This window comes from Thalia democratica, chromosome 4 (genome assembly GCF_965202585.1).
Source record: "Thalia democratica chromosome 4, ktThaDemo2.hap1.1, whole genome shotgun sequence".
Taxonomy (NCBI): domain Eukaryota; kingdom Metazoa; phylum Chordata; class Thaliacea; order Salpida; family Salpidae; genus Thalia; species Thalia democratica.
Window position 1 is genome coordinate 5650536 of NC_139168.1, and position 72089 is coordinate 5722624.

Sequence of the window (72089 nt, forward strand, 5' to 3'; positions counted from 1 at the left end):
AATTTTCATTTTTTAATTGCAATTATTTGTATTTGAAAAATTCCATTGTTTTAAGTTGCAAACAATATTTAAAAAACGATACAAATTAAATTATTTTACAACTTAAAATTATGTTTTATTTTACATACCTGCAGACATACTACTTCTATTATAACCTTGAGAGCTCGCTAACAAGGACTGCTTGGCAAACTCATGATAGTTGTAAGTATTAATATACGGGTAATCATACATGTGATCATCATTGTGTTGGTTAATTGTATTCCCACCAACAGAAGGTAGCATAGTTATTGTGTTGAAATTGAATTTGTATGTGTACCGCTTTCTAGTCACTTTTGACATAATGCCTTTGTCGTAGTAGTACCTAAAAATATTTTTTTATTAAAAATACAGTCATTGTATGCTTTAAAAAAGCTTTAAAAATTATAAATTGTTAATATTAATGTTTACTTTGATTTTTAGAGTTTTAATTTGTTAAACAGTGAAATAAGCATAATTAACTTCAGTTTTTTTCTAAAAAGTTCGTCAGAATTTGTATAAAATTAAAATTATAGAATTCATTTTATTTTAGATTTTACTTTCATAGCTAGAAGGATGAGTTTGAATTTGAATTTATTTATTTCATTTTGTAATTTTTTTTAAACTAAATATGAAAACTAAAATTTTTTATTTTTAAAACTTGTTTATTATAAACTGATTTGTAGATTATTTTAAAATTTCGTTATATACAAAATGCATGATATTTTATATTTTTTACAAAGAAAAGATAATTGGGAAGTTAAGAGCTACTTATTTATTTGTTTAATTAACAATAAAAAAAAATGTGAAAATTTTTTGTTCTTTTAAAATATTGACTGGTTATTCAAGCATAAACTACAAATAGTTAACCACAACTAAAAACTAATTAAAACAAAAGTTAACTAACTTAAATTTTAAAAATGTAAGTACAAATAAATAAAACTTTATAAGTTATTTTTAACACAATTGTTAGTAACTATAATAATGACATTTCAATTATTTACCTCAAAGCCCTACTCAACTTTTCATAATTCATATTCGGTCTTTTCTTCTTCTCTCCCCATCTTTTTGCAACGTCCTCACGATCGTGTATCTTGAATTCCCCATCCATACCTGTTTAGTCAATTAGCTTCAGTTAAGCAAAATTTAGGTTAAAATGCACAAAATGTAAACTATTAAAAAGTTTCATCAGAAAAAAAGTGTACAATAAATGCGCATACTAAAAAGATATCGCTGTATTTTTTAAAGGAATTGAAATTAGAGTTTATGTCATATACGTTTATAGGCAGTCTGTAAATAAAAAATCGTCACTTAAATAATTACAAAAATATGTGAGTTTTTAATGACAATTCTATTTACTAAATATAGAGGTGGACGGATTTCTTAAAAGTTCTGTAAAATTTTGTAAACATTACATGTTAATTAAACATGAAAAACTTTAATTACCTTCCCAAGCTATGGAAGATAAGTTAGATGGATCGCTCAAAAGTTCGAGTAGAAATTGCCAGAGTTGGATCTGAGCATTTCCCTGGCTACTAAATCTTTTAACTGTTTGAAAAATATGTTCTTTATGTTTTTACAAATCAAAATAAGTTGTCAACACAATGAAAATTGTTTTATTGTTAAGTTAAAAGTAAGACTTTTATTTTATCAATTATTAGACTTTTCAACTTTAAATAAGAAAATAAACAAAATAAGCTAATAAATTATTTGTCATGCTGCTATTGCTCTAGCAAAACTAGTTTTATTTTATATACCGTATTTACTTTAACGTAAAGAAAATAACTTTAGACAGTAATATTATTAAAATTAGTTATACAATTTCAATTAAATCAAACTTACACAGAATTTTTTCTTAATTAAACTAACACATGTATCTGTGTAATACAGAAAAATATGTTAATTCTATTAAAAAAGGTTACTTTTTAAATTTGTTATTATATTTTCCTTTAAACTTGTTTCGCTGGGATCTCTATTGGCAAAGGATTTCACTTTAACTTTTAAATAATAATACAATTTAATAAGTTTTGTAAATAAAAAGTACGTTAAAACATACCAGTGTCCCTGAATTTAGCGTAAGCATCAACTTCCGAATCACCGCAAAATGTTTTATTTGACAGATTTGCTGAACTACGTTTTGTTTGTTGAACAGTATTATCTGTTACAATAAATACGTTTTCAATAACTATTGATTGACATTAATGATAATAAAAATAATAAGTTTTTTGTGTTTAAATTTTTCCTTTCAAGACAAGCAAGTTGTATGATGAAAATAAAATATACAATTTTAAAACTTACTGGTGTTATATTTTATTATAAGTAATATAAATTGGTTAGATAAACCAACTAATAGTAAACTAACTTGGAAGTATGTAATTAAAAGGGGAACGGGTCAAAAAAGTACGGTTTCACCTTGGCATGGAGTGACACTTTAGCACGGTGAGACATTTTAGCACAGAGAGACAATGTAGCACGGATTAACACTGTTACACTTTATCATAGATTTGTTTTTTTTTTGCAATTATATTTTCTGTGCTTAAAAAATGTGTACTATTCTGTTCAAAAATATTAAAACGAACGATCCAACATGTAAACTAAAAGTTAACAAGCTTTAAGTGTGTTACACATTTAAGCTTAAACTAAAACTAAATTAAAAGAAAACCTCAAAACTTTAACAACTTTTTTTTCTATACAACTTTTAACGAAAATATTTTGGTATCTGTAGTTTCATATTTTTGACCAAAAATTATTTTCATAAACTAAGCAATATAAACAAACTCTAGGTTTCTTTAAACTTTTTTACAAAACTTTAATTAGATATAATAGTTTTTTATTTTAAGCGTAAATTTTAAACAAAGGATGAGATATGTAAAGATTAATTAATAATTATAAACAATTTCCTTGGTTTTTTAAAAACTCTGTTAACTTATTTCTACAGGCGTGCGTCTCGCATTTTTTTAATACTTTACTATGTGTTATAAAAACTATGTAAAGACTACTTAAACGGTAATTAACTTCAATCAACAATTGTTCTCCTTTTATAGCTTTATAGCTTTATTATTACTTTTATTGTTTTAACAGTTTAAGAAACAGCTAAATTTAAAAACCTACTAGTATAAAATTTTCTAGAGAATTTTGTTGTTATGATATACTTGAAAGTGTTAGAACTAGTTTTTATATTTTTTGTTTGTTAACTTAATGTTTATTAAGGAATTGAGCATCGTTTAAATAAACACCTTAAAAGATCTAAAATTAATCCGTGCTTAAATGACACTCCGTGCTAAACAGTCACCCGTGGTAAGTGTCATTCTGTGCTAAAGTGACGCCGTATTAAAGTGACACTCCGTGCTAAAGTGAAACAGTGCTAAAGTGACACCGTGCTAAAGTGACGCTGTGCTTTTCTGACACCTACCCAATTCAAAGTGGGTTGTAACTTGTGTTTAAATAGACAAGTAAGTAAAAATACTTCGAAAAATAGTTAACAAACAAAACATTATTTATTCAGAAGTCTACTGTAGATAAAAATTAAAAGTTTGTTAATTATTAAATAGGCACACTAGTTTTAACACACATATAAAAACATGCATACTATGCGTTCTGATATATAATAACTAAGAATTATAATGTGTAAGAGGAGTAAAAATTTTGTAATTGTTTTAATGAATACAATAATATTAACAAACATACACAAAAAGGCAAATTGTGTGTTTTTATCGTATGTATACTTGTTGTTTGAAATACTAACTGTAGTTTCCACTGAAATTAATGCTTCTTTGTACAACATCTTGGTAACTACGTAGGGAATTACCCCTACTTAAATTACTTAGAGAATTGCCTCTGCTTAAGGTTGTTGTAAATGCGGTAACACTTCGTTCACCTGGACCTTGAAGTTGTGAATCTGCTGGTGATGTATTTGGAATCTTTTGTTGCTTTGCTGTTATATCTGAAATAAATTACATTTCGTTACTTGTTTAACACATAATTTGTATTAAATTTAAAATTACTTCATATATTTTTTTTTGGTTAATCTTATAGAGCATGAATTTTACAGTAGAAATATTCAGTTTCTACAGTTAGGAGTATTAAGTAATAAGTTAATTAAAAGTTGCGTTCAACGTCAGAACCGTTTTATTGATTTTATTAATAAATATGTAGTATTTATGGTGCTGAAAGCAACAAAACTAACAAATGGAACTTATCGTTTTCAAATAGTGCTTACATTAGAAATATTTTAACCAGCTATTTTTTACTTGACTTTCTTTAGCCAAAACTTAATATTTATTCTTGGTCTGAATTTCTTAGTCTAAATACATCTCTGTTATTTTTTAACTCTTTTGCTTTGACTATATATTAGATTTTCGCAATTACCAAAAAAACTCAAACCCTCCACTTTACAGAAGATTAATTTTACACATTAAGAGCTTTTTTTGATCAATTTTCAAATATAACTACAGCTAACTTGTTTTCTCAACTCCTCTCAAAAAGTTCAGATGTTCTATAAAGATTTTACCCGACTTCTCATCTTTGGTGATATCTACAAAGTCCTCTTTTGTCAATTCGCACAAACTCTCCCCGACAAAACCGTCAAACAGTTGTGACGTCATGTTACGTAGATCGTACTCCACAATGACCCAATCAACCCAAGCTCTGACGTGTTCCTCGCTCCACTGTTCCGGTTCTGTGCAATGAAAGTTTAAATTTTTAAACATTTTAGGTTGTTTTACGTCAAAGATGTTGTTTAACTATCACTCTGCAACCAGATTTCTATTTGTTTATAAATCAAAGTATAATATATGAAGTTTTCTCAAATCTACCTGTTCTAAAGTACAATTGTACGATTAGTTGAATTAGAAATACGCTGTGAATGTTATTCTATGCTTTTTAGGAAAGTTTAAAAAGGTTATTTTGGAAAAATGTTTTAAGCTATTAGAAAAATTTTTTAGGCTGTTGGGAAAAATGTTATAAAGTGCTATAAAATACTCGTGTTTGCCGCTTCGATTTTATTTTGTTTTAATATTTAGTTGGTTTTAATTTTGTTAAAAAAGTATTTTTGATAATAGATGCATATGTTTTGTCTTTCGCTTTTCTTGTTTAGTGTTACGTTCTTATCTAATTTTTCGATTTCTATTTTTTCTAAGTTACAAAGTTTGCAGCCGAATTTAGTATTGAATTTTAATATTGTCCTGTTTAATATTTCCCATTTAATTTTGTAGTCTGTATTGTTATCTTTTAAGTTCCATATGTAATTCGCTAGTTCTGTTGTGTGTCTTTTGTTAATATTGTTGAATGATGATTTGTGGTTTCTGTATCTTTGTTTAAAGGTATTTCCTGTCGACCCTATATACTACTTTGTTGTTTTATTTGATGTTACTGTTGCTTTATAAATTATATTTGACACTAGGCATTCGTTATTCAAAGGGCAAGGTTCTTTACGGCAATTACAAAGTTTATCTTTTACGGTGCTTTTATCGTCTATATTGCTTTTGTTTAATATTTTGTTGTTGTGAGCTATTATTTTACTTCTGAAATTATTTGTGCAACTGTAAGATATTTTGATTGTGTTTCGGTTGAATATTTTATGGAATGGGTGGTTTTCGTCAAATGATGTAGTAATCAGGTTTAAGAATTGTTTGCCTATTTTGGAACTTATATTTAGACTGAATGGTGGGTTGAAATATATTATGTCTCTTTTTCTTTGTTTTTTATTTCTTTCTGGTAAAGTGTATATACATATATAACATATATATATATATATAAAATAAGGTTAATGTTCAAACTTAAACACCTTCTACTGAGCCCACTTGAAGGGCTTTTAAATAATTTATTGAAATGGCGATTTTAAAAATTCTGGTACATATGTTTCATAAAGCTTTAATTTTTCATAAAGCTTTAATCATCAGCCAGTTAAATTTAAAATAAAAAGCACTGTACTAAACTGCTTTTTATTTTGAATTTAACTGGCTGATGATTAAAGCTTTATGAAAAATTAAAGCTTTATGAAACATATGTACCAGAATTTTTAAAATCACCATTTCAATAAATTATATACAAATATATATATATATAATTTATTGAAATGGCAATTTTAAAAATTCCATATTTCCATATATATATATATATATACATGTGTACATAAGTGTTTTTAATATACTTTTAAGAATACTACAAAAAATATTAAAGCAACACTTTTATGGCAGTTACTACAAATACATAACAACATTTTAGGTTCTTTAGGTTATCAGTTAACAACATTTTAGGTTTTTAGGTTATCAGTTAATTTTCGTCGTTAATATTTTCTAAAATGTTTAGAACATTAATTTATTGCAAATAAAACTCAAAACTTATATTGATCACTGACATGTATAATTAAAAAATCTGTAACTAAAATCATTTTTGAGTTATAGTTTTTAAGCTTAAAGAAAATATGTTAATAAATATTAACTTAAAAAAGCATCGAAACTTAAGAAAATATAATTATTTTTTTTACCGTAACTTGAGTATGCGTTCGAAAGTAATTGATTTTGTAATCGTGAAAAACTCTTTAGTTGTATTTGAGGTCAAATGAATGAATGTTTTGTACGTCATTCAAACTACCAGAAAAGCACACATAAAACAAAGTTAAATGGTAGTGGTGCATTTGATCGTACTGAGTTGACTTTAGAGTACCATCTTGATTCGTTGTGCTTGTAGAGTCGTAATGATTAACTTGTGCAGGGGGTCTTATGTAACTATTGTTCTGAACTTTTGGATACCTTGCTACACAAGTTGTACAAGTAGTCTTGGATAAATTTCGAAAAAAAAAATACAGCTCAACACTAAGTCGTAATGGTTGCAAAATAAACTGTTATTCCAATTTTTTGTAACTATTATTTTTTAAAGTGGATTATACAAAAGGAAGTTTAGGTCAAATCATTTTAAACAACTAAAATATATTAGAGTTTTCCAAATATTTATTTTATGTAGTTAAAGTTTAACTAGCCAGCTTTTAATTATATTTAAAATGCAATTAAGTCATTTTTTTATGTTTTAAAATAAACCAATAACTCTAACCGGAAGGGACAATCACTTTTATTTTCTGATCCTCATCTTCTTCTGGATTCTCTTCCTCTATAGATCTTTGATCTACAGGACTTTCTTGTTCTTCTAAGCCTTTCCTATTCACTTGTTGCTCATATGTTGTTGTTACGGAAGCTAAGTCACTTTAAATGTAAAACAAGTTTATTGAAAAGAAACAAATGTTCTTATTGTATAGGTTGTCTTTTGTTTGTTTGTTTTTAATTATAGTATTGAACAAAAAAAAAATTTAATACTTCAAAAAAAAAATAGTTTAGCTAAATAAAAGTTTTGTATCGATAGTATTTAGTTTAGTAAAATAAATAGTAAAATTTTTAAATCTGAATAAGGCACAACAGAATAAAAAGCAGTTTTAAAAGTAATATCTTAAGAGCATTTACATTTTATATTTCTTAATAAATACCTTTGTTGCCGCTGATAAGTGTTTATCAAATTAGTAGAATGGGCGGTAGTAACATTATGATAAGAATTACTCTGCTGTAATTGGTTGTATTTTGTCAGGTTTGACATATCTGTAGTCCAATCATATCGCTCCATTTGTTGGGTTGGTCTGAAGCTAGTTGGTGAGTAGTGCATACTAGTAGACGGCTGTTGACATGACTGTATTTAATTTGGTTTTCTGTATCACTGAACTTAATAGTTTATCAAAACTTTAGTATTATTATTTATTTTAGTTATTATTTACGTCAATTTTTAACTTTTTATGATATTGTTGAACCTATATTTAAAAAGAAACTAAACAGTTAGAAACTTACTTTTACTTACCTTATCTATTATTCTACAATTTTTAAAGTTTATAAATACCTATCATCAAAAAATGTCACTAGTTATACAAAATTAATATTTACAGGTTACAAATAAAACTTTAGTTTAAACCTACAGTTCACAAAAATAGTTATAATATTTGAGATAAGTAAGATATTACCTGCAAGTCTTGATTGATTTTAATATTGTTATCAAGATCTGAAGAAGCAGGTCTGTTGATCGAACAAAGATTAAACATTAATAAATATATAAACACTAAGCATTGTTATTATTACAGTTCAAAATTATGAGCTATGGTGGTTTATATAACTTAGAAGGTGTTTAATTTATTTCCATCATGAGTGTAAACAAAATAAATACTTAAATCAACAAAACTTTAACTTTATAACCAACATAATTAGTCTCATCTAAAAATTTATTGACTTTAACCTTATAATGTTAGTACATTACTCATACTTTATTAAAATAGTTTTTAATTTAAAAACTATTACTCCGCATCATATAGTAGTAAAACATATAAAATAAACCATACAGATAACAAAGCACTTGACCTGTTGTTGTAAACATTTTGTCCTTTGTATTTTTCATGCATACTGTTATAGTCAGCAGGGATATTGTATTGATAAGGTAAAGTCGAGCTATCTTCATAATCTATATCTTGGTAATATTGTGTATGGTTTCTTTCACAGGTATTGTTTTCTGTATTTAGTGCTTTATTAGTTGAAGAAAACAGTTGAAACTAGACTAATTTTTGTTAAAAAAAAGTATTTTTACTTGTAGCAGGCCTACTGATGGATCAGTAATATAAATAAAATTCACTACTCATAATGAAAAAAATATTATGAAATCTATGCAAAACACTACAGTTAAACTATTTGCCAAAATTAGCTTGGTTTTTTTTTTAGAGCTGATCATTTTTTTAATTTTCAGACAATTTTTCTTCATTAACTATAAATTAATTAAATAGATTTTAAACTATATTATTATCCTAAGTTTGTGTTTAAGATATAACATAGTGTTCAGTTTTTAGACTAGTAGTAGAGGATATCTAAACCAAAGTTTTGTTTATTTAATTTAATGTAAACTATTTAATTAGTAATTCAACATGTATACAAAACAACAACAACTAAAGGAAAGTACATTTTTTAAATGTATGATATTTTATTATGCACAACAGTCTAAAAATTTTAAAAACGACATTTGTTAAAACTCTTTATTTGAAGTGTAAGAGTTTAAGCAGTCATTGAGCATCGACTGAAATATCATAATCGACATATTGATATAAAACGTTATAGTTTTACACGCATTTACCACTACTAGACGGTGAAGAACTTGATAATTTCTGTTCCATGCCCTCATCTTGCAACAAGTTCTCGGTTTGAAGATTATCAAGATAACTTGTCTGGTTTGTGAGATGATAGTTTGGATTTACATGCTGAAAGTTCCCTGCATACCCAGGATTTGGAAAAACTTGTAAGTTGTTATCTATTAGGCTCATCTATAAAGTATTTATTATTCAACCAAGCTAATGGTGTATTATCTTTCATTAGTACACTTTAGTTTTTCACTAATTTAAAAAGTATGTTTGTTTTTTTATAAAATTAAGATTACAAGTTATATGCCAAAACTACAAATTTTCAATTTGATATAAAGCCATTTTTTTTGTAGATTATCGATATAGTCATATAAAATATAATTATTTTCAATAATTAGAGCAAAGTATCAAAGTATATTAAAATAAATATTTCTAAAACAATTTTATTTTAACATAAAGTTATAACAAAAATTCACCAGCTTGAATAATAAATAAGTTACTGTTCAAACGTGAAAAAGTATATTTTCAACAAACATTTAGATATCTTAACTCAGTTTTCAAACATTTTTATAAGCTTGCACACTAAATTACTGGAATATAACTTCTGTACATTTTTAATAAAGAAAATATGTAAATAATATTAAACAATACTCTTGTTTATGTTTTGAGCACCTTAATATATAAATAACGGTTTAAGAACTGTTATTTTGTGTGACATTTAGCTTTTTTCCATAGAAAAAGACAAAGCAAATGTCATCTACAAAACATTTTTCCACCTAACTATATTTTCTTTTCACAGTAAAATAACTTCTATGTACAGTAGTGTGCAACGGTGCACAAATAGACGACCACTGGCTTAAATACTCATACAACAATAAATTGATTAGTTGTAAAATAAATAATTTAAAATTAATCAAGAAACAAATAAATTTTAAAAGTTATATAATTTATTGAGCAATGTATTTTAACTTTCGTAATAGTTAATTACCTTAATGGTAACTTAAAATTTTATAAATAAAAAAACTATAGAGTTTGAAATAAATAACAAACTGTTTTATTTTTAGAATAGGTAAAAAAGGTCAATTAAGTAGCTAATTATCTAAGGAATAATACTTTTTGATACTTATTAGGTAGACATGAGTAAAGTTTTTCAATTTATAAAAAAAATTCTTTTTTAACTATGGCGTTATTATCAAATAATGTTAAAAAAAGTTTTTTGAGTAGTTAAATCTTATCTTATAATAAAATTTTAAACATATTAAGTGCTACACTTAGGTATAATAAAAAACAACAATAAAAAGAAGTGATCATTTTTTTAAACAAATAGTCATTTCAAAACAGAAATATTATTTCAAAATATACCTAACAACAAAGCTATATTTATTTAAAATACTTTTAAAATAATTATGTTTAAATAGTTTTAATACGTTAATTAAGTTTACTAAGTTTTATAAATAGTATTTTTTTGTGTGTAAAAACTTTTAAACTTTTCAAAAAAATATTCAGCAACTAAAATCCGCTCAGAATAGATCAACAAAAGATTACCAGTAAAACTGTTGTAATTGACTCGCATACTGAAACAAGCAAAAAATAGGCTCACTAGCCTAAAACGTAAAAGCAAAACTGAAACTTTTTTTGTGTTGCCCGCTTAAATTTATGGAGTGAAGAAATTCCAAGGTGTATACTTCACCTAAACTGCTCATAAAATTTCCCACGAAACCAACAGAAGAGCTGTTGCGAAAAAGCAATGCAAAAACTGACTAGATTTTAATAATAAACTAACTTTACAAAAGTTACCTAGCAGTTATTATTTGAAAATATTAAAGCTTAACCAAAAATACTTATAAAAATTACATTAAAGCCGCCCAAAAAAACTTAGAAGGCTTGCCAGAAAACGTGTAACAACACATATTTTGAAATAAAAAAAACACTTAGCTGAACATACAAGATGTAAAAACAAATGGAATTTTCTTTCTGCTGCCAGCTTACATTTTGAGAGTGGAAAAAAATCCGAGACATACACTCTAACATTTTTTAAAGGTGTGTTTTTAACTGTTTATTGCAATTTCCCACCCAAATAACAGAAGAGTTATTGCGAAACTGCAATACAGGAAGTGATGTCATAAAAACGTGCAGAAATTTTTCTATAAAAATCAATTTCCAACGGTTTTTCTTTAACAACTATTATTCAACGTTTGTATAACAAGCAGTACTTTTCAAAGTTTTTACAAAAGGGAGCTATTTCAAATGTTTCTGTATAAACCTGCTTCCGTTCAAGGTTCATTAAAAAGTAAATTTTTTCAAAAGTTTCTCTGTCGAGCTTTAAGTCAGTGTTAAATGTTAATGGTAAAGTCTTAAGCAGATCGTTTTTTGATGAGGTTAAATAAACATGTTGAGATGTTTTGTTTAATAAAACCAAAAAATAGTTTGTTATTTTATTTAAAGCTAAATTATTTTCTAATTGAACTTGCGTAAACCATAAGTATTAATCACTCTTTGCGTAACTGATGTTCTAAATCGTAACTAACATTTTTGCATTTCGTTTTAAAATTAAAAACCAAAAAACTAATTTTTTTTAAAATTATACAAACAACTTTAGCTAAAAGTATTTAGAAATAATGAGTTTAAAAATAATTTTAATCCTAAATAAGTATTTTTATACCGTTTTATCGCACAGTTATGACCATACGTGCAATAAATTCTGTTTAAGCGCGCTATAAGCAACGGTAAACAGACTAAGAAGTAATTTAGATAACTTTTATTATTTATTTTTATTGTTTTTGAAATCAACAGTGCTGATTTCAACATTTTTAATATGTAAATATAATTAGGTGTTTTTCATTTGTTGTTTTCTAAGACTTACTAAAAGTTTTATGAAATTACCGTCCATAGAAAACAACATAACACTATGTAAACTGTATACACTATTTCTATTGTATTTTTAACTTTTTAGATAGTCTTAATAAATACAAAATTGAAAAAAAAAATGTATATATATTAAATGTCTGAAACCGTAATACAAACACATTAACTTCTTTCAAACACTATGTATTTGTTAAGACAGTCGTCAACCTTATTTTTCTAATCCCAAAAGACTGAATGTTGTTAGATTAGTAAATTTGTCAAAAATTATCTGCACCTGCAGCATTAATAATTTGAAAAAATATTTCTTGTATTTTTAAGTTTCATTCTGTTTTGTATTTTGCGTGAACTGTTTTTCTTTATAAGTTAAAAACAAACCACACGTACAAAGTGTTTAAAACAAAATTATAAGTTCACCATGATAAGTCTACAAAGCTGCTTTTATTAAAAACTTACAATTTTTACTGTTAGAAATTTTTATAGCTATAATGTTGTTTACATTTTTACTTAATAACTAAGTTCGATTTACTTGCTGTTTAATTTTTGTTTAGTTAAAACTATAACTTTTAACATAATACTTTCACTATAATTATATTACTATAACTATATGACTTTAAAGATTAACCTTTAACTGTAACTATATAACTTGAAAGATAAGAGTTGTCTGGAAAGATATCGAGTTGATATGAGATAAGTTTTGCTGATAATAACGATTGAATAAGAAATTAAAAATAGGTTACAACAGGGATATTATTTTTAAAAGTTTTAGGATTACACTATAAACAAATAAACCTAATAAAGCCTCTGTTAGGTAATCGGGTTCTGATGATATTAATTTCATATAGATTTTATTAGATTATTTTTAAAACTTAAAAGCTATGAATTCAAAATATCATAGGTAATTTGAGTGTTTAAATATATCTAATGTATATAAATTCTATTAGAAAATTTTAGTACATTTCTTCTGCTGTTTGTTTATGTGGTTTTCTTTTCTTGTATAGAATTTTTAGTTTTAAATGAAAAACTATTTACAGTTTTACAACTTTTAACACGTTATTAGGCCTATTCTTATTGTTCTAAGCAAAATATTTTATAATTGTAAATACTACTTAGTTTGTCATGTTAAGATATCCTGAGTATACCTTCAAAACGTAGTTTTTTTTTTTGTTTATAGTGTATTTTATTTTGTTTAATATAAATTATTTTCGATTAGTGCTAATTTTTATTGCTAATTAATACTTTATTTTTATCTTAATTATAACACACGAAAGTTAGTGTGTAGCTCGATGAACAAAAGTTCTTTTTATACATCAGGTTTTTAGATTGTAAGTTTTGATATGTTTATTTTTTATATCGTGTTCAATAAACTACGTAGTTGAATAAAAAAGAATGTGAACGTTACTTTAGTTTATAATGCAGTTCTTAAAATTGATAAATAATTTCAAATTAAGCACTGTAAAATGGATGTTTTATACAGTTTTTGCTATTTACTGACTGCCTACTAATAGATAATCACAAAACTTAAAAGGATTACCTTGGTATTCTTTTAAATCTAAACTTAACCCTTCGGTATATTTTAAAATGTAAAGACAATAACTTGTAGTAGTTAATATCAAACACTTATTTTGCCAATAAGTATACTAATTTTCGAGATTTTATTAGTTTAACAAACAAGTGCATTTAAATAATAAAGTTTACAAAGGATTATTAGTTGTAACAAAAATAAACTTACTTATATTTATAATACTATGATCCATCTATATCCTTAAAAAAAAACTGTTCGATCCAACAACATGAACTAGTTTACTTAGGTTTTGCTTATGTGTTTTCCCTTATATTTGCTAAGTCTGCAAAATAAAAGAGACTTTTTTAAGTTTATACCCTTATCCCTTACTCACCTTACCTAAACTTTTAAAAGTTTCATTACAATTTAATTTGCTAAATGTATTGCGTTTTTAACTAATTTAAAAAAAAAAATGAATTTGAAGAATGGTTGCCCTTTGTTTTTTAATATTTTGATTTTTTAAACGCAAATAATTAACGAATGTAAAAAGTTGAAAAGAATAGGAAAATTTAAAGAAAACCAAAATAATATTAGTATAATCGTATTTATTTTGAAACTAGTCTTTTAACACTAGTTTTAACCAAAATTAATATCTTATTTTTACTATACTAAGACTTAAAAGCTCTCTATATATATAATTTAATACTAATAAAAACAAAATGGTAGATTAGCTTACTTATGTATACAACCATATAGTTTTTAAAAACTTAGTTAAACTTATGAAAAATAAAAAAAATTATCTTACAACTCAAAAATAGATGTTTTACGGACCAACTCTAGTTTATATTAAAACTTTATTAGTTTTATCAAAAAGCTACTTAAAACAATAAGTGTGGAAGGCCATCTCCAAGCAAATATTTATTGAAACAAAAAAAAACAAAAGTTTTAGTTAATTCCATAAGACTGTGATGTTTAGATACAAATATTTCTAAAGAAAGTTTGTTGAAAACCATCTTAAAATGTGTGGCCTGATGGTGTAAGGGATCTAATGACAAGTTGAAAAACTTTTGTATGATTGTATGATGGGAGATCGAAACCAAGTGGTCAGTACATATACAAAAAAAAACTAATTTTTTTTTATAAAAGTACGTTCGAACAAAAAATAAAAAAGAAAAAAAGACCGTTTCACAATAATACAAATTAATATAAATATGTTAATAATGAACTTTCTACACAGATCTTTTATAAGTTGAGTTTTACACTAAAAATTATTATGGTTAATGTCAATGCAAACATTGATTATGATTTTACACTAAGCTTATTAAAAATTGTCGTTATTTACTGAAAAATTAACGAGAAACATTATTAATCAAACTTAATTTTAACTAACACAAAAAATGCATAAACTTTTATAATTTACTAATTTTTAAGTATGTTAAATACCAATTTACAGTAAAAATCACATAAATCCCACACATCACCATAATAACTACTAAAATTAGTAAAAACTTGATACAATTGTTTTTCTACAGGCATATGAAACATTTTCCTGTACAATATGTAAATACATGTTATTTGGTATTTTATTTTCAGCCAGTTACTTCCAGCTAACAACTTTACAAATTGCATTTTATAAAAAAGAGATTTCAAACCGAGAGTTAGAATTCGTCACTTTTGCTTTTGTAAAACTAGCGGTTTAAACTTATTACGTGATTTTAATTTAGTTGAAGCGCTCTTCTTTTTTTACAAGAGAAAATCAATGCACAAGATGCACTTTTTCTTTTTTTACACTTTAGTGACTTTTTTCAAGTTTCTTAACTCAATTAAACAGTTTGAGCCACTGTTAACTAATAAGGAACTTAACATTTTAAACTAGTTAATAGTCTTAAAATTTGTTATAGAAAGTTCTCTACATTAAGTTAGTTATTGAATTCATTAATTTTTGATTATCCAGTTTTATTTATATGCATTTTTAAAGTTTAGAATTGTTTTTAAAAAATAAAACTATGACGAAGAACGTCGTAAACAAGTAAAACTAATTTTAACTTAGTGGTAATTAACTAAGTTAAAAAAAATATTAATGATAAGTTTTTTATTTTTAACGAAAAAATCTAAATACTTTCAAAACACTAATACCATGTTGGTAAGTCTGTGTTCTATTTTTTGAATAAAAAAGAGCTAAAACTGAAACAAAATATTTTTATTTCAGGTTAACACTGATCGGATTACTTAAAAGTATGTTTTAAATAAATAACGTTTGTTGACTTTTTAAATTGAGCAAATTGTTTTAATATACGTATAGTGAGCTGTTTGTTTGTTATTCAGCCAAATTTTGAGTTTTACTAATAAAAAAAAACAAGAATGTAAAGTAAATTTTATCTTTGTCAAGGGAAAAAAAACATACGCGTTTTATATATATAAATATATACGATATGTAAAAACTTACAAGTAAGAAAGTTAATATGTTGCGTATTTTTTATGTAGTCTGTTTCCAGCATTCCAATTTACAGAAGTCTAAGAGAAACAATTTTGGTAAGCATACTGTAAATGTTAGTTTCATAGACTAGTATCAACTTAGTAAAGTTAAAAAAGAAAACTTAAGCTTGTGATCACCAAGATTAAGTATTTATAGCTTAATAATTGATGTAATTTTATATTTTTATTTGAAATTTAATTCTTAAAAACGCCCGAGGGTAGCAGTTTTAAATGGCAGTTAAAATAAATGCCATTAATGTGTGTCAAAAGTTCAAGTTTTAAGCTGAAAGTAATTTAAATATAGTGTAGCTATTTTTATGATCAATACTTGTATTTTACTAAATTTATTTTTAGCTTTGTTTTTTTTTTGTTAGTTTGAACTTAAATTTAATTAAATATAGAAAGGTAAGTAAGTGTATGATAGTTAGAAAAAGCTAGTATTGTTTTTTTTTTCTGTAAAGTACGTAGTTTAAATGTTTTATTTGTATATTACCACAAATCTGATTACTAATAAAAGAAAACTTTTAAAATTTATCTATATAGAGTAGATGCTAAATATTTTTTTTTTTAATAAATCACAAAGTTTTTACTGATAGTTTAAGACGAGTTTGTTAAAAATGTTTTAAATTAAATCTGTAACATACTCGGTCCAAAAATATCAGCTCGGTAAGCCAACTAAAAATTATTATTTTCTTAGTTTTGTTAGCTTTCTTAGTTTTGATCTTTACAAAACATTGTGGCGGAATACCTTGTTAAATTGATGTAAGTAAGAAAGTATAGAATAAATTAATATGAAGTTTTTAAAGTCTGTTCGTAAAATTTTAAAAATTGATATACAAAGATTATTAATTTTTCTCTTATTTAAATTAAATAAAACTAAGAACTAAACATTTTTTTCACAAATTTACTTCTTCAGTTTATATCATATATATTTAGGTAAAATATCTCTGCCTCTTACAAGAAAATCATATAAAAGGTTAGTTCAAAAACATATAAGTCTACAAAATTTTAAACAAGGTTTTAAAAGTACTTTTTTATTAGAATATTTGAAAAATTTTTGAAGTTTATGTTTTTAATGTTTGAATCTTTTCAATACTGTTGTAAACGAAATAATTGTTTTTAAAACTACGGTTAATTTTATAATGAGTATTAAATTAGTGTTTAAATCCCGAGCTGCTTTCCATTGTGACCCCTTTGGCAGATAACTTGTTTTTCTTCATTACAAATCCAAAATTATATCTTTTATCTCTCGTCAGAAACGCGCCAGAAACTTTTATTACTTTTAATAGTCTACCCAATATCTAATTACTCATTTTATTTTGCAGTACAGTAACCTCTCGGATCTTTACGCACTCGTGACGTTACGCACTCTCGTTTAGTTACGCATTTCAGAATTCTACAAAATTCAGAAAATATTTTTTTTTTAATATTGCACAAATTAGGTTTAATGTATATTTTTAAATTAAAATATGTTTCTGAATGCTAACACACCTCTATATGTCTTTAAACTTTGTAAATTTATGTTCCTTGACTAATTGATAAACATTTAGTTATACCTCAGTATATCAGAAATTTTGTTAACAATAAGAGATTAAATCAAAATTCTGAAATAAAAATGACTGTGTTTAATAATAAAAGTAAAATGAAATATTGAGAGTTTAAAATACAAAGAAATAATACAGCAGTCTTGCCCTATATATTAATAACCACCATTTTATAATTGTAAAGAAATTCTTTATTATAATTTGAATTTGCTAAGTAAAATAGAATATAGATGTCACATATAAATAAAGATAAAGATGATTTCTTCTTATTATTAAAATAGTAAAATTATTTCTACTCGTTTTATTATTATTTTATAGAAATTCAAATCCTTTTTTTAATATATGTATAGTTTTATCTGTTGTTTTCATATTTATAGATGAAGTAAACAAATAGTTAAAAGTGGGAAAGTGCCCAGTCTGCTTTTAACTTGAAACAATATTAAAAAACAGCCATTATAGTGAGTATATTTGGTACTTCTCGTTTCTTTACGATCTCTCTTATCTTTACGCACTTTTTCTGTGGACACAATGTGCGTAAATAAGCGAGAGGTAACTGTATTACTAGTTAAGGGTCAAATACTATAAAAATTAGTAAAACAGTAAGCTAAAAAGTTTTTTATTCTATAACTGCCCAAAATTTCAAAATAACACCCTAAATTCAGAGGTCTTCAAAGTGTACACTAGTGCACATTAGTGTGCAGGAAATGGTCTTTCAGGTACACGAAAATTTTAAGGTACATGAACCTTGTTTAGGGTGCACTAAATTTTAAGGGAGTTGCCAAAAAAAAGTTTTTTAAATTTTTTTATTTTGAACTTCAAGCGATATAATTAAAGATTTAAGCTAAATTTAGCCCTGGTAAGCTTTAATTTGCTATTTGATTTGTTTATTAATTAATCAGTTTACTTATATGGCCATTTTAGTATCTTCTCTATGTCTTGATCAAGTTAAAGTAAACATCCTTTTATGGTAAATAAACAACTGAACTGAAAAAATAAGAAAATATTGAACTGTCTAGTGCACCTTTTACTCGTCGAGCCACAGCCTTAAGCGACATTCTAAAGACCTCACATGGTTTGGTATTTAGTTTTTACTTCCTTTGTAAAGTTTTGAAGTTTGAGTTGTCTGCTCAACTTTGGTAACTATATAAGTGAGTTAACCTAAGTAATAATTATGAAAAATTTAAGAATTTAACCCAGTAGTTTTACCGGAGTTGCCAAAAAGTCTGGAACTTGACAATTTATGCTAAAATACCTAGAATATAGGAAATTTTGATAAAAACCTAGAATTTTAAACAAAATCACTAAAAAACATGGAACTTTTAAAAGTTTTTACAGATGTAGTATTGAAATTTTTGATGTGACATAAAAACGCTATCTTATAGATTGTAGATAAATCTTTTTTGTTATTATTTAGATTCTATGATTAAAAATATGCTTAAAGTATTTTTGCAGTTTCTTATCATTGCTGTTATACTGTATGACACAGTTTTTTACTTTAAACTAAGTTTGTCACTAAAAATAGACACAAAATTTTTTGTAAAACCTTTAAGAAATCTCTCAAAAACCCTGGCAACCCTGATTTAACTAAACTTAAACAAATATAATATTTTTTAATATATTACTATTTTTATTCTAGTTATATTTTAAAATAATAATAATAAGTATTTAAAATAGTGTTGCCAAAAAATTCTGAAATCCTGGAAATTGACAGTTAAGGCTAAAATAACTTGGAGAAATCTTAAATATGAGAATTGAAAAAATAAGGAGGATTTTTAAACAAGAATTAGTTAAAACCTTGAATTTTAAACAAAAATCACTAAATAACTTGGAAAACCATGGAGTTTTAAACAATTTTTACATGTTTAGTAGTTTAATTTTGATCTGACACAAAAATCTATTAAAATGATGAAATTTTTTAGTTATCATCACAATATTTTTTACTGAAAACACAGGTAAAATAGCTTTACAGTATATGTTCAATGTTGTCATACTACTAAGCATAGTTTTTAACTTTAAACTTAGCTTTGAACTAAAAATATACCCGAAAACGAGTACTTATAAAATTCTGGAAGAACTTCAGAAAAAATGGAAGAAATTTCTCAAAAACATTTGGCAACTTTTAAATAGTTTTACATTTTTCTTAAAACTCAAATAAGTAATACTACGTTTTAGATGCTTACCTTTTTTAAATATAGTACTCAAAGATAATTTTAATAATATCTAAAGTTTAAAGCTGAATATTTGTACTTAATGATATATTAAGGATTTATTGTAAGTTTGAAATTAAAAAATATAAACTAATATTTAGGTAACTTTAAAATTTATCTGTTAATACATAGTAACTCTTTTTTAGCTTTAAATAACTTTAAATTTAATTTACTTATTTAGTTATTTACATTAACTATCTTGTAATTAAAAAAAATTCAGCGTTGTCTCACATTTAAAACAGTTAAGGACAGTTTAAAGTTTTGCAATCTTAGGATAACTATTTTAACACCTAACATTCAGGATATGCAGTGAGATATCACATAATAACACATATCTAGGCAAGAAGAATATCCATTTGTTCAAGGATTAACAGGAGACAACAGTCTTTTATTACATTTCTAATTTTTTAAATTTCTAATTTTTATGATGTTTTTTCTTGGTAATATTTTTTATTTGATAGAGATATAAATCGACAAATAAAAACTCTATAAAATAAAAGTCATAGATATAAACTGTTATGCTAAATAAGAGTACTAAGTTTAAGTAAAGGTCATGCATGGAGGTCTATTTTTTAATTATTATGTAAGATGTAAACGATATAAACAAAGTATTATTGTTATTAAAAAACAAAATATAAAAATACCAATTGTAAAAAAACTGATTTTAAAATGTTAAACTCTATCTGTACGAGTAATTTAAGCTTAAATAAAATAATTTCTAACCAATTTTAAGGTCCAAGTATAAACATTCAAAATGTGTCCTAATAGTTACAAGTAAAAATATTTACGCGTTGTTACCACTAGGGGCGTAATAAAATTGCATCTAGGGATTCTTGTTTTTATAAAATTTCACCCCTCGACTTATTAGACCCACCCCCTTAGCAAACCGTGATTTAAAACTTTGTAAACTTACTTATGCTTTTACGACTGTATGATATCAATTAGTATACAATAAAAATGTTAAGACAGGTATAAGCCTAAAATATGTCAGAAAACATCCATAACTCTCCCGTAGACCAGTACGGTGCTTCAGACCTCAGAACTGATCGACCAAAGCCAAAAGGAAAAATGCATGGTGACCTTAGTACCGGGACACCGGAACGAAGTGGCGAAATAGATGATGACGTCATTGACGATTTGCCTCAACGTAGTTTCAGTTTTGATGCTACAGAATTTCCAAAGTGCTTTTTCAGAACACATATTTCGAAAGCGGTGAAAAATTCCACAACAATTGAGAGTTCAACTAAAGGTAATAAAAGTACTGAAATGCTTAGTAGGATTTATTCAAGTAGTACTTTAAAATTTCCTAGAGTAGTTGAAAATTCAACTGAAAGTAACAGCGGTACTGAAATGCTCGAGAGAAACGCATCACGTTCACACAATTATAGTAGTGAAAAATTATTGAAAAACTCCAGAATAGTTCCAAGAAGAGATCTAGCTAAAAGTAACAGCGATTCCGGAAAACTAAATGGAAATATTCTAATAGAACCGACGATTTCAAACAATTTGCAGAATGCTTCTAAGCCGAGCATTTTAAGTGACAGTCCAGTTTCTCCTGATGGAACTACTCGTTGTAGCAGTGCAAAACTGTTCAAAGATCCTAAATTAATTAGAAACAGAGATTCGATAAGTAATAAAAACAGTTCTGAAGTTTTGGGCGGAAGTTTTCCTACAGAAATGGTCAGCTCAAACAACTCAAGCACTAAGTCCATAACTCCAAAAAGCAGTTTTGTTCCACTGGATACATTTAAAACTAAACCAAACATACCGGTAAATTCAAACAAATCAAAAATTTTCTTTGACTCTTTAAATGATTATGCTTCTTCTGCTAAGAAAATGGACCCACCTAAAATAAATTCTAGTTCGGTTTCAAAATTTCATGCTCGTTTAAATCCGTATTCCCACACAATGGCAAAGAATACTTATAAAAACTTTAAAGAGCCAAGTGGGAATCAGACGACTGTGGAAGCATCCGCATCTGGCACTCCAGGAAGCTTACATCACGACTTGATTGAGTTAACTAAGATGCAATGTGACAAAAATTTCATAAACTCAAGCAGGAATAAAAGGAACAACAGTTTTACGCCTGAACAACGCAAGAATGATGTTTTTAGGTTATTGCAAGCTAGTCCTGGACAACAAGCTAGCAAGGAGGCACACAAGTTAAAAAATAATTTGGTGAGCAAGAATTATGAAAGGCTAAACCCAACGAAAATGTCTTCGGGCATACCTCGAAGCATGAATTCAAGCAATATTAAGTTTCCTGAACCTGAAGCTTCAGGGAGAATGTATTCATCACACGACATCAATAGTTCAACTAAGATTGCATGTGGCGACGTAAAGTTTGGCGACTCGAGCAGTGGTCAAAACAAAAACAGTTTTATGCCTGTTCAACGCAATAATGATGCTGCTAGATCATTGCAAGCTAGTCCTAGACAACAAACTAGCAAGGAGGCACACAAATTAAAAAATACTATGGTAAGAAAAAATTATGAAAGGGTAAACCCAACAAAAATGTCCTCAGACATATTTAGAAACGATTATAATAGTCCAGCTTATTCGAATAAGATGGGTTGTAGAAAAGAAACACACTCAAGCAAGGATCAATCAGAAACTAATCGTTTTATGCCTTTTCATAAAAGGATTGATTTCACAACACAAGCTGGTCCTGGGCAGTCATCTGCAAATGATGCATATAACGTTAAAAAACGCTTGGTTGGGAGCACAAGTGATGGAAGGGGCAAATCACTTACCATTTTAGCTAATATCGCAAGTAATTACAAAAAGCTCGAAGACTTAAGCAGAGAACAAGCAAAAAACAATAGCTTTGTGCATAAGAGTAGACACAGTGATGTACCAACCTTTGTTCAACCTGCGAGCTGTGGAGAATCAACTGTCAATGAGAAACGAAACACTTTTGAAAACAAGAACAGTGATAGAGTTAGTCCAATGGGAATGTCCTCAAGCATAGGTAGAAGTATGCACATGCAACAAAAATTGACAGACTCAAGCAAGCTGGACTGTAGTTACAAACTGTTTGAAAGTTCCTGCGGAGATCAAGTAAAAAGCAACCACTTTGTTCCTTTGAACAGAAATGCTGATGCAGCAACCTCGATGCAGACAAGTTCTGATTGGGCACAAAATAGTTCGGTCAGCAAAAATGCTGAAAGAGTTTTTCCCATGATGAGACCCATGACTCCGCACACTGCCGCTTTCAACAGAACAGAAGATAATACAACAGATCGAAGAGTAGTTTCTCCAAAATTTAATAACAGAGGTAGTTTAATCTTTTAGTACTTAAATTAAAAAAAAAATTAAAAAACTTAAATAAAAATTATAGTTCTCTACTGAGAGTAAATCTTACGTAAATTTTGAGTGACTAAAGTTAAAAGTTTAAGTTGTTATTTACTTATCAGAAACAATTTAAGGCATATCTAAGGCGTTATTTTCTATTATGTTTAAAAACAAAAGTTTTAACGATTAAATCTAACACAATTTTAAGTCGTTTTTAAATCACACATGCCATTTCAACGAACAACTTATACTGGACGGAAACGAAGGTTTGAAGTCAAGACGCAAAAGAACTCAGTTCACCAGCGAACAGAAAAGGTTGTTGGATCAATGTTGCAGAGTTAAAAAATCCGGGCTCGCTCTCGATTACAAGAAGATCTGTGGTTACTTAAAACTTGAGAAAAAAGTTGTGACTGTAAGTGTTTCGAAACGTTTTAAATTCAATTCATATGTAAATTATCAGTCGTGTTTTCTAAATTGTTATGTTTACGAAGTTTAATTTTATTAACAAATTTACTATTTTATGTTCAAGTTTTTATGCTTAAAATTAACTGTCATGATTAAAAAATCTTATTTTATTACTTCTATGCTATCGATTATTAGTTTATAATTCGTAGAAGTCCATAACTCTTAAAAATTAATCAATTCTAACATTGTAAGTTTTTTAAAGCTTTGGAAAATTTGTACTTGCGAGTTTTTGCAACATTATGGTAGTTTGTGTGCAATAAATACATACTGAAAATTTATTACTACTTAAATTGTTTATATTAATACTCAACACACCTATTTTCAGAACTATCTTTGGAACGTAGAAAGAAAGCAAGATAATGGAAAACCAGATGATATTTTCATGGACAAACTAGTAAAAGCCAATTTTGTCAAGAGGCAGTAAAAGAAGTGAAAGAAGACAATTTAATTTTTGATATACTGTATCTGATTGAATGTTTATGTAATTAGCTGTATTTTAGCTTTAGCTCTTTTTTGGTTTTATTGATAAACTCGTCAAAGCTAACCTTGTTAAACGACAGTAGAAGAAAACTAGAAATTAAAAAAATTAGATTGGACATTTTTTTTCTGTATCTTATTGAATGTTTTCGTTAAACTGTTTATTGGTTTTACTCTGTTTTTATTTAGATTTTATGGATAAATTTGTTAGCGAAAACCTTTTCAAAATAAAATAAGTTTCAAGTGAAATTAGAAAATAAAGAAAATGGTCAAATTAGTTGTTTTATTTAAATTTTATTGGTAAGATTGTTAAAGAAAACCTTGTCAAAATGCAGTAAAATACTAGTTCAATTAGAGAAAAATTAAAATGGTTGAATTATTAGATTTATAATGTTATACAAGATATATATCTTAAATAAGCTAATCAACAAGTTTGTTATCATTTTTAAACTAATTCTGCTTTGTTTCAATTTAGGCTGCTTGGATAACTTTTTTTTTACTTGTTTCACATTTTTTTTTAAATGTGGCTTACGGTAAAAGTAATTCTAATTTTTGACCAACTTTTGTTCAACAAACCTTTTATTAAACTTATTAACGATTCCGCACACAGAACCTATAGTTTTTAATAAAACTTATATCACTTACTATCACGAACCTTAAATATCATGCAAGCAGTCCTAACCCGTGAACTTTATTTCTAATTTTTTAGATTTAAACAACTACGTGAATATTAATTTTTTTAGATTAAGTTTCAAATTTAAAATTAATTTGTTGTATTAAAATACATTATTGTTAATTGCTTTATTTAAATTAAATCTTATAATGTTTTAAACACTGAATTTTAAAAAATAAAACTCTGATACGTTTACTAAAATAATTAAAATAACCATAAAGTTATTATGTACAAACTTTAGACTTAAACTAATGTCTGTTATTTCTGTACCTTACATAAGGGTTAGAAAATTTATCTTTTTGTTCGTCTGTATTTTTCAGCGTTTTAAACATAACGGTTAGGATGTATTAGACGCAAACATTTGCAATCTTTTACGAAGTACTATGAGTAGAAGTTTTCGAACTACAAATCTCAAGGCCGTATTCTCATTTCACTACGAAGTTTAAGCCACAGTAGAAATTTTCGTTGTGCTATCGCATTTAGAAGCTTAGTACATAACTTTTTAATCAAAACTAAAGTGTGAACCCTAAAAATAATATTTAGGGGCCATAAGCTTTCAACCCTTAGTTCGCAGAACAGCTGTCTTTTGGATATATATTTTTTTCAACGCAATACAATAAAAATGAATAATTTAGCAGTGCTAAAGTTTATATCTTCAAGTATATAAGAAACTATAATTTATGAAAATTGTGAAACTACAACTGTTTAACTATAAGAAACAATAGCTCTTGTAGCTTACAGATCATTAAAAAGTCAAACTACATCACATGTGGTCTACAATACAAAACCATAAAATCTAACCTTCCGATGAAATAAAATTCATCTAATACAGGGTTTCCTAAAATTTTATTTTAAAAGGATTCCTTTAAAGAAATTTAATAGCTATTGCCCCCTCCAACACGTTTTCTCAAAAAAAAATACCATTAAAACCTAAGTTTTTTTGCTGTTCATCATCAACTCAGGGATGTAATCTCTAGTGTAAGTTTAAAACTTTTGACCTTAAGACCCCTTTGCTGGTCATTTCCTCCTTCTCCTTGGTCATTTAACAACTAATGGGCCTAAATTTATGTGATGGCTCCCAAGGGGTCCAGCCCAACTTGGGAAATACTGGTCTATTATGACAAGTATTACCAAAAATACAATGATTAAAAACTATTCAGCAATTGTACTTCTTGTTTTCCGCAATGCAGTTTGTAAAAGCTTACTAAAGTCAAATCTGCGTTATACGGCATTGAATTTCAGTTCAAAAACTGCTGTAACACGCAGAAAATTTGCCAAAGTTTACTTCTTTCATCTTTGAAATCAAAATTTTGCGAAGTTAGTGGATTCGTTTTAATTAAAATAGATCAATTTTTATTGAATGACTGAGTAAGACATTTTAACAGCTTTATAAATATTTTACAATAAATGGAAACTTTTATCTTTATAAACCAAAAAGAGGAACCATGAAGCAGACATAAAAGCACTTGTAACCTTTTTAGTTGCTGTTTTCAAAATAAACTATGATAGTTAGTACATTATCTTTTCCTGTAACCCAATTAAACAGAACAACATATTTAATAGTCAGAAAATGTTAATAAAGTTAGTTATAGTAAAAATACCAATTTAGAAAAATTTATAAAAAAAGAACAAAACAAAACTGCTGTACTTTGAAGAATGTTTTGTCACAAACAGATAGAAACAAATCTTATTTTAAAATTTAAAAAAACTGTTTATTAAACATGGCTCTTTTTTACTTTTATAATTGTAAAACAAACAAAGTTTTTAATAGTCAGTAATATTATGATTTACTTAAAAGTCTAAAAAAAACAAATTAAAAACTCAAAATAATTTGTCCTAGGACCTTGTGTATGAAAAAACGTTTCGGTTATCGAGTAGTAGACCACTTGGATACAGTTTAAAGTTTGCCCAGGACAAAATAACTATATAATAACAACTCATATCTTAAAGTGTCATAGTTCTATTTTTGATATAGGACTAGATAGCAAGCTGGCCAAACATTCAGCCTTTTATGTCAAACAATCAGCTATTTATAAAAACCACTGGAGCGTGACATTTGAAAAAACAAATATTATTAACTATTCAATTATCATACTATAGTAAGTATTTTACAATTTTCCGGCTGTGAAGCTTACTTTATTGTGACGGGAACAATATTGCCAAATATATTTTTGTATGGTGTGTTGATAAATAAATAAACAGAAAGAAAAGTTTATAAAGTGATCACGATTTTTTTTTCATGCATTCTGGCAAATTTGCTATGTAGATCTAATATTAGGTAAAGTATTAGAATCAATTTATTATTAAATAATTATTTTTATGTCTAAGAAGTTTTTTTTTTTAATTTATCAAAGTTTTACTTTTTTTTTGAGAAAAACAGTTTTAAATAATTAATGAGACAATATATATAAACAGTTAAAAACATTTTATATTAAGGGCATATACATATTAAATAATGTATACATATACAAATTTTAAACAGTATGACATAAAATAAAACTGTTATGATTTTATGGTGTTACTTATTCAGTGAATATTAATTTTGCAGAAGTAAGTAACAACCAGGAACGTAGCTTGGTACGTTTCTGCAAATCTAAAGAAACGTGTACTTATGTGCCTAAAAAACTTGCTTTTATTTCAGCTTAAAAATACTTTAGTTTTCTAGCTTTATTTATACTTATATAAGCATTCCTTAGAGATAATTTTGACATATATGTGTTTTTTAGTTTCGTAAAAATTAAACAAATTAGATAAATATAAATTGTAACATTTAGCGCGTTAAGGCTTTAGTTTGTCAAAAAGCTGCATTGCAAAATTGATTCAAATGGAAGCTGTAGCTTCAAGAGTCAAAATCATACGATTTTATGTTACAAAAATTTGCATAACTTGTTGATACTGTTGATTTACACAGGTGGCATGACATAGATAGTCATAGGGGGTGTGGAGCGAAATGAATTGCATCACTCGTACTTCAACATTCCATTTTTGATGTATTAACATAATTGCATATTTTCAGATTAAATTCGATATAACACTAGAGGTAGTTTAGGTAGTTTTAATTGCTATTTTCCTGCTAGGACGTTATCACGCGTTATTTCAGAGTTTAAATTTTTGCAGATTCATAACTTTTTTTAGCTAGCTACCACCCTGGTAACAACTAAAACATTAAGTTTTCGAAACATAATTTGAAACAAAGAGTTAATAATAATAATTAAACAACTTTATTTAGTTTTTCCATTTAATAAAAAAATAAATTATTTTTTATATATTTTAATTTTACAAAGCATACAAAATTTATAAGAGTTTTAGTTTTAACTAGGTTTAAGTAAATTAGCAAATATACTTTAAAGTCAGTCTGAGCTGAACTCAAAAAAAAAGCTGACTCAGCAAAAACGTTTTCAGTTTTAATAATTTTAAATTTGTTTTTTGATTAATTTTTAACATGTTTGGGTAAAGTGAGTTAGAGATAAGAATATAAAAAAAATAATACTAAAAGAAAAAAGTGCTGACACAGCTTTCTTTCAGCTCAGACTGACCTTTTAGTATACTTTCCTAGTATGTTAGTTATATAAGTAGACACAGTAAAATGAAAAGCTTAATTGAACTTTCAGTAAAATAATATAATATATTTTTAAATGATTACAAAAAATATTAAATCTATGTTGTTTTTCTTTTCAGTAAAAATAAACTGTTTTGGTTTTTCACCGTCAACAAATTTTAAGTCTTTGACTTTGATAAGACACCTAAAGTATAATTGTTTTGAATACTGAAACATAAAAAAGTGAGATAATTTTACTATCATCATATTTACAGCTCTCCATGACAAATTGATCCACACGTGGTCTACAAATATATATGGTGAAATTTTTAATTTTTTTTTTTAATATGTAGATCTTTTATTTTCGTTTTCTGAGTTTTGTTAATTAAGTGAAAATGCCTAGTGTTGCTTTACAATTACTTTAAAAGTTGACTAAAAGTAGATTTTCACTTGCTTTTAAGTATGATATTTTAATTTTGGCATTTGACTATTTTGTTATTATCATTAAAATAGTAAAATAGAACATTTTAGGATGTAGCATTTAATATATTTACAATTAATAGTCCAACACTAACATTAGCTTCTTTTAGTATAATAAACTTTTGAGAACAGTTTTAGCGAACCAATTGATAAACCATAACTGTTTTAAAATAATTGTTAAGAAGATATTTTTTAGGACAAATAACAGTTTTAATTTTGTTTTTTTGAAACTTTATTTAATGTTATACAAATCAAATTCAACTTTGTTAAGTAACTGGTTCAATTTTTACTTTAATTTTTCTAAAGCTGTAATAAGTTCATAAAAATCAAGTTATATTTTCTCCTATCAAAAAAAAAATTATAAAAATTGAGAGCATAATTTATTTTGCTTTATCAGTTGAGTTTACCTGGGCATTTTAGAACTAAGTTTTTATAAATTTTTGAAATTATTAGTGCATTTGTTGAACAAAAAAATATCAAACTTGTACTCAAAAATCATATGCAAACCATTTTGACCTTTCAAAACATGATAAAATTTTATTTTAGTGGATATTTAAAATTGTTATTAAAAAAGAACAAATCTTAAATTTTACACATTTTTTAAAAACTATTTTGATTTTGTTTTTGTAAGTTTTGTTGATTTTGATAAAGTTTTTAACTATAAAACAATAATGTATATTACTATTTGATTTAATATAAAATTTTAGACAGTACAAATTTCTGTAAAAAAAATAAATAATTTGTTATTAATAGAAAAATAAACAAATTTACATCAATTTAAAGTGGCTGGAGGTAAAAAATATTGTTTTATATGTTTTGATTTAATTTACTTATTTATATTTTACAAGGAACTGATTAATATTTATTTTAATTTATTTTATAAAAAACCAGTAAAGTATAAATTTATTAAATATTATTTTGTACCATTGAGACTGAATGAGACCTAAGAGTTTTTACCAAAGTATTCAATGATATTTTTTAACTGTGCACAGAAAACTACTAAGCATAAATTAGGTGAAGTAACCTTTGGAAACTTGGTTTGAACATCCATTTTTAGTTGTACTTTTATTCAAAGTGAATTTTATGCTGTTATAATTATTTTAACCATAATAACATTTTTTGTTCAAAATAGATATGTTTAGCAAATTTTTTTGACACTAAATACTTTATTTGTTGAGAGCTAAATTTTTAGAAATATTAGTTTAGCTTAGAGTATTTTTTTCTAAGAAGTAAAATACACTTTTTTGATATCCTAGTGTAATAAATAAAAAAAAGTTATGCAATATTTTTACACAATTACTGGCTTTAATGTGTAAAACTATTGATTTTCATAAATACTTTTTAGTTGTATACTTTACTTTACTTATTTATGGTTTACTTTTTCTATATGTCACTTAAGAAAAAATTTGAATTGTTCTAAACCACAGTTTTTATTGGTATACTTAATGTAAACTTGCTGTTGTTTTAGTTGATTGATTATGAAAAGGCTTTGTTGGTCTTATGTATTAGTTCTTGTACTTATAAATTTTACTAGAGTCTTAATTTTAGTACTCTTATGAAAAATCTTACTTAAAGATTGAACATTACTGTTCATATAAAATTTAATAAGCAAACTTTTTTTGCATAGTTAGCTCTAACTCTTTTAGGTTTTGAAATTATAAAAATCTATGCTTGTAAGAAATTGAATTACGTACAAAGTTTAATTATTGAAAAAAAAATTAGGTGAAAATTCGGTTACTTCTTTTCCTAAAGTAATCAACAGTATTAGCAATAAAAGCACTTGTCATGTTATTTTTAATTAAAATTATTTTTAATCAAGAAGGGCTTTATGGTATAGGTTTGAATCATGCACTTTGTAAATGATACGCTTGAGTGAGTTTTTCATTGTTAGAAATACAATTATAATAGATTTTAACAAATTTTAAAACTCTTATTTTAACTTTTTTACCAAGCTTATTCACTCTTGTTTTTTCGTGCAAAACTGCTTGTAGTACAGGAAATTGAATAACAAAACATAGCTTTCTTAATTTTCCGATTTTGTAAACGATTATTACTTACATACTTACTTTTTTAAGACAAAGTAACAACTAGAAACAATAGATTTTTGTTTGTTTATAATTGCGAAAACATTACAGTGTTTACTAATCAGTAGCAAATATTTCAATAAGTTATTAGTTAGCAGTAAAATTGGTTAGAAAATACTTTAAAATTTATTATTATTATTCATGCATAGTCAGCTCTAACTCCTACTGATTATTAAATTATAAAAAGTTATGCTTTTTAGAATTTGAATTAGACAAAAAAATATATACTCTTTAAAAAAACTAGGTTAAATTTTAAATTTGTTTTTTATTAAAGTAATAAATCTAAGTATAAGCAATTAAAAATTCTGTTATCTTAATTTTTACCTAATTTTTTGGATCACAACTTTTAATCAAAAACTGTTTATGGTAAAGGATTTCTTAATGATACGTTTGACAGAGTTTGTGATTTGTTAGAAAATTCATCTTAATTAATTTTATCAAACTTTAAAACTCTTAAATTAACTTTTGTACTAAGCTTATTTACTCGTGTTGTTTTGTTCAAAACTGCTTGTACTACAGTTAATTAACTTACAAAATATATCCTTTATAAATGTTCTCTGATTTATTTAATGATTATTACTCACATACTTATTTTTTTACAAAAAATAACAACTAGAAACAATAGATTTTTGTTTGTTTTTAATTGCTAAAACAGCACAGTGTTTATTTTTAGTTTAAAAGTAATCGAAGCTAGTAGTAACTAGCTTATAAAATACTCATTATTGTTTGAGGTTTATTATTCACATTTAGTTTTGTTTTTTTTTTAAATATATTTAAGGCTTTTATAAAGTTGTACCCTAATCAACTATTTTACAGATTTGATTAAATTTAACTTTGAATTAGTACAAACACACAATGGCAAGTGCCCCAGTTCCTGAGGATATGTCTATACTCCAACCAAAAGATCCAAAAACTAACTGGGATGAAAGAAAAGCTAAAGTAAAACCAAGAAATGTCACACAAGTTGAGATAACTGTGTCTTGCAGGTAAAACTAATTTTTAATATATAAAAAGTTTGTTTATTAAAATGTTAACCTGTAAACTTTAAGAGAATAATAAGTTTACATTTTTGTTAATATCTTTCTATTTACTTTAGCATAGTTTCAACTAAATAAACGGTTAATTTAATGTACAATGAAGAAAATGAAATATTTGTTCTATAAGAGCAAATTTAACACTTGAGTACTACAAGTTCACTTTAAAGGTTAATAAAGTTTAAAACCGATAATTATCTTTATTAATTATTAATTAGTATTTATAAAAATAAAACTTTGCAGAGATCTTCTTGATAAGGATTTGCTGACGCAAGTTAACCCAAGTAAGTCGTTTTTAATAATTTATTTTCTTTTTTTTAAAAATTATATTACAAATGTTAGTTAAAATGTATGAGTTGTTATATAATAAGACCAAAACTATTACTATGTGGTGTACGACTCGATAAACGAAAGGTTTCTTTGTACACCAGGCCATAGACCAAATTTTTGAGCGCTTTTTTCATCGTTCATAAAACAATATTACAATATTATTTTCAGTGGTTAAGATGTTTGTACAACAATTTGGTCTTCCTGGTTTTAAAGAAGTAAGTTAAAAAAATTTACATAATAAAGTGAAGTACTGTAAATTTATAAAAGTTAAGAAAAATTAAAAATAAAACTTCTATGTAACATTATTACAGTAATACTTAATACAAATAATACTTGTTTACTAACAACATGTTTTAGAAATTAAAGTACATAAAATGTATACTTATTAACAATAGAATATTATTCATTTTAAATCTTAAACTTATCATTGATTTCGATCAAAATGTTGCTTCTCAAAGTTATATACGTGACTTAATTTTTATCCGCTTTATTAAATTATACTCATTCTCTATTTTGTTTTTAGTGGTTAAATTTGTTATATAAAACACTTTACTTATATAAAACATTAAGTTTCAATATTCAGACTCCTTTATTTTTAAATTTTTTTTTTTTAAGTTTAAAGTAAAATAAAACGTCTTATCACTTGGTTTATTATATTAACAGTCTTGCTTTCTAAAATGTTCTACAGCACCATTAATCTATGTATTTTTTTTTATCATGTTATTTAGCTGATCAAAAAATGGTATTGGTTTCAAATAGTATTTATACATGAGTAAATTTAATATTGAAAACTTAAATTTAAAAGCAACATTTATTCATTTGTAGATTTATAGAGGTCTTTTACAAACTTGTTATTTCTCATAGAAAACTAATCACTGTTTGTTTTAATTTTTGTGACACATATTTTTTTTAATATAAGCATTTATACTTTTTAGTTCGGAAGAACAGAAAAAATTAAAAAATCACTAAATCCAAACTTTCTAACAAAGTTTGTTATGGATTACTACTTTGAAGAAAGACAGATGCTTCAATTTGATGTGTTAGTATTTATTACTTGTTTTTGTTTTGATTTCCTAAGTTGTATTAAAAAAGAACCAACATATCACTAAATTTGTTTTATTAACGTGTACTTCATTATTATTATAATATTATTATAAGTTTTAAATAGTTTTACTGTTAGAGTTTAACTTTAGCTACACTAATCAGTTTTTTTCAAAATCAACAATTTGACATAACTTTGTGAAGTATAACTAGACAAAATTTAACATAGCTGGAACAATATCTTTATGGGCTAATGCTTTATATTTCCTATACAGTTCAAGTATAAACTTTAAAAAAATTTAGAATAAGAAAAAAGTACACTAACAAAGTGTTTTTGTGCAACTATAAAATAAGTTGAGTTACAGTACTTAAACAATTTTCATTTAATCATTTACAGTTTAATTAAAAAGAAAGGTTAACTTTAAGGACTGCTAAGTCTTCAAAAAAAATAATTTGTTCGATAGTTTTTAGTTTTATAATTATACTTTTATATATATTTTTTTTTAAGGTTTAACGTAAAAAGGATTCCTGGTTCATCAAAAACGTGGGAAGTAAGTATTTTTTAGTTGTTTTTTAAAGTATTTTAAATAACAGATTTTTTTTATTCTCTATGTATGTATTGATTTCAATGCAATTTCATCGAACATTTATATTACAGTATAAATTAAACTATAAAAAGAAACGTTTTAGGAGTTCTAAGTCAACACAAAAATAATCAGTTTAAAAACAAACTAAAGATTATTTTATTCGGATTTTTTTTTTAGATGATGCTTATAGACAAAAAAAATATTTAAATGATCTTTTTATAATTCATACACAACCTAGTGAAATTTTAAGATTACAAATGTTTTTTACTGACTTTTAGAGTGCATTATGAGAACTGTAACTTTTGCACTTTGGCAAAAAATATTTTTTTTTAAGTTTTAATTTTATTACGTTAAACAGTGCTTTGTTGGAAAAATAACTAACAGCTTTGGTGAAATGTTAAATTTAAACTTCAATATCTTTTACAGCATTTACTGGTTGTGCGATTTGCAGCTTGGGTTATTTACTTTTTATCTTTTTAATTTACATATTTTTATACAGCAATTTATTGGGCGTGTGAGTTGCAGTTTGGGTGAAATTGTTGCTTCAGAAGGGTACAAACTTAAAAAACGCCTCAGGTTAGTTTTATGTATTCTTTTTTATAAATATGGTAAGATATTTCTATATGTAATCGAAAAAACAAATAAAAGACGGGCAGGTTTCAAATTTGCACAAAGGTACACTTTAGCACGAAGACAGCATTGCACTGCTTGAATTTTACACGAGGGGTCTCCTTTTTCACTAAAAATTGTTTGAACGGATTGAATTTAATTTAAGTTTAATAGCTTTAATTTGTTTTATTTCTATTAACAATGCTACCCCTAACCCCGACCTTCGGTCGGTAATTTTTTTCTTCTATTCCTTTACTAATTAGCTACTTATTTATTTTTTATTTATTATCTTTATTAATAGTATTTATTAACTTTTTTATGATTTTCTTTTTACCTTTTTTATCATTGTTACCACTAACCCTTACCTTCGGTCAGTAACTTACTTTTTCTATTAATCTATGTTTTTCTTTTTTTATACAATTTTTTTTACACTTATCCATTTTTTATATACTTTTGTGTAAAAGTAACCCTTCGTGCATTGTGTTTTTGTGCAAAAGTTTATTCTTGCAAAAGTTTCCTTTCGTAAATATTTGACTTTTCGTGTAAAAATTTCTCAGTGCACATTTGTCCCGTTCTCATTAAAAACAAACCTTTAAAATATTTATAATTATAATAGAAATGTAATCGGTTTTAATATTTTATTCTTTTAAAGAACAAAGTTAAATAAACTTCGGTTTAACAGTTTAACAAATAAAGAATAATAAAACCGAGATATAAAACAGTGGTGAGGGTCAAGTCAGAAGCAAAGGGGCGATCATATTAGAAGCTGAAGAGGTTTTGAACTCCAACGATGTGGTTGAGATCGCATTCAGTGGGAGGAACCTGTTAAATGAGAACCTTATAGGCTGTGTGGATCCCTTTATGAAGTTCTACAAATGTAACGAAAACGGATTGTTAGTATTGTAGTATAAAAAATCTTGTACAAAGTGACAGAAAATTTTGTTAGCTTATTATGAAAATCAACTTTTAAAAAATTCAACTTACGCTCACTATAATTTTCTTAAAGTAGAAGCAGTTTATCCTTGACCTGTACCAAAGTAATGTTTTAACAAGAATCATGTCTATCTAACTCAATTTTCAGAAAACTAAAATTTAAATACAGCAAACTTAAGATATTTATTTCTAACCGAAAGATAATAAAAGTTTCTTAACTGAGTTACTCAAGTTACAGTTGCTCCTTTTTAATCTAAATTAAGTGTTGCAACTTTCGGTATACTACTTAAGCACACTTATGGGAAAGCATATATAACTAAGAACACCGTATTATAAAATAATTTAAAAAGTTAAATCAAGTTAAAGTTTTTATGTTCATTTAAATAGAATATTCATAATAAATAAGAAATAAATATTCAGGTACACTGCATGTGCGAAAACCGATGTGATTAAAAACACCGTGTCACCTGATTGGCCTGTGCAATCGATGATGACGCAGAAACTTTGCAATGGGGACAGACATCGACCAATCAGGGTGAAAGTGTTCGACCACCACAGATTTGGAGCGTACGTTGTGTATTATTAATTAAAGTTCATTTTACTGTTTTACAAATATACTGTAATCTTTGAGAACATTGTAAATTTAAGTTTTTTGTCAAATAGTTTGTTGAAATAAGTCTATAAGGTCATCAACGTTCCGAAGTGTACAGTTATGTTATTAGTGAAATATAATCGTATATTTATATACTTCATAAATATTGAAAAAAATTTATTAATCGAAAATACTTACTGAATATTTTTTTAGACTGATTTTTTTCTATACTTAGATTTTACAAAAAATAAAAAATTATAATTATCTTAACAACTTATGTTTAAGATTTTTTTACTCATGTTTGATTTATTAGTATACAAAAGTAAGATGTTATTATTGTTGTTGTTTTTTTTTTCTTGTAGTTTAAGTAATTACGTGTGTTGTTAATGCTTCATGTAAGTAAAATATTTAATACATGTTTTTTGGATTACGTTAGTTAAATACTGGCTTTGTATAACGAAAGTTTTATATTTTTAGGCATAAATTAATAGGTTATTTTGAAACTACTTTACACAAGTTAGAAACTGCAGATGAAAATGAAAATATTTATCAAGTTAGTGTATATTGTTACATAATTATTACTGCATGTACGTTATAGTTGTGTATAACTTGTATTTTTTATAAAGTATTTTAAAACTTACACACAGGGTTTCTTGAAATTTAAAATCCTTTAAAAACCTGGAGTTTGACAATTTAAGCGAAATAAACCTGAAGAACCTGAGATTTGGACAAAAAATCACATAAATAAAAAATCAAAAACCTGGAACTGTAAACAAATTTTCAATATAATGATAAAAATTTGACTACATACAATATATCTATCATATATTTAAAACTTTTTTAGTTATATTTAGAATTTTATTATTTATATAAGACATTTTAAGCATTACTTAATAGTCTTTTGAATAATTTAAAGAAATTTTTAGACTGCTTTTACCTTAAACTATACTTTATACCAAAATAGATCAAAAAACTTCTACTTTCAAAAACTTGGAAAAACTTCTGTAACCTAGTTTTTTATCTTTTTTAATACTTTTTGCAACCAAGTTCATAAGTTATTGACACCTAATTTAAGCAACACAATCGATTATAATTCATACTTTAAAATAAACATTATTTTGAATTTAATTAAGTAAAAAAAAGTAAGCTCATATTAACAAGCTTGTTGTCTACGTACAAAAACAATTTAAGTTACATTATTTCTAACGATTTTAATACTTTTTGGTTTTAGCTGGTGAATCCAAATAAAAAGACAAAGAAGCATCTTGGCTACGTAGTATTGAAATACTTGGATTACAAGAGGAATTACTCGTTTCTAGAATACATGAAAAGCGGGTTAGGCGTTGATTTAAACTTATTAAATTTAAATGAGTCTTTTAAGGCATTTGTTAAAATACATAAAACATTGAAATTTAGTAATTAGGATAAACTGAAAATAAAAGAAAAATGTTATTTTTAACTCATACATTGTTTAAAAAATTTGTAAAATGAACGTTAAGACTATGGTTCGTAAAACTAAAAAATGTTATATGTTTGTTAAAGGACTTGCACTATTACAACAATTAAATTAAAGCAAAAACACCTAATTATTACCACTTGTACATTTTTAAAAATTTTGATTTTTAAAACGCCATTTAAAACTTAAATAACTAAAAATGATTTCGTTTTATAAAGAAACCCAAAATAACTAGATTAAAAACTACAAAAAGATCATTTTAAGTCAATTTTTATTTATTATTTTAACAAGTTTATGTGTGAAAGTAATTATACAAATTTAAAAGCAAGTTACGTTTGTTTTTAGGACAGTAATAGTAGGTTAATGTAGATAAAACTTTTAATATGTAAATTTTAGACTTTTAGTAATTATAAATATATAACTTGTTTTAAGTCCAATAACTTGTTACTCGTTATAAGTTAACTTTAAATTTGCACTACAAGTGCCTAAAAATAGAAAAAATATGCTCACATTAATTTGGACATAAAAAACAATTTTTAATTGCAGATTAGAGATGAACTTTGCGGTTGGTATTGATTTTACAGGATCGAATGGGAAACCAGACAAAACTAGTTCATTGCATTACATTCACGACAGCATTCCAAATCAATATGAATCCGCTATTAAGGTATGTGCGTTAATAAATTATAATTTATTAATATATTTCCAATCAATATGAATCCGCTATTAAGATATTTACGTTAATAAACCATAATTTATTATTATATTTCCAATCAATATGAATCCACTATTAAGGTATGTGCGTTAATATTAAAATAATTTACTATTATATTTTCAATCAGTATAAATCTGCTATTAAAGTGTGTGCGTTAACGATAAAATTATTTATTGTTTATTCCTAACCAGTGTGAATCTGCTATTAAGTAAGATTATGAAAAAACGAGTTTGTTAAAATGGTTAGGTTTCAAAAGCGCAAGAGGGGAAACTTTTGCATGAAAACACATTTGCACGGCGTCATATTATTAGTAGTAGACACTTTTGCACGGATTGAAAATGTTGCAAGGTGTCAGTTAGCACGGGTATTAACTTAATTTTTGCTTTTTGTAAACTGTTCCTTCTGCCGGTTGGTGAGCGACGGCTGACGATTGTGGCGGTCGATTGAACGTCAATTAATATAAATCTTTTTAGCGTTTTCGTGGTATGCCGCTCTCGCCTGACTTGAAAACTTTGAGATGTTCGACCTACGTAGTCATTTCCGCAATGACATTTGAATATTTATAAATTTGAAATTTTAATATTTTGCTTTGTACTTTTTATTTAATTTAGTTTTAAGTTAAATATCTACTGTCTTAAATGTCTTAGTTTTAACAATTTTGTCTTATAAATGACTTCAAATGAGCAAAGTACAACTTAACTCTAATTTAAGCCTTTTAAAAAGACTTGTGTACTTTATGACGAAACTATTTTTTAGCTAAATATTTCAAAATTTATTGTATCATAACTAAATTTACACTATGTTTTTATCAGTTTTTAGCAAGATTATTATGATGATGCGCTAAATTAAACTAATGAATAAACGTTTTCAAAATGACTGACTTATGTTTAAATTTAAAGTTAGTATGAGTTAGGATTTAAAGTAAACTAGTTTTTATTTTTATTAATAATTTATGTTTTTTAATTATTGGATTTTATTGCTTTATTACAAAATACGTATTAGTAATAGATAAAATTCATTTAAATAATACTACACTAAATACATCTAGAAGAAAAAATTACAAATAGATAAAAAAATAACGTGTATTAAAAAAAAAACTGTATAAATATATAACGTTTCACAGTCAGTAGGAGAAATATTAGAAGACTACAGCTCGACCAAGATGTTTTGTACTTTAGGTTTTGGTGCCAAGCTGCCACCTAGTGGTGTAGTCGCCCATAATTTTGCTGTGGTGAGTTAAAGATACAGTTTTGTACTAGTGATCTACTACATCCAGTATACGTAATCTAGTTGTTTATTAGAAATAGTAACTAATAATTTTGCATAAATCTTGTCTCTTGTCGCTTTATATACATCTATTTATTTCCAATTAAATTTGTCGAGGACTATCGACCAGAACTTTAAAAAGAAAAACAATAATGTATATATATATATATTTATTTATATTATGATGATAATACGAAATTGAAAAAATTAAAAAAGATTTATCATTAAATAAAAGAAAAGAAAGGCAGCAACCCTGCCTACATAATCAAAACATGTATTTCAAAAGAACAAAAACCACTAAATAATAACAAAAAAAAACAACAAAACAAATCCAAAAACAAGAACAAACAAAGCAAAGATAAGTTAACTTGTACATAAGTTGTTTTTAAAATAAGCTAACTAAAATTATTCAATCTTAGTTGAAATGTCACAATGTGTTTTTTTGTTTCTTTAAAAATCTTACTTTGTTCTTTATTTCGTTCTGGGGAGATGCATAAAGCATCGAAACTAAGTAAACGATTTGAAAATTAGATGTTTTTTTATATTGTAAATATATTTATATATAGATACTCTTGGCCAATAGTTGCAAATATCTTACGAAACATAGTTATTAACATATATTAACATTATTTAACATATTTTTTTGTTCATAATTTGTTGGTAACAACTTTGCTAAGTTCTTTATAAAATGTTTCAGATAACTACTATTCTAAAAAATAAAATAAAAGCTTATTAAATAATATTTTTACTTTACTAAAAAGTGATTACTTGTTAATGAGTAGTTAAGCAATTTTTTTTATTAAAATCAATGACTAAAGTAATCTTTTGAGTTTAGCATACCTAAAAGATACCAAGTTATAAGACTGTTAAAATTGATTCAAAATTAAAAGAATTTATAATTAAAAGAAAAACATATCAACCTTCAAAAACCTAACCTTCATTAAAAGTTTTGTTTATATTACACATAACATTTATAGTTTAAATAAAAAGTGTGTTTTGTATGATTTCTGTCTTTAAAAGATTTCATTTGTACTGTTTATCAACTACAAAATAAGAAATAACTTATTTATAACGGCATTACAATGAATGCATCTTAAAATACAAAATAATTTTTGTATACAGTAAATCTTCATAAAAAAAAAAACAAACCAAACAATATAGAACGGGTATTCAAGCAACCTAACTGTCTAGGCATCAAAGGAGTCTTATCTAGTTTTTTAAATTTACTCTGAATATAAATATATAAATAAAAATTACATTATTTAAATACTAATAAACACATCTAGAACGGGGACCCTAAGCGACCAAACTGTCCAGGCATCAAAGGGGTCTTGGCCGCCTACCAATCTTGCATCAGGAGCGTGAAGCTTTACGGGCCAACTTGCTTCGCACCCGTCATAAACAGCGTCGCAGAGTTAGTGATTTTTAATTATGAAAATATATTATTAATGATAATTAATAAAAGCACTTAAGTATATCTGATTTAAATGTTTTATTAGTGTATCAGGTATTGGCACTAGATTGTTTATTTGCAACTAAAACTACACTTTTCAAACTAACATATTATTAACGCCAAAACTTTAAGAACTTGTAACTGTTTCATACAGGTAGTAGCTTAAGTCATATAAAAAATTAAAAAAAAAAAAGAAACAGTGTAACAAAATGTATATTTTGTTGTTTTTAAATGACCGCCAGGGGGCGTTAGACGATTGTTTATCAAATCAACACACAATAAAACTTTAGCATTTTTTGTTATTTCGCTCAGTTAAGCCATAAGACCGTGCGAGAGGCACACTAATTGATTATAAGAACTTTTTTATTATTTTCATTTTATAAGATCTTGATGTTTGTTTGCATTATTATACTATATTGTGCTTAGTTTAACCATCGTTGTGCATGAAGCACGACATATATTAAGACTCTGTATTATTAGTAGTGTTATTAAGACCTATTTTGTATTTAAGATTTGTGACATTCAGGCACTTTAAGAACATTATTAACACATTTGAATTTGGTTTTTACTTGTTGTGTTTATATTCGCAGTTTTATTCTACTAATAAATTGGCTGCTTTATTATTTCTACTTCCTAATTTTCACATTAACATCACGTTTTCAATAAACTCACTTCATTAAAGAAATTATATATATTAAGTTTATTACATACTTATTAATTACTAAGTTAAACCTAATGAGTAAGGTAAATTCAGTAAAAACCTTGAGAGCTAAACGCGCTAAGCGTTTAGCACAAAAAAGGGGACTTCCCCCAATTAAAGGTAGTTCCTACCTCAGGCCCTGGAGGACTACAACAGTTCGGCATCCATTAACAGAAAATAAAAAAAATGTAGTCGTATTTTGCATTATATACAAAAACTAAATTTTTACAGGGCAGTTGTGAAAATGTTGCAAAGATCAAAAAAGATAGAGTACTGCGTCTTGCTGATAATCACCGACGGAGACATTTCGGACATTGAGGAAACGAAGCACGCCATAGTGTACGCTTCGAACCTGCCTTTGTCGATCATCATTGTGGGCGTTGGTGGCGCAAATTTCGCTAGTTTGTTTATGTTGTTTCTGTTATTTATTATAATTATTGTGTACGCTTCGAACCTGCCTTTGTCGATCATCATTGTGGGCGTTGGTGGTGCAAATTTCGCTAGTTTGTTTATGTTGTTTCTGTTATTTGTTATTATTATTGTGTACGCTTCGAACCTGCCTTTGTCGATCATCATTGTGGGCGTTGGTGGCGCAAATTTCGCTAGTTTGTTTATGTTGTTTCTATTATTTATTATTATTATTGTGTACGCTTCGAACCTTCCTTTGTCGATCATCATTGTGGGCGTTGGTGACGCAAATTTCGCTAGTTTGTTTATGTTGTTTCTGTTATTTATTATTATTATTGTGTACGCTTCGAACCTGCCTTTGTCGATCATCATTGTGGGCGTTGGTGACGCATATTTCGCTAGTTTGTTTATGTTGTTTCTATTATTTATTATTATTATTGTGTACGCTTCGAACCTGCCTTTGTCGATCATCATTGTGGGCGTTGGTGACGCAAATTTCGCTAGTTTGTTTATGTTGTTTCTGTTATTTATTATTATTATTGTGTACACTTCGAACCTGCCTTTGTCGGTCATCATTGTGGGCGTTGGTGACGCAAATTTCGCTAGTTTGTTTATGTTGTTTCTATTATTTATTATTATTATTGTGTACGCTTCGAACCTTCCCATGTCGATCATCATTGTGGGCGTTGGTGACGCAAATTTCGCTAGTTTGTTTATGTTGTTTCTATTATTTATTATTATTATTGTGTACGCTTCGAACCTGCCTTTGTCGATCATCATTGTGGGCGTTGGTGACGCAAATTTCGCTAGTTTGTTTATGTTGTTTCTATTATTTATTATTATTATTGTGTACGCTTCGAACCTGCCTTTGTCGATCATCATTGTGGGCGTTGGTGACGCAAATTTCGCTAGTTTGTTTATGTTGTTTCTGTTATTTGTTATTATTATTGTGTACGCTTCGAACCTGCCTTTGTCGATCATCATTGTGGGCGTTGGTTACGCAAATTTCGCTAGTTTGTTTATGTTGTTTCTATTATTTATTATTATTATTGTGTACGCTTCGAACCTTCCCCTGTCGATCATCATTGTGGGCGTTGGTGGCGCAAATTTCGCTAGTTTGTTTATGTTGTTTCTATTATTTATTATTATTATTGTGTACGCTTCGAACCTGCCTTTGTCGATCATCATTGTGGGCGTTGGTGACGCAAATTTCGCTAGTTTGTTTATGTTGTTTCTATTATTTATTATTATTATTGTGTACGCTTCGAACCTGCCTTTGTCGATCATCATTGTGGGCGTTGGTGACGCAAATTTCGCTAGTTTGTTTATGTTGTTTCTGTTATTTATTATCATTATTGTGTACGCTTCGAACCTGCCTTTGTCGATCATCATTGTGGGCGTTGGTGGTGCAAATTTCGCTAGTTTGTTTATGTTGTTTCTATTATTTATTATTATTATTGTGTACGCTTCGAACCTGCCTTTGTCGATCATCATTGTGGGCGTTGGTGGTGCAAATTTCGCTAGTTTGTTTATGTTGTTTCTGTTATTTATTATTATTATTGTGTACGCTTCGAACCTTCCCCTGTCGATCATCATTGTGGGCGTTAGTGACGCAGATTTCGCTAGTTTGTTTATGTTGTTTCTATTATTTATTATTTTTATTGTGTACGCTTCGAACCTGCCATTTTCGATCATCATTGTGGGCGTTGGTGACGCAAATTTCGCTAGTTTGTTTATGTTGTTTCTATTATTTATTATTATTATTGTGTACGCTTCGAACCTGCCTTTGTCGATCATCATTGTTGGCGTTGGTTACGCAAATTTCGCTAGTTTGTTTATGTTGTTTCTGTTATTTATTATTATTATTGTGTACGCTTTTAACCTGCCTTTGTCGATCATCATTGTGGGCGTTGGTGGTGCAAATTTCGCTAGTTTGTTTATGTTGTTTCTGTTATTTGTTATTATTATTGTGTACGCTTCGAACCTGCCTTTGTTGATCATCATTGTGGGCGTTGGTGGCGCAAATTTCGCTAGTTTGTTTATGTTGTTTCTATTATTTATTATTATTATTGTGTACGCTTCGAACCTGCCTTTATCGATCATCATTGTGGGCGTTGGTGACGAAAATTTCGCTAGTTTGTTTATGTTGTTTCTGTTATTTATTATTATTATTGTGTACGCTTCGAACCTGCCTTTGTCGATCAAAATTGTGGGCGTTAGTGACGCAAATTTCGCTAGTTTGTTTATGTTGTTTCTGTTATTTATTATTATTATTGTGTACGCTTCGAACCTGCCTTTGTCGATCATCATTGTGGGCGTTGGTGACGCAAATTTCGCTAGTTTGTTTATGTTGTTTCTATTATTTATTATCATTATTGTGTACGCTTCGAACCTGCCTTTATCGATCATCATTGTGGGCGTTGGTGACGCAAATTTCGCTAGTTTGTTTATGTTGTTTCTGTTATTTATTATTTTTATTGTGTACGCTTCGAACCTGCCTTTGTCGATCATCATTGTGGGCGTTGGTGGTGCAAATTTCGCTAGTTTGTTTATGTTGTTTCTGTTATTTATTATTATTATTGTGTGCGCTTCGAACCTGCCTTTGTCGATCATCATTGTGGGCGTTGGTGACGCAAATTTCGCTAGTTTGTTTATGTTGTTTCTATTATTTATTATTATTATTGTGTACGCTTCGAACCTGCCTTTGTCGATCATCATTGTGGGCGTTGGTGGTGCAAATTTCGCTAGTTTGTTTATGTTGTTTCTATTATTTATTATTATTATTGTGTGCGCTTCGAACCTGCCTTTGTCGATCATCATTGTGGGCGTTGGGGACGCAAATTTCGCTAGTTTGTTTATGTTGTTTCTGTTATTTATTATTATTATTGTGTACGCTTCGAACCTGCCTTTGTCGATCATCATTGTGGGCGTTGGTGACGCAAATTTCGCTAGTTTGTTTATGTTGTTTCTGTTATTTATTATTATTATTGTGTACGCTTTGAACCTGCCTTTGTCGATCATCATTGTGGGCGTTGGTGGTGCAAATTTCGCTAGTTTGTTTATGTTGTTTCTGTTATTTATTATTATTATTGTGTACGCTTCGAACCTGCCCCTGTCGATCATCATTGTGGGCGTTGGTGGTGCAAATTTTGCCAGTTTGTTTATGTTGTTTCTGTTATTTATTATTATTATTGTGTACGCTTCGAACCTGCCTTTGTCGATCATCATTGTGGGCGTTGGTGGTGCAAATTTCGCTAGTTTGTTTATGTTGTTTCTATTATTTATTATTATTATTGTGTACGCTTCGAACCTGCCCCTGTCGATCATCATTGTGGGCGTTGGTGGTGCAAATTTTAAAAGTAAGACAGAATTTAAACTACTTTTAGTTTTGAAATTATTTTTTTAATACCTTGGGTGGTGGTTACGCTTTATAAATTTTAACTTCCCATGTCGGCAATTATATTTTCCAATGTTGATAATCGCTTTCGGAGTTGAAAAAGCTGGTTTTATTGGTCAGATAATTCACTGTTTACTATCGTTTTCATTTTTAGTTAGCATAATCTTTAGTACCAAGTTCTTAATTGTCTTTATTTACTAAGACATGGTCAAATTTATAAATTTAAAAATTATGTTATAGAAACTGAAGTTTTCTTAATAGTTTTATTTACAGTACATTTGTATTCTAGCAACTATGACCCTAGTCGTCAACAGTGATGCTTACGAAATTTACTTGACAACGACTAATTACTGGGTTGCCAAAAAACTTGGTATCCTAAAAAAGATTTGAGCTTGACAATTTAGTCCAAAAAACCTAGAGTAAGATGACCTTGGAAGAAAAAACCTGGACAAAAATCACTAATAACCCTAAACAAATCTTTATTTTTAAAGAGTCTTTATATGTAAAGAGCAAATTTTTGATTTGACACGCAATATCTATCAAGTACATAAAATAAATCTGTCATCGTCAATTTTTTTAACATATTAAATGTAGCCTTACAGTATCTCATAATGTTGTTATACCACTTGACACAGTTTCAATCTTAATCTTAACTATAATCGAAAATAGACCCATAAACATTTTCTAAAAACCTGGAATAAGTTTCAGAAAACCTAGAAGAAATTTCTTAAAAACAAGTTGCAACCCTATAATTAAGATATTATTAGTTTGTTTTCATGTTGTCTCGTATAATAAACGTGTTAACTTCTTTAAACAACAGAAATGGAGGAGTTGAACTGCTGCAATGAGAGATTGAAGAATTTTCAAGGATTAAGGGCTGTTAGAGATACTGTTCAAGTTAGTATAGTTTACATAATTGTGCTTAGATTTTACTTAAAAAAAAAGTATATCTGCACCGTTAAGTTTGACAATTTGAGTAAAAAAGTATTACTTAGGAAAGACATATATTAGTTTTAAATTTTAGTTGTACAAATTTTTTAGATGTTTTTTATACTGTTCCTAAAAATTTTTTTAAACCTAAAAGTTTAAATTACTTTTCATAGCATATAAATTATCAAATTTCGTTTCAAAACTTGACGAATTTTATTTTCACTAGATCTATGGTCAACATAAAAATAATAAGTATACTTGTCTTGTCCTATACTATATCTTACACTATATATATTGTTTTTATTTTTTAGTACCACTACAAAGTATGTTTGTTTTATTATATTCTACTTTTATTTATTTTCTTGTAAATCGCGTTACAATTTGTACCCAACGGAAACCACAAAAGTACAAGAAACACTTAATGTCGTACATTAATATGTATAAAATTTATATAAACTAAAACTTTTAAATCTTATTTTCAAAACAATGTTCGCTCGTTTAAACTAGTTCAAACAAGATCCTCATTTTAATAATAAATTGTTGTTTAAGTAGAATAGAGTTCTAATAATTTTGAATAAAAAAACATTATTCATATAAAATTCTATTTGATTAAAATTTTATTATACAACTGAGGATTTTTTTAGAACTACATCAAACGAGTGAAACCGTATTCAGAAAATAATATTTAAGTTGATTGTTCTCCTTACTATTGTGATCTCTAAAGTAAAAAGTACACAATAAAGTTTATTTCAGTTAACATTATTACTACCAAACAGTTCGTGCCCTATCGTGACTACAAAGAATACAAGAGTAGCAGCGAACAAACGACTAGAATCAGGTTGGCGAAAGCTGTCCTTGCCAAAATCCCAGATCAGGTAACTATCTCACATGATTTGTGTATATACTATATTAAAAAACAAGAGCAAAAGCAGTAGTTGATCTTTAAAAAATATACAAACACTTGATTTTAAAATTAGTAAGTCGTTGTAATTAAAGAAAAAACTATTTCGCCTGCTTAACTGTACCTGAATTTTACATTATCCTACCGTTTCTTATATACTTGTATGTAAATTAGTGCGTCCTGAACAAAATTCCAAATCAAGCAACACCTTATCTACTTTATATAACAAAAAATAGGTTGTATTGTATTAAAACATTATATAATTTTTATTATTTTGTGACCAACAAGTCACTGTTTATTTGACTGTATTTAGCTTGCATGCTAATTTCAAAATCTTATTACCACATGTTTATTGTCAACTAAGTAACAATCACTAATACTAGTATTCCAAATATTATATTATTATTTTTTATTAATAGTTTAATGTTTTAAAATATTAGTATACACTTAACTAAAAATTACTACCATGTAAAATGTATTAATAGTTAGAACCATACAGATAACTTACTGCATGTTATCTTAAAAATTTTTTTTGAACGTATCAGAATACAAACTTATTCACTAAATAAGTTTGAAAAATAACTTGATTGTAAAAAAGTTTGATTTATCATCAGGCCAGTTGTTACATAGTTTCACTTTATCAAGCATTTTATATTTATATTCGTAATAACACCAGGTCACATGTTATCTAATTATAAAAATACTTGATTTGTGAAAAGTCACTAGTCTTAAAATACTAACAGCTTATATAGTACAGTTCACTTTTTACATAACTAGAAAAAACTATTTTAACCAACTTTTTTTTTATTACCAGGTCACATGTTACATATCGTTGTTTAATATATACTACTGTTTTTTTTTTTACTTTATATATATATTATGTTTTAATTTTTTTTATTACAAGGTCACGTGTTACATGAGAGCAAACAACAAAATCGCACAAGATGACGTCATGGACGAAAATGTTTCCGCCTATTTTGTTTAAATGAGGGCAAAATTGCCATGTAACTATTTAATTATTTTGTTTCATTAGTTCATCACACCACTAGAGCACCTTTTGTTTTTACAAGATTTATAGAGAAGTTTTTTAAATAAAAATAAACATGTTAATATTCTTGAAATGTTTATAATTATCCATAAAATCTACGTCTTGTTTTACGTAAAATGTGCCCATAAATGTCATATTTTTCTATTTAAATGTTGAATTTAAGTCTTTATTAGTTCATCGGACTACTTTGGTCTTTAATGAATATTTTTAAGATTTTAATTTTTAATTTTTTAATTAAATCTAAGTAATTAATATTAAAAACAACGCGTTTTTTTTTTATCCAACACGTTGTCGTAGCCGATAAAACTTTTGCCATGTTTTGAGTTTGCGTTGTGGTTGTTTTATCATAATAATTTGGTGTTTTCAGCTGTTCTTGCCGATATCACAGTAATTATAAAGTTAGGTATCTTTATTTATTTACCGCACTATTTCATATCTTGAGAACATTTTGTTTTAGCTCGATTAAGATTTCTATGGCAGCAAAAAAAATAATGTTAATGCTTCTAAGGATTGATCTTTAGGAAAATATTTATTGTACCTAAATATTGAAAGAAAAGGTTTCTATATAACATTTTTTAGTTCCAAAAGGGCTTACAGTACACTTTTAGTTTGTTTTTAGTGTTTTTTGATTTAAAAACTTTTCATTTGTACATTATTTTATGCTGCATTAAGCTATGTTCGAAGTTAGCTTAAGTTAACAACACAAAGTACCTTTGATAGTTTTAGTTATATTTAAAATGTTGTTTTGCTTTTTTAACATGTTTAAAATTTTACTTATACAAATAGATTACACCTTTTACATAATTGTAGATACAGTTATATAAAGACAGTTAAGATTTAAAACGGTTTGCCTATTTCTTAATAAATTTTGATTTCATTTTACGTTGTTTATATAAATTTGCTGTCATCAACTGTTGTTACTTCATGTTTAATAAGTTTGTCAAAAAATTTTAGATGTTGGATTATATGAAGGTTTATTTCAGTTTTCAAAGTATTTAAGTGTCCGTACAAAGTGATTTTAGATATAAGAAAGTATATAAAGCATTTTAAGATGTTCATGAAAGTTAAACATAATTAACTTGTTATTAATTGTGTTTAACTTTTTTACAATAATAATTACTACGTACAAGTAGTGTTGAATCTTTTATCATAATTTAAGTAACTAATGATGTATTTGTGTTTATAGGTTTTATACAACTACACGTAATTATAGTCAAAAAACTTTTGTTGTTCATTAAAGCACAAGTTCAACGCTTGATAAAAACACAACTATTATTACTTTTAGTGTAGGGAAAAAACGACGGGTTCCTTGTTTAATAAATATATCTTATTTACTCAATTGCCTTCTATCAAGTTTTATAATTTTTTTATGAGTGTACTGGCCTGAAACTATAATTTAAAAAAACCTTTTTTCTTTAATAAAAGCACAACTTTAATGGTCGATAAAAACACAATTGCAATGAGTAGCTAAAAATTTTCTAAATAATTTTCAGGTATAAAGTTTTATTTAAATACTTTCTTTACACAAACCAATACCTTTACGCGAGTTTTAAGATTTTTACTACAAAATCTTGAACTAAGCCTTGTTTGTACGAATTCCTACTTACACTTGATGGCCTGGTGGCTTCATACCTAACAAACAGCAAGGAGTCTTAAAATGTAAAATTTTTTTTAAGTATTTTGACTACACGAATAAAAAACGTCATGCGAAAGTGTTTTTTTTTTAATTATTCGTAAAACAAAGACTGTGTTAGTAAAAAGTTTTATTTAATGCCTGAAAAAAATTGCACACTAAATATATGAAGGTTTCTACAAAATGTAATCTAACTACACAAGTTCTTCGCTTTAAGGTAAATTATTCTGAGTAATTAAATTTAAAAAGCCTTCAATTCATTTTTGTATACAAAATATACAAATAGCTTTTGAACATTTTTTGATTCAATAAATAATGATCTTTTTAAAAAAAACCTTCATCGTTTACTTTGCTTCAATCCACAAATTTATTTAAACATGAATGTATTTATGTAAAGTCGATTACAAGCTTGTCGGTAAACTGTATTTCAAATTTATTTATAACTATTTTAAATTAAGTACTATTTTTGAATTTTTGTGGCTGTTGAAAAAATTATGCTCAAAATTTGTTGTTTTTAATTAACACTAAAAACTTTCTGATCATTATTGCTATCGTTATATTTTGTATGTCTTAATTAGTTTACTTTAAACAATAATTTTTGCAGATTTTTATGTAAAAACTACAAATTATCTAAAAGTATTAGGAAATAGCAATAAAAGAAAAATTAAAAAACTTTTTTATTTCAAAAGCTCAAAAATTAAAAAACCTTCAAATGATTGTGTTATTTAGTTAATACAATTGTCTTTAGTTACAGCCTAGTAAACTAAAAAAGTTTTCACTCCATAAAAAAAACAACTATTTTAAAATTAAATGACAGTTTTATACGGTAGTACATTTTTGTTTTAAGGATATTCCGTGCTCCGTCTGCAGTATGAGCAAGTAATAGAACTTGACTATCATTTCTCAATACATCCAGTTAATAATTGCATTTTAAAATAGTTGTTTTTTTATGGAGTGAAAAATTCTTTCCACGTTTCAACATTTTCACATTAGCTCCATTTTTAAACTCTTCCAAGCAAACCGCTAATTACTCTTTCTACTTGAAGTTTGCTTGTAGACTAATACTGTTTGTTGTTTAAAACGCATTTGTGGTAATATTTTTTTGATAATTTTACATGTTTATCGTGTATAGTATCACTGTGAAGTTTTAAATGTTTGATATACATTTTGAAATTTTAAATCAGTTTCTGTCAGTTCTTTCAATGTTGACATTAGTATCCTTGGATTCACTAAATCGTTTTTTGTCATTTCATTAAGATCTATTACATCTTTCTTCAGCTTTTCAAATTATTTATTGGTTTCAGTGGCAAATTAAGGTTAATCTTTAGCGCTTTCACCATATTTGTTAATCATTTTTAGAAAATTTTTTTATTTCCATTCTGTCTTTAAACATTCAATTTTCTTTATGGTCCAAAACAAGATCTATGCTTTCAACTGAACCTATTAAAACTTAACAACTGAATCACTTTCTTGAGAAATCAACGAAGAAAACTTTTTGAAATTCATAATTTTTTAATAATTCCTACAAAAAATTCTAAATTTATTCATATATACTTATGAAGTTTATCCTATAAAGTTTGGTATCTTTAATTGGATGGTATATAAGATGTAATAGGAAATTATATTTAAACAAACAAAGTTTTCATAGAAAGCACTTTTTATAAGCTTTTCAAAAGATTTTAAATACTCTTTTAGATTTCTTGAAGCAAGTTTGATGCCTCTAAGTTCTTTAGTATATTGGTTGTTCATATTTGTGTTTTTACTGAAATTATTTTAAGTTTAAAGCTTTAATTTTCCTTTTAAAAAGTTAGATAATTAGTACTAACGTAAATTTTTTTCTACTTATAATTAAGTCTGATTATTACTTCTAAAACATTTAAATAGTTATAAATTTTCTTTTAAACAGTTATTTTTAGAAGCTCTTTTTAAATTAGTTTCAAGTAATAGAGTTATCATCATAAGAAAAAACTGAGACTTTTTATAACAATACATCTTACTGTAATTTATAAGAAAAAGTTATCACCAGTTCATAATTATACTAAATATTTGTATAAATAAAGTATAAATTGTGATATCAAACACTTGAAAAGAAAATATTCTAAAATATCCATAGTTTACAAGCTGTTCTAAAAACAGTTTAAATTAACTGAATACGAAAGCATTACTTAAACAATAATATAAAAACTTAAAAGCAAATTAGTTCAACAGTGTATCTTGATAATATTTTTAAACTAATCTAACATCTAAAGCGTTACTAGTATAAAAAATACTTTTACACTTTTTTAGTTAGATTGAATACGAATGAAAACAATTGTTAAAATATAAATTAGCAGTTTAGAACTTAAATCTAAGACACTGTAATTTAAGAAACTGTAATCGCTAGTTATAAATGAAAAATATAGTTAGTAATTAAAACCCACAGCTGTATATAAAATTGTAACAAGTGTATGTTGATATAACTAAAATAAAGAAGTTATACTTAAAAATACTTTAACTTAGGAATTTTTGTAAAAAATACTATTTATATTACTCAGAAGGTTATATAACTTTTTCCTGTTTTAAAGCTAAAAAATGTAAAAAATAACATTTGTACGATAAATAGATCATAGAAAACAGTAAAATAAACTAAACAAAAAACGTTTATCTAAAGCAAATTAAACAATTTAAATTTTCTGTTTGAGTACAAAACATTAAATAACAATACAACATTTATAAAAAAAACGTTATAGAGTCTAAATTGAACATAAATGGTGATATAAAATAAACCACTTGTTATCAAATTTAATTTGATAAGAATTACTGTGCACAAATGTTCAGAAGTTAAACCTTCATCCTTTTAAAAGAGTTATATTCATCTCGTCTCATTGCTTATAAAGTTTTTACCATAAAAAGCTTTGTATTAATCACTGTTTCATTTTATTTTAGAAAGAAACATAAAACTGTTCTGTTGTAGGGTAATTTACATAACGCATTTTAAATTTTTGTGCTTCTTTTTATAGGATGTTTGTTTTTTTTTTTGCTTTAAAAATGGTTTGCTACGAAACTTCTCGCAGCATAAAAAATGGTTATCATAGAGTTTTTCAAAAAAAAAGGACATTGGAGTTAAGGCACTTATTTACTTGTTGACTTTATTTTAAAGATATTTTACCCAGCTAATAGTTGTAGCTTACTACCGTTTTGTAAAATTTGAATTAGTTAACTATATATGAGGTTACAAAGTCGGAAGGCTCAATAGGTTTATTATGGAAGGACAAAAGTAAAAAGATAAAATAAGACTATTTTATTAAAAATATTTTTTCTCCTACAAATTTCAAGCAATTTCTCAAAAAATTTTTCAATTTAATCTTAATTAAATAATTAACTTTTAGATGTAGAAATATTTTTATTTTGAGTAAAAGTTTTATTTTTATTAAAAAGAATACTATAAAGTTTCATCTATTTTAACTTTGGTCATAATATTTTCAAATTGTATTTATTTTTAGTTTATTGAAATATTAATTTTACTTTTAATGCCAGTAACATTCATGAAAGTCTAAGATTATTAGACCAAATATGAGTAGAAGATAGATTTTTATTAAATTTATCAATATTCCGAGAATATCGGTAACAACATTTTTTTTCTCCACACAATTGTATCGAAAAGTTTTTACACGACTGACTTTATTTTAAGCGTAAACTTTTTTAAATTTATTCTGTGAAAATTATTTTTAGTATGTTTTTAGAGCTTTCATAAAAAGTTTTAGTTAAATAAAAAAAAGAAAAGCTATACCCATATGCCCTTAAAATGATATTATTTTTTATAGTTGGTACATGTGTGTTTTTTTTGACCTATTAGTAAACAAATAATGAAAAAAAAACTGGTTAAAGTGAGAAGCAGTGGTATGATAAAAATGAACTATGTTTTTGTCTGGTTTTTGTAGTATTTAAGGTTGTCTAAAAAAATTTTTACAATAATTAGGTTTATCAAAATTATGTTGAAGATCTTCTCATTATAAATCTTTTTTTTATTAAGGAAATAAAAAGAAACAAAAGGAGCTTATTATTTCAAGTAGCTTTTTAATAAAACTAACTGTAGTTTTCAAATAAATTAGAGTTGTTTCGTAAAACAACTACTTTTGAATTGTAACATATTTTGTTCAACTGTTTCATAATTTTTTTAAAGATTATATAGCATAAAAAACTACAATATTGTATATATAAGTAGAACTCTACCATTTTGTTTTTAATAGTATTAAAATATATTAATTTTGAATTTTTAAGTTTAAATAGAACAAATATAAGATATTAACTCTCGTTAAAACTAGTTTTAAAAGACTAGCTTCAAAATAAGTACCAATAATAACACTATTTTGGTTTTCTTTAATTTTTCCTATCCTTTTTTATCTTCAACATTCGTTAATATTTTGTGTTTAAAAACTTAAAAAATTAAAATTAAAAAGGCAACCATTCTTTTTTATTCAAGTTTTTTTAAAGTTAGTTGAATACGCTATACAGCTAGCAAACTATCTAGTTTTGTTCTAATGCAGGGGTCGACAAACTGCGGCCCGCGGGCCAAATGCGGCCCGCGAAGGATAAATTTGCGGCCCGCGAGCACGTTAATTTAATTGAATAGAATGCGGCCCGCGAAAGAATATTTTGCGGCCCGCGAGCATGTAAATGTGGCCCGCTGAGAAAAAATATATTTTAAGTAGAATTTGATAAAATTTGTTTAAAGTTCCAGTATAACATTTTAAAACAATTGAAAGCTGTACTGATTTATCCTAAAAATGTAAAAAAAGACAGGTTAGCATTCTACCAGGTTTTTTTTTTCTCAATTTCATAATAACTTTCTTATTACAACAGCAAATTATTTTCTGAAAAAGGGGTGTAAAAAGTGATTCAAATTAGTAAGATAGTTATATAATACCTATTTCGTAAAAACTAAATGCAAATGTTTTCCGTTTTGTACAAAATTGCGCAGTAATTAACTAGAATGTCATTTCCTTACAGTTTTTTTTTACTTGTTTTTATACCTAAGTTTATTTTAAAAATGTTTTATTTCTAAATGTTATATTCTAGTATACACTAAAAAAGTATAAAATAACATAATAATAATAACAATAATAATAGTAATAATAACATTAAAAACAATAATAGGAAATAATGTTAATTTTATGATGGTTTTGCAACCTTTGATTTTTTAGAAGTTTTCTTTATATTTTAAATTAATTCCTATGCACACCAATTAACAAAGATGCTCATATTTTAAACCACGTTTTATTTAATACTTAACAAGATAAAATCTAGTCTATGCACACTTTTCTAACATTTTTATTTCTACTTGTAATATCTAAGTGTGTAACGACACATTTAAAGCAATTAATTTGACATAAATTAAAAACTTTTTTTTTAGGTATACTTTTCGATTTTTCAAACCATGTTTTTTGGGAAAATAAGTTAACTTTTATGCGTTGTAAACTAATATAAACAGTTGCTGCTTTTTTGCACTACCTATTTATTACAAACTTGATTGAGAAATGGTAATTTATTAAGTTTGTACATTTTTAATCAAAATAGTTCAAATTCGATCAAATAAACAAATAAAAAATGCCACACACTCATACTATGACTATTTGAAGACTTCAAATCTCAGCATAATTTAGTCATTTTTTAGTTTTTGGCTTGAATTGCTTTTTGTATGCTTAAATATTAGTCTAGTTTTGGTCAATGCACAGTGTTGGTTTAAACTTTTTTTTTATTTAAAGTCTTTCAGCTAATAAAACTTAAATTATAATTTAAACTAATTGTATACATTTAAGTGTGAACAATTAGTTTTGAGAAAAAATCCTAGAAAAGCTTGAAATTTGACAATTTATACTTAAAAAATCTGAAAATGTCTTGAATTCGAGATTTAACGAAAAAACCTGGAATTTTAAACAATTTTTACATTTAATGTAACAAAATTTCGATTTGACTAAAAAAATGTACAATATAAATATTTAAAAAAAAAACACATATAAAATTTCTGAACGGTATCTTTTAAATTTTTTTTTATTTTTTAAGAAAGTTTTTTTTTTACTTTTAACTTAATTATGTACTAAAAGTAGACGCAAAAAGTTGTACATTAAAAAACTTTATATTAGTGCATAACACCTTTGTTTTTAAAATGTCTTTACCTATTGTTGTGCTTTGTATTGGAACTAAACCTAGAAATTCTTCTAAAATGTCAAAATTAGTAAAACGCCTGTAATAAAAAATATAAAATTAGCAATATCTGTTGTATCAGTTCTCGCATCTTAACAGTTTGATTTAAGTCTTAATATGGTTTATGCAGCTTTATAATCTTTAGACACTTCCTTAACACAACTTCTTGTTGATATTGAAAAAATAAATAAAGATATTTTACAAATGCAAACACAAATTATTTAAATAAGTTTTCAACTCACAACGGTATCTTTTTTTAGTAATTAGTTTTGCTACTTTATAACTTGCCTTAACAATTTTTCTGATCAGTCTGTAGTTACTGAAAATATTTATGTGCGTTTTTGAAACTGACTTAAGCGATCTATTTTCTTTTTCGTTTCTCGCAATAACTCCAAGATAACGTATTATAGTTCCTATAGCTCGTCTTATAATTCACATTTGCTCTTTTGAAATGCAATATCTTTATTGCAGATAAAAAATTGCTATAGTGCTAAATAAAAAAAGGTTTTTCTAGTTCATTTTTAGCTTAACAAATTTTTATACGTTTGATAAAATGTTTCAAAACTTAAACGTCTATTAAAGCTGAATTACAATTGTTTTTTTAGTTATATAATTAAATTACTGTTAATAAACTTCGGTATTTCTTTATTTTGTTTTTTTTTAAACAGGTTGCCAAACAAACAGGCTAGTTAAAAAATTTGAAAAGTTCAGACCAGGTTAAAGCTGTTTAAGAATATTTTATAAAACTCAGGTGCATCTGAAACTTTTATTTCAAATACTCTAAATAAATCCTTGAACTTTCAGTACATTTTTTATGACTGTAGTGTAGTTTTTGTCTAATAACATATTGTTCTTTTTTATAATAATGATATTTTAGCTATGAATTCAAGCTTGATTAACAAACAGTTTTTAGCTATTTTATACTTTAGTAAACTTTTAATATAGTTCAGAAACTTTTGATTTTAAAGTGGTAACCGCGTAAAAGACTAACTAATTACTAATAATGTATTTTATTAAAGTATTCAAGCATTAATTTTGCTAAAAAGTTTGAATTAGCTTATCTACAGTATAAATAGGCATTAATTTTATTTCATTAACCAATTACTTAATTTTCTAAAGAGTGCAAACTATTAAGACGCAAAAACTTTTTTCTAAAGTTAACAGTTTTTAAAGTATGAAAAGGTGGTTCATAATATAAAAAATGTATAAAAGTGACCCATAAGTGTTTTTCAAGCTCGGTTTTTACAGAGAGCTAGGTAGTAAGTAAAATGTTATAAGTATTTTATTAAGTTTAACTAATTAAGTATTTAAAAAAGTACATATTTTATTAAGACTTAAGTATATTATACAATGTAAATTATATTACAATAGGTATTAATATACTAAATAGGCATTTTATGTATAGCTACAGTAATTTAAAGTAATTAAGTGAATTAAATTAAAACTATCTTTGATTTGACCAAAACTAAAACCAAAAGATTATTCAAATATCACTAAAACTAAACTGTGGCGCGCGAAGATTTTGAAAACTTGAAATTTGGCCCGCGAGCACCAACTGCCTGCCGACCCCTGTTCTAATGTAACAATTTCCTCAAATATTTCTTTAGTCATCAAAACAAAAAAGTGTCTCCATAATTGTATTGTTTGTAGTTATTAAACATTTATTTTTGATAGATTTTTGATATGCTTCGGTAAGGTGGGTTAGGGATAAGGCTATTAATTGTTAAAAAACATATTTTGCTGACTTTGCAAATATTAGGGAAAACACCTGTATATTACAATCAGACCCAAACTAACCTAGCATTTTTATGAAAAACACATAAACAAAATCCAAGTAAACTACTACATGTTGTTGAATCTGAACAGTTTTTTTTAAAGATATAAGTAGATCATAAAATTTAAAATCCTTATGCTAGATATATTTAAATCTAACTTAATTAATTATCAATCATTTGCCAAAATTATCATCTAAATGCACTTTTTATCTTAACTCATAAAATTTAGAAATCTATAACATCTATTAATAAAAGGCATGTCTGACATCAGCTACTACAAGTTACTGTCTTTTAATTTTAAAATTAACCCAAGGGTTAATTTTAGTTTTGAAAGCATGTCAAGCTAATCCTTTTAATTTTCTTATTATATATTAGTAGGCAGTCAGTAGATAGAAAAAAATGTGTAAAATATCTATTTTACAGTACTTGAATTGAAAATATAAATCAATCTTAAAAACTGTATTATTAACTAAAGTAACGTTCACACTAATTTATTCTCTAGCTACCGTAGTTTATTGAACACGATATTTAAAATCTACATATCAAAACTTATAATCTAAAAAGCTTATGTATAGAAAGAACTTTTGGTCATGGAGCTACACGCTAACTACTTATCTTATCTTTCGTGTGTTACAATCAAGATAAAAATAAAGTATTATATAGCAATAAAAATTAGCACTAGTCGAAAGTAATTCTTAAGTTACAAAAAAAAACATTTTAAACAAAATAAACTACAATTTGAATTTATACTCAGAATGTCTTAACATGACAAACAATTAGTATTTACAACTAAAAAATATTTTGTTTAGATCAATAAACTTAGGCCTAATAACGTGTCAAAAGTTGTACAAATGTAAATAGTCTTCGATTAAAACTAAAGATTCTATACAAGAAAAGAAAACCACATAAACAAACAAACAGAACAAATGTACTAAAATTTTGTAGTTGAATTTTCATTTATTAGATATATTTAAGCACTGAAACTAGCTATGATATTTTAAATTCGTAGCTTTTAAGTATTTAAAAATATTCTTAATAAAATCTATATGAAATCAATAACATCAGAACCCAATTACCTAGCAGGGGCTTTATTAGGTTTATTTATTACTAGTTTAATCCTGAAACTTTCTAAAATAGTACCCCTGTTGTAACCTATTCATAATTTGTTATTCAATCGTTTCTGTCAGCAAAATTTATCTCATATCAGTTTGGTATCTTTCCAGACAACTTTTATCTTTCAAGTCATATAGTTACAGTTAAAGTTTAATGTTTAAAGTCATATAGTTATAGTCATATAATTATAGTGAAAGTCTTATCTTTAAAGTTATAATATTTTTAATTAAACAAAAATAAACAGCAAGTACTTCGAACTTAGTTATTAAATAAAAATGTAAACAACATTATAGCTATAAAAATTTCTAAGAGTAAAAGTTATAAGTTTTCAACAAAAGCAGCTGTGTAGACTTATTATGGTAAACTTATAGTTTTGTTTTATACACTCTGTACGTGTGATTTGTTTTTAATTAAAAAAAAAACAGATCACGCAAAATACAAAACAGAATGAAACGTAAAAAGCAAAAAATATTTTTTCAAATTATCAATGCTGCAGGTGCAGATAATTTTTGGCAAATTTACAAATCTAACAATACTTAGAATTTTGAGATTAGAAAAATAGGGTTGACGACTGTCTTAACAAATACATAGTTTTTGAAAGAAGGTAATAAATTAGGATGTGTTTGTTTTATCAAAGATCCGATCTTTGATAGAAGAGAAGATATGGTTGGAGATCTCCTCCTTTAGGATTCAGAACTCGCCTCAATGTGGATCTGGTCACTTTGCAGTCATTCATTGTGTACCAGTGAGGGTTTTTGAATACGTCCGCCCAGTAATGACCCTCGTCGACATTTTCGCCTTCATGGTAAACCACCGAAAATAGTTTGTATTTTCTACTTTCCTCGTTGTATAGTTTCGCTGCTTCAGGAGACAGTTGATCTGAATATTTTATAAATGTAAAGTTGCGATTTTTAGTGGCCAAAACACGTCTTTCAACAACAACTCAATTGAACCTTATTTTTGCCGTTTAGATACGTGTCAAATTTATTTGTTTCAAATTAAAAAGGAGACTATTTATAGTTTTAACTTAGTATTTAGATACTATATCAGCCTATTATAAGTTTTGGTTTTAAACTAGTTATTTATCTAACTATCTTAAGAATTTCTTAATTAAAAAAGTTTTTATTACCAATTATACTATTAAAATATTGTGTTACTTTTCAATTATGTAAAAACGTTAAAGTTATATTAAAGTTAAACAAAATTAAATGTAACTCAGAACAATTAACTCCAATAAGGACCATTAGAAACCTTTTTCAAAAGTAAGCTCTGTTTTAAAAGCGATCTTATGTGTGATCTTGGCGTAAACTTTATTCTTATCAGTGTACAACCCAAGTTGAAGCACAAGAACTTTAGGGAGCATCGTTATCAACGTCTTTTCAACAAACTAAAAAAAAAAGTAAAGTATTAAGTAGCTCTGTAGTTTTTTATCTTTCAACATAGAACAGTAAACTAAAATACAAACATTTTCGCTAATCTTTTTTTGGGATGTGTGCAATGTTATAGCTTGCTCAATGTTTTTACAGTCTTTCATAGGAAGACGCAGTAGATTAAAGTCACTTTGCGTTGTCCTGGAAGGATCATGTCCAGTTTGGCGTCTGTTAGATGTTCTTCCCTCAAAAAATGATAACAGTTCGAACCTGTTATGATAAATTCAGGCTTAACAAAATGATATTCGACGATAATATTTCAACTGTTTTTTTCAAAGATAAGGATCACTTAGATGACAGTTGGCCAACACTGGTTTTAGTAGAAGTTGTGTTTGTTTTTTCTTTTTTTTTTTCAAATAATTTAAATGTAAATATAAAACCAATACTAATAAAAAAAGACAGCATATTTTCTAGATTAATTTTTTCAAAACGTTTAATCAATAAAACTAACAAATATTTTGTAAAAACTACAATTTTTTTAATATCTATTAATTTTAGTAATATAGAAAGTATAAATTTTTCCTAACTATACTAACACTTTTAACTTGTCTTTATTTTGTTGATTTACTTTTAAGTACTCAACATCTTTTGAATTGATTAGTTGCTTGTTGTAGGTTTCCAGCTGCAAATAATAAAATACTTTCTTGGTATTAAACTTAAAACAATACACGGCTTGTTCTCTAAGGAACTAGTTAAGAAATGTGCACCGTAAAAGTACTAAAGATAAGTGTTTTTCACCTTATTACGATCAATAATAAAACTTACTTCTTCATCAAGACAATTTCTCAAATAACAAAAGAAATCTTCGACATCTTCTTGTTTACCCTGATGATAATGTTTTATTAGATGAATAACTTTACTCTTTTTTTCCTTAATTCAAGGTGCACGACTGTTCAAATTCAAACTACTCAAATTACGACAGTTTAAATTCTTGAAAAAAAAAATTGAAAGGGTCACAACTAGAAAAGTAATGTATATATTTCAAATATAAAAAAAAATACATATGTAAGTCCTATTAATATCTACAAGCCACTTTTTTTAATTTTATTTTCATTTTTTTGCATCGTACAAACTATTTTTTAAGGTATTTTAAAATTACTATGAGTTATTAAGTTTTTTACTTTATTTAAGCCATATCTCAAAAAAATAGCTATTTTTTTACAAAAAAGAAAAATTGGCTTGTAGATTCGAATAAGATCTACATATGTATTTTTTTATGTTTGACATATACACATTACTTTTTGAGATATAGTCTTTTAATATTTTTAAGAATTTTCATTGTCGTAATTCAAGTTATTCGAATTTAAATTGTCATGTAACCCTTTGTTTTACGTTTCGCTTTTAAAAATCTCTTTTAATAATAACGAATTTGAGTTATTAACTAGTGGCTTTTATATTTAATTTTACATGTCATTTTTAGGCATTTTTAGGATTTTTTAATTTTATTTCGTTTATCAACTAACTTTCCTTAAACCATTTCTTTTATCCTTTACTACCATTTCATAGAAATAATCTGGAAAAATAAATTCCTGACTGCTTGTTTGCAGTTCATCAAAAAGCTTCAAGCTGTTTATTATACACGTTAGCAATTTACCAAGTTTTTTACTTTTAATTAGTAAGAAGTGCTCACGTGTTGTACAGTAACTGTTCTTTTGTGTTCTCCAGCGTTCTGTAGTCGAGTTGCTCGTTCAATTCTTTGAAAAAACTGTGTATGACCGGGCAAGCAAATAATGCTTGCAGAGTCTGAAAAAATAATTTTAATTCAGTGAAACGCAGTATTAAAATTTAAGTAATTTTTATTTTATCTTATGTTTTTTCTTTCATTTTATTTTTATTATACAGCTAAAAAAAATTAAGAGGTAAGTATTAGTACTCTAAATCACTGTCTGTCTAGAATTATTTAATTATTTTTATCTACGTTTTTATTTATAGATTAATGCTAACCGAAATCATGTAGCAACAGGCTTTGGGGTTTTTCATACCTTTTGGATTAATGATTTCAAGCTTTTTTCTTTTTGCAATTTTTGTAAGCGCTAAAATGAACTTATATAATCATGATCTTTAAACAAAAAACTTCTTAATAAAGTTTTCTAATATAAAAAATTAACAGTTATTAAATTATTATTAAGTTATAAATAATTTACAAACGTGGCGTTATTTTCCGTTTAGCTGCTGATTTAAAACTCTTGCAATTTTCAGTAAGCGATCTAATTTTCAACAAACGCTCATCATCTTCTGTTAAAACAGGACTTTTAGTAAAACTGAACTTACACAGTTTTTATTTTACCAGAGAGAAACTAAAATAAATAAATATTTCTAAACAACTCAAGCTCGACGGACTTGACACGTTTTTCCGTTTAACTGCTGATTCAAGACGTTTGTAGCTACTATTATGCGATTTAATTTTAGCCTTTTCGAACAGATCATGATCATCTTTTGTTAAAACGACAGTTTGTGGTAGAGGATTTTGCTTCAGTGGCGCATAAAACTGGCTTAAGTCCGTTAACGTAAGCCGACAATACTTTGCAGTCCACCTGATTTGTAAATAACAATTAGATAATTATAACAAAAAAGTGTCATGCACATCGTAATATTTTTATTTACAACAAATGACGTGTGAAAAATATTTTAACGTTGTTTAAAAGCTTATAAATAAAAACCTTTCGATAAAAAAGTGCTCGATTGTTTCAAGAAGCTTCCCAGCTGTGCAAGGTAATCCATTGCCGTTTGAGGAATTTTCAATCAATTGTCTGACGTCATTCTCAAAATCTGCTGGGTCTTTGTAATAACTGTAAAAATTAATAGAAGCCGTAAAAATTTTTTTTTAAGTACTATAAATTTAACTAACTATTATTTAAAGTAAAAACTAACTTGATTTGAGTTTATACAAAACACGTGCGACCAAAGTACCGGATCAACATAAGTCTTCCGCCCGCAACGTGGGCTTGAAACAATTTGTTCAAATAATTGTTGAACTTTGTGTAAAAAGATATTTTGAAATGTGCTTTTATTCAGTTTTTTATAATAGTGCTTATTAAATGATTTAGTTATTGAAACTTCGCTTTTGAATAGTTTTTTGATAAATTTGACTATATTTGTTTTTAATTACATGGCAAGATCTCTTTGTTAACAAGCCCAGTCATCATCAGTAGACATAATCTGCTTTATCTAGCCGAGATAGTTTATTTTCTTAGTAAAAAGGCATTTATTAAACAATAAAATCAAGTCTAAAAATATACATAATGGTTTTATTTATTTATTATTTTTTATTGTACGCTCAAACCCTTGCTGCAGTTTATATTGGACTGTTTCAATGTTAGTCGGTTGCTGGTGCATGTTAGAATTTTCAGTAACAAGTTTTTTCTTAATCAAACCGATGAAATCTGCTATCCAGTCCTAAAATGACCAATAACTAAATGTAGTAAATAAAATGTTATAATCTAAATTAATATATATTAATGCATAGTTCAAACAATATAAGTATAACTTATAATCAATTTTTATACTAATAGTTAGCTGAGTAAAATACAACTTGATGCAGAAAACTGAAAATTTTGTTTTAATTATACATGCATAGATTTAAGCTGCGTTTTGTATTATTGTAAAACTGTATCTGTAAAAAGCAGTTAGACTCACATTGTTGGAATCAGCAGGCAATTTTATGGCAATCTTTGACCACTTTAAAGCATTGGAGCGTTTGAGAGGCTGTTTTCAAGTAAAATTTATTTGCAACTTTAAAAAAAATAAAAAAATGACAACTAACAAAAGGTACAACGCAAAAAATCAAATAAAACAAATCTATAACTCGTTTTTAATTTGTTTACTTATAGAGATTTTAAAATCAAGGCAAAGTTAGTAAAAGATGTACTTTAATTTTTTTTATTATTTTTACATCAGAAAAAACATTTTCATAATTTTTGCAAAGTTATTTCAAAATGCAAAAAAAAAAAAAACTTAATGTATGATTTAGATTGTGAAATAAAAAAACTAACCTTTTTTTTTTAGATAAGATAATAAAAAATTGTTTTTCAGCAGTATTTTTTCAAATAATCAACTAAAATCTTTTAGTTTTATAAGAAAAAACTTATTATCATAAATTTTTCTTACTTTATAAATTTAATTACAAACTACATTTCAGACTGATGATTTGTTATCAAATTATTTATCTTAAATATTTTGTTTTGTTGAAAATAAAATCAATAATTTATTTTATAATTTTAAAGCATGTGAATATATATGGGATTTTTTGTAAAAATAAAAACATTCTCTAAGCTTCTCATACAATTATTCAAGTTTCAAAATATTACTGTTTATTTGAAGAAGTTAATTTTTTTCCAATAAATACGTAAAAAAACAAAAAAATCCTTTGCTTTATTAATAAAATAAAATACATTTTTTAAGATTTTTGGAATTCGGCAGTAATTGTCGAAGGTGATATGCTATAGTATGTTTTATTACAAACACCTTATATTTAAGATGTTTTTTTGACTTCAGCTATAAGTTACTTATCAATATTCTTTGATCATTTGTGTTTAACTGTATTTTAAGTATAGTGTGATGTAATTATCTTGTATGTTTGTGCGTTTTAGTTTATGTAAATAAAAGGTTAGCTTTCATTCAGTTTGTATAACAATCTTAAATATCTTCTACTATACCCGTTATGTTCCTTATCTTCCATAAGCGCCTATGTATTGAAATAATTAAAAATAAAACTTTAAAGTTTTAAAATTGAAACAGTTTAGTCTTTAATTTGTTCTGGATTATCATAAGCAGTCACACACTACTAAGTGATAAAATAACTTATAAGTTATCGCCTTTACCACGGGTCAGCATTTTATTAGTCGCAAGCCAATTTTACTAGAATAACTTTCTCGCCGGCTGCACCGTAACAAAAAGTCCTCCGCGGGCCGCGTTTCAAAAAGTTTCAAAAAATCTCAACCTTTTTGTAGTAATCAACAGAGTGTTACTATTTCAAACCGAAAATGTGAAATGATAAGCAATAGTAAGGCACTTGTAATGGGAAGTTATTACATTAAAACTAAATTAAGTATTACCAAAAAAAAATCATAGCTGTTTTTGAAAAAGTATATTTTGAGCTTAAAATTACCTCGCAGGTCGCAGTTTGCCGACCCCTCGACCTAATTTAGTTCAAGGAAGTTTTACTAAAAAAATTTAAAAAATTACGACTAAAAAAATATATTCTCATATCCTAAATTATGTACAAACGTCTCAATTGTATCAAAAATAAGGTCTGAAATAATATGTTTCAGTATTAGATAACAAAGTTTTAAATGCTAAATATAATAAATCTCAAACGGGTTAAATATGCCCGAAAACAATTTTGCACGAAGGGTCAAATATGCATATTAGGGACACTTTTGCACGAAGAGTCATTTTTGCACAAGAATTTTGAAAACATTAAAAAAAAAGGACAAAAAATAAGTTACCGACCGAGGGTAAGGGTTAGGAGTAACAGTTATAGTAAAAATAATGTTAAAAACATTAATTAAAATTGTTATTTAAGAAAAAAAGTAATTTATTAAAATAAATTATCAAAAAAACTAGAAAGTTATTAACCAAGAGTAAGGGTTAAGTGTAACAGTGTTAGAAAAAAAACAGTAATAACTTTTAAAAGTTGTTAATACAAGTAGGAAAATGTTACTGAGCAAGGGTACGGGGGTTAGTGGTAAAACTGATATGAAAACAAAATCTAAATTAAAAAATAAAATAAATATAAATTAATTATGTATGAAATATATTAGAAAATAGAAATCAGCCTGTGCAAAATGACCCTTCGTGCAAAAGTTCCTTTGTGCATAAGTACCTGTTGTGCAAAAGCGTCTTCGTGCAAAAATGAGACTTCGTGCAAATATTTCCCTTCGTGCATATTAGACTTCTACCAACATAATCTATATGGTGCTAAATTCAAAAAAAAATTGTTTTTATATAAAACTAAACCTGTACAGTTTTGGTTTTAGTTGAAGAGCTAGCATGTATTTTTGAAGCTTCGTTCACATTGTTTTCTATCAATTCATTTTGTGGCAAGTGTTTAAGTCTGTATCTAAAAGACTTTTCTAAAATTTTTCCCATTTTCCAAACATCACTGTCTTTCTGAATAATTATTACTTGTATAAGTTTATTCATGTTTATAATGTAATTTTAGTTACGAACAAAAAAAGTCAAAACAAAATTTTTGATGTATTTAAATTGCATATACTAGTATAAAATTATGAAAGTTTGATAAAAATAAGCTTACATCGTTGTACATGTAGCAATTTGAAAATATCAGCAAAATATCTTCTATACATTCACCCCCACTTTTATACTGGTCACTAGCAAGTTTTTCTTCAACTCTTCGCAAGCACATTGGTTTTTTAACTATTTTGTAGTAGTCCTAAGGTTTATTAGTTTTTTAGTCTAACATTAAAACGATTGTAAAATATTTGTGGTTACAAATACTTTTTCTAGATTAAAAGTTAGTCTCGAATTAAAATTAATTTAAGTAACGCTTTAGTTTTTATGTATCAATGTATTCTAAATAAATACTAAATTAAAATACTTAGTCGAAGAAATTGGTAAAGGAATAGGGATATATTATTAAACAGTGAAATTTGAATAAGAATTTAACTGTATAATTTCTTCTTATGTTAATTAAATTGTGGTAATTAAACTAAAAAGAACTAAAAACAATTTAAGGTGATTAAGTTGTGTAAAGCAAACAAAAATTTTTTGTTACAGCGCTATTTGTCAACATACAGCCAGTGAGATTGTTCTTACATAAAAATTTAATTCGTAATTTCAAAGTTATACAAAACTTGCTAAATACAGGACAGTTGCGACAAGTGAATAACGAAAATTCATGAAACTCTATAACTCTTGCTTTAAAGGCTGCTAAAGCCTTATGCTCAATGATAAGAAAAATTGCTGTTTGTTGTACAAGATTTAAAAGACTTTAAAAAACATAGAAGTGATGGTTTCATAAGAAATTTTTTCTACTTGAATAAACAAATAGTATAATTTAAAGGTTAAATTTAGTAAATAACTACATGTTAAAACAAGTAAAAACTTTTCTTTTTTGTTGATAATAAATTAAATATTTTTATTTAACTACAACATTTTATCAACATGAATAACATTTTGTGAAAAAAGCATATAAAAAACTAACTGGATTATTAACATCAACAGGATCTCGAAAGTGATAACTGTTTCTATGTTTCAGCAATTTCGGCAGCAATTGTTCTTTAATATGCTCCAGGTGGTAAGGTGACTTCATATTTTTAGCTTGTTCATTTATTATAAAACTTAAATAAACCTAGATTTAAATAAATATACTTTTAATGAAAAGTTTTAATTTTTTTTTTTTTAAATAAAAAATTCATTTTAGTTATAAACGAAACAAATAGATATACATTAGAATAATAAAAAAATTATGTTATCCTTTTTTTTTATTAAATATAAAAAAAAAAATATTATCTTCTATATACTACAAAATTAAACTATTAGTAAATTAAAAAAACATAAAAAAAAAGTTATAGTTAAATGTTAACTAAGATTCGAGAAATCGGATTTCTTCAACTGATTAAGAAAAGTTATTTGTTACAACAAAATGGTCCCACGTAAAAAACAAAATCAAAACAAGGTTTTTTCAAAAGTAGCGATATCGCCCTCTTTTCAGTATCACCAAATATCAAAACTACAAAAATATACTTTTCTCTGTTGGTTTGAAATACCATTAATTTTAATTTGCTATTTTATGTTCGACTCTTAGTTATGACTTAAACAAAAATTATTTTCAAATCTTCTTCTCAATTGAAATATTAAAAAAGGGTTTACAAAAGTTGGCGAAATCCCTTTGCGGTTTTCAATAGCTTGTAACGCAGCATAATAAAAAACAATGTAAATTTGTTATTAACTATCAAAAGTGCAATATCTAATTACGGGATTGATTATACTAGTTTTTAAAGTTGACTCAAAAATTGAGTTTGGAAAATGCCGGTCAAAGCAAAAAATCAAAAACAAAGTATTTGGAACTCCTACAAATTGCTATTGACTTATTTTGTAAAAGTTTTAGAATGTCAAAATATTTTATCGTTGCTATAGAACAGGGGTTGGCATGCAGTTGGTGCTCGCGGGCAAAATTTCAAGTTTTCAAAATCTTCGCGGGCCACAGTTTTAGTTTTAGTGACATTTGTTTAATCTTTTGGCTTTAGTTTTGGTCACATCAGAAACAGTTTTACTTTTATTCACTTTATTACTTTAAATGACTTTTAGCTACACATAGAATGTCTATTTAATATATAAATATCTATTCGAATAGAGTTTACATTATTTAATATACTAAAGTCTTAATAAAATATGTACTTTCTTATAATTAATCAAGAAATGAAAAGTAAAATAATAAGTTATTTTTATTATTTTACTTACAACCTAACTCTCTATAAATATCGAGCTTGAAAAACATTTATCGGTCACTTTTGTTCATTTTTTATATTATCAACTACATTTTCATATTTAAAAAAATGTTAATTTTTGAAAATATTTTTGCGTCTTAAATAGTTTGCACTCTTTTGAAAGTTCATTAATTAGTCAACTAAATAAATTTAATACCAATTTATGTTGTAGATAAACTAAATAAAAATTTTTAACATAATTAATGCTCGAATGCTTTAATAAAACATTTTGTTAGTAATTAATTAGTCTTTTACACGGTTGCCACTTTAAAAGCAAAATTGTCTAAAAAGTGAAAACTTTCTGTTAATCAAGCTTAAATACATAACTATAATATCATTATTATAAAAAAACACAATATGTGAACAGACATAAAAAATACAATTAATAAATTACACTACAGTTATAAAAACTGTTCTGAGATTTCAAAGATTTATTCAAAGTGTTTGAAATAAAAGTTTTAGATACACTTAAGTTTTATAAAAACTTCTTTAACAGCTTTAACCTAGTCTGAGTTTTAAAAAAAATTTAAACTGGCCTGTTTGTTTGGCAACTCTGTTTTAATAAACTTCACAAAATAAAGAAATATCGAAGTTTATTAACGGTGAATTAATTATATAACTAAAAAAATTATTATAACTCAGTTTGAATGGACAATTGAGTTTTAAATACTTTTTACAAATGTATCAAAATTTATTAAGCTATTAATGATTGGAAAATAAATATATTGAGTATTGTAGCAATTCATTATCTGCAATAAAAATATTTCGTTAAAAAAGAGCAAATGTGAATTATAAGACGTGGTATAAGAACTATAATACGTTAGTCTGGAGTTATTGCGAGAAAGGAAAAATAAAAAAAAAAAACAAACCACTTAAGTCAGTTTCAACAACGCACATGCTTATTTTCAGTAACTACAGACTGATCAGAAAAAACTGTTTAGGCAAGTTATAATGTAGCAAAAGTAACTACTAAAAAAAAACCGTTGAGAGTAGAACACTTAACTAAATAATTTGTATTTGCGTTTGTAAAATATTTTTGTTAATTTCTTCAAAATCAACAAAAAGTCGTGTTTAGGAAATTTCTGAAAATTATAAAGCCGGATAAACCAAGTTAGGACTTAAATCAATCTGCGAGAACTGATACAACAGATACTGCTCATTTCATAATTTCTATCAGAGAAGGTTTTACTAATTTTGAAATTTTAGAAGAATTTCTAGGTTTACTTCCAATACAAAGCACGACAATAAGTAAAGATATTTTAAAAGCAAAGGTGCAATGCATCAATAAAAGTTTTTAAAAGTACAATTTTTTGCTTCTAATTCAAGTATAAAACTAGTTTAAAGGTAAAAAAATTCTGTCTCAAATAATATACAAAAATTTTAAAGATACTGTAAAGCTACTTTAAATGTGTTTTTTAATAAAATGTATTTATATGGTAGATATTTTGTGTCATATCGAAGTTTCATTACTTTACATGTAAAAATTGTTTAAAATTCCAGTTTTTTCGATAGTTTTTAAGTTCAAGGCTTTTTCATACTTTTTAAGTATAAATTGTCAAATTCCAAGCTTTTCCGCGATTTTTTGACAACACTAATTGTTCACACTTATATGTTTACAATTACTTTGAATAATAATTAAATTTATATTAGCTGCAAAACTTAAAATTTTAATTATACTTAAGTTCAAATCAACAGTTTGAGTTGAACAAAAGATACATCATAAATTTAATTTATCCCTCTTTAAAGCAAAAAAAGTTCAGTCCGAGTGATCAAAGCTAGCCTGATATTTTAGTATACAAAAAGCAATTCAAGCACAAAACTGAAAAATGACTAAATTGGCCTAAAATTTGAAGTCTTCAAATAGTCATAGTCTGAGTGTGTGGCAATTTTAATTTGTTTATTTGGTCGGATTTAAACTATTATGATTAAAAATGTACAAACTTAATAAGTTACCATTTCGCAATCTAGTTTGTACTAAATAGATAGTTCCAAAAAACAGCAACTGTTTATACTAGCATGCAACGCATAAAATTTAATTTATTTTGCCAAAAAACATTGTTTGAAAAATCAAAAAGTATACCTAAAAAATACTTTTTTAATTTATGTTATATATACTGTTTTTTATGTGTCTGTACACACTTATAAATTACATGAAGAAACAACAATTTAAGAAAACTACGCATCAACTAAATTTTATCTCGTTAAGTATTAAATAAAAAGTGGTTTAAAATATGAGCATCTTTAATCATTGGTGTGCATAGGAATTTATTTAAAATGCAAAGAAAACTTTTAAAAATTTAAAGGTGTCAAAACTAAAATAAAATTAACCTTATGTCTCATTATTATGTTATTTTAAATGCTTTTGTGCACACTAAAATATAACATAGAGTAATAAAACATCTGTGGTAGAAACTTAGGTGTAACTACGTGTAAAAATACATAACTGTAAAGAAATAACATTTAGTTAATTACTGTGCATTAGTTTTGTACAAAACGGAAAATATTTGCATTTAGTTTATTTACTAAATAGGTATTATATAACTGTCTTACTAATTCAAAAAACGTTTTACACTCTTTTTTCAGAAAATAATTTGCAGTTGTAAGAAGAAAGTAATAATGAAATTGAGGAAAAAAACCTGGTGGAATGCTAACTGTCTTTTTCATATTTTTAAGCTAAATAAGTAAAGTCTTTTAATTCTTTTGAAATGTTATACAGGGACTTTAAACAAAATTAAACAAACAAATTTAACTTAAAATATATTTTTGCTTAGCGGGTCACATTTACATGCTCGCGGGCAGCAAAATGTTCCTTTGCGGGCCGCATTTGGCCCGCGGGCCGCAGTTTGCTGATCTCTGCTATAGAAGTTTAAAAAGTGTTTTCAAAAACAAAACTATAGATTTTCAACTTGTAAGTTATTCGAATTTTATTCTCTCATCTCTTCAATAAAAGTAAGCTAATTGGTTAAGAGTCTATATTAGTCTTGTAGTTAAGAGTCTACACCTTTTTTAGAAGTCTTTCCCATTTTAAAATCTTTTTGAGATCTTTCATAAAAAAGATTTTACTTAACTTAATTCTCTGCTTCCCTATAAATGACAGGAATTAAATGTAATGATTCTCCTACATCTAATTGGTAAATAGCAAAACAAACCAAAATTTAATACAATTAAACAAAACATACAAAAGTTCCAACTCTTCATAAAACTAAGTTATATGAGAGTTGTAAAAAGGTACCAGTAAAATAATAAAAATATAATATACTTTAACGAGCGTTAAATTTAGCTTGATTAACATTTTTTGGCAATTTTTAAAAACTGTCTAAAATTTAGATCCAA

General features: G+C 26.2%; 1 protein-coding gene across 1 annotated transcript; it reads left to right on the forward strand.

Annotated features, from left to right (window-relative positions):
• Window positions 1-31627: 31627 nt before the first annotated feature.
• On the forward strand, window positions 31628-41888 carry LOC145835238 (copine-8-like; the record flags this gene model as incomplete). Its single annotated transcript, XM_082942801.1, has 12 exons — window positions 31628-31758; window positions 32050-32090; window positions 32305-32351; window positions 33081-33175; window positions 35096-35266; window positions 35727-35873; window positions 36376-36451; window positions 37130-37233; window positions 37901-38021; window positions 39193-39300; window positions 40622-40749; window positions 41720-41888. Coding segments are annotated over exons 1-12 (1338 nt in total), but the record flags the coding sequence as incomplete, so codon positions are not given.
• Window positions 41889-72089: the final 30201 nt, after the last annotated feature.